We start from the raw sequence: 64,456 nt of genomic DNA on the forward strand, positions 1-64,456 counted from the left end.
TATTCCGTATCTGGCTCCAATTCACTTGCCTCCTACACCCTCTCTTTCTCTCAGCAACCCTATGTACACCCTTCAATTATGTGAAAAACTGTTTTCCAAAACATGGGGCGCGTGGGTGCCTCAGTCAGTTGAGCGTCCAACTTTGGCTCAGGTCATGATCTCACCTTTTGTAAGTTAAGCCCCACATCAGGCTCTGTCAGGGTAGCCTCTCTGTCTCCCTCTCTCTGCCACTCCCCACCCCCATTCTCGATCTCTCTCAAAAAATTATTTTCCAAAACAAAACATAAAAACTTGTGCAAAGATCGGTGTTATTTTACATTTTTGCCAATTTCCTTAATGTCTGACTTAAGACAGTTGGATTCTTGTATCTGTTTCTGCATTTAACCTGTTGCAACATAACACGATACTTTCCTAGAAGTTTCTGGAAAACCGAAACGTCTGAGACCAACAGAAATGTCAACACTATTTTTATAATAGAATAGACACCCACCCCCTGGACCAGATTTTTGGGAACCCACTGGGCCAAAGTGTATCATTCTGTTCATGACCCAGGCTTCCAGAACTTCCGTCCTTGCCTCATTTTCCCCGTAGCCAGTAGCTACTACACGGCAAGCAGTTGTCCCCTTGGCGATGAGAGACGCGTCATGGAAAAACTGACGGTTACACTCCCTGCGCCGAGCACAGAGAGGACACTCAGAACTGACGAACACACAGCGGTCACAAACAGAGCCATCATCTGCCTGGAGAAATCTAACGCAGCCCAGGGTGACAGGGTGCCGGGATAATTCAGGAAACTCAAGAAAACACAAGTGGGCCATGTCCTCTCGCCTGGGTGGCAAAATTTAAGGAGTCGTCCAAAAACTCCTTCATCCAAAGAAATGAAGCTTTAAAGGCAACATTTTGAAGATTCCAATCGGTTTTTATAAGGAGTTTCACGAGTCACGTCTCTCGGAAAACTACCGCGTCGCGCGAATCACTCAGAACGACCGCCCGCCCGGACGCAGGGCGCCGCCACCGGACCGGTGAGCACCACGGCCCGACGCGAACCAGCGCTCCAGCCCAGAGGCACCCCGCCGCCGACTTCCACTTCCCTGCCATCGCCCCCTCTCGCCCCGCCCACTCCACCCGGGCGCCCCTGATTGGCCGCGCCACGGCACGCTCGCGCTGCCATTGGCCCGGAGTCCGGCGGGGGCGGGCGCGGGCAGACTTACCCCCGAGGTCCGCGCGGGAGAGTTACTGTGCGCGGCGGTTACTGTTCCTTGAGCTCCCGTTGAGGAAAGCGGCCGGTGGGGAGCCGCCGGAGGTACGTGGGGACCGGGCGGGAGCCCCGCGCGAGCGGCGGTTGGCCGGGTCGGCGGTTGCGCGGCGCCGCGCGCCTCTCTGAGGGTCGGCGCAGGAGCCCGGGGACGCCTCGCTAGCAGGGCGGCAGCGACGGCGGGGCCGAGCGAGAGGCCCCCGCGGAGTGGCCGGGGCTCCGACGGGGTCGGGAGGACGCCCGCAACGGGCGAGAGCACGCGTCCGCGGCGCTTCCCCGGCGGGCGGCGCGGGAGGCGACAGCGGTGTGCGCTCGGCGGCTGAGGCGCCCCGCGTGGGTGGGAGTGGCGGCCGCGGAGGGGCACCGCGTCGGCCGCGGGGTTTTATCCTTCCGAGTAAGTACGGGGTCGAGGCCCGGCCGGACTACTTTAGCGGCCGCGGGGGAAGGCGGTCCCCGGCGCTCGGCAGGGCGCCGGCGCGGCTCCCCAGGCGGCGGGGAGACTGCCGTCGAGACGTGGCGTTGGGAAGTGAGCCCGGGGCCGGAGGGAGCCCCTGCGAGCCCGGGGCCTGGCGCGCACACGTGTGCCGGACACCTGTTGAGCTTAGCGGCGCTAGGGATCCTGCAGCCGAGTCTTCGCGGAGATGGGTCTCCCTCCCACACAGGCGCTCTGGCTTTTAGGAGCGCTTACAAATGTATATGTACTTATTTTCGTATCAGAGACCGTTTTCTTCTTGGTGCCGCCGCCTGACCTGCTCTCTCTCCCCCATTTTGGCCAAGTCCAAGGATGTGCACGGTAGAGAGAGGAGGCGGTTAGTTTGCCTTGCCTCTCGGACCCCAGCCTGGCTGTACTTGGAAAACTTGACCTCGCCGACTTGTGCGCGTGACTGTTGAAGACGACGCTTCTGATGTTAGGAGCCGGCACCTGTTGTTGGCTCTGGGACAAGCTAGTCTGCGCTGCCCTGAAGACTTCTGTGTGGCCAAGATCTAGAGAGAGAAGCGGACCGAATAACTCCAACCCCGTGGAAGTAAAACGTTGGAAGAATTTGCGTCCTGTCCACGTACAGAGTCTGTTAAGTCCAGGTTGGGATTTAATAAGGCTTTTCGTGACAATCCTGTCACGCGTTTATTTGTAGCCAGCAAACGGACCAGCAGCCTACTTACTTGCAAATCAAACGGTGAAGAACAGTCAAGGTCAAGATAATTTATGTCACAGGAGAGCTATTGAAAATGCAGAAATGCAGCCTCTGAATCAAGGATTGATGACGCTGAATTCATCTTTTGTGAAGTTTGCCTTGGTCGTGTGTCCTTCACTTCGGTTTTCAGAGATGCTGAGTGTGACTCTAATCAAATTAATCTGCCTATCTCAGCTTTATCTGCAGATTTGCACAGACCACACCCTAAGATTAACTTCTGCCTCAACAGAAATGCAGGAACAGTGTCTTATTGGAAACGATTTGTGTCTTTTAAGAACTGGTGTGTCTAGGTACATCTTGAATTTTCTGCTCTGTTTACCTTATTGACTTGTACATCACCTCAGCTTTCAGCCCACTGTATCTCCTTACTACTTAATATCTTGAATTCTGGTGTGAAAATTCTTGTGGATATCATGTAATTCTATCATCGTGGGTGTGGGAAGATTTATTTCATTTCATGTAATCAGATTTTAAGTAATACATTGGATAGTTGTTAGTAATAAAAACAAACTTTATAACTTTAAATGTACAAGTGTTCTCATTGAGATATTAAATATAAAAAAGAACTGCATTCTGTTCTTTTCTGTCTCCTATTCTTACATCATTTAAATATTCTTTTCTCTGAGTTTTAATTAAACCTTGACCCATACCTTTATTTTTATTATTTTTTTTTTAATGTTTATTTTGAGACAGAGACACAGCATGAGCAGGGAAGGGGCAGAGAGAGAGAGAGACACACAAAATCTGAAACAGGCTCCAGGCCCAGAGCTGTCAGCACAGAGCCTGACGCGGGGCTCAAACCCACGAACTGTGAAATCATGACCCGAGCCGAAGTCGGATGCTCAACCGACTGAGCCACCCAGGTGCCCCAACCCATACCTTTAAAATGCATTACCGTAGGCTCCAGTAGCTTCTTGCCCTTCAGCTTTACCAGTCTGAGTGGGAAAGAAAAGATTGTAGTCCGGCGATATTTGGAGAGAACTAACTATGACTCTCTGGGTAAGGGGGATGATCAGATTAGTTTGAATTTTTGAATTCCTGATAAAATTTCTTGGGATACAGGGATGTTCATAGACTGATCTGGTAAATGTAGAGACTCTATATAGTGCTGCTGATAAGAAGTAGCTTATGAGCTCCCAATGGCAAAAATTGCTGAGGCCTGTTTGGGTACTTAAAGAAAGACTAACCCTGGTTGACTTTCTGGATTAAGTTTTAGAAGTATACATTTAAGCAGTATTTTTTAAAGCTATATGAAAGCTACCTTGCTGAGGATATAAAAGTAAATAAGATACACCTCTGACCTCAAAGCTCATAACTAAAAATATATGTAATGGCATCTTAAGAGGAGAAAGTTGTTATCTTGGGAGAAGGCTTTTTAAATTTTTTTTCTGACAGAGCAAGCCCGAGTGGGGGAGGGGCAGAGAGAGGGAGACAGAGAATTCCAAGCAGGCTCTGTGCTCTCATTGCACAGCCTAACACAGGGCTTGAACTCCTGAACCATGAGATCATGACCTGAGAGGAAACCTAGAGTTTGATGCTTAACCGACTGAGCTACCCAAGTGCCCCAAGGGAAGGCATTTTTGAAGATGTGATCTTTAAACATGACATTACAGGTGCCTGAGTGGCTCAGTAGGCTAAGCATTTAACTCTTGGTTTGGGCTCAGGGCCTGATCTCATGCCTCATGAGTTCCAGCCCCACATGAGGCTCCATGCTGACAGCAATGATCTGCTGGTTATATAGAAAATACTTGTCTATAACAATGTATTGGGTTAGCTACAGATGTGATTTTAAGAAAAAAAAGATGTGTAGGGTGTAGAAAACAGCTAAATCTCATTTGTAAATATATAGGAATTGATAATTACTAGAATTTGTAACTCAGGAGATAACTAGTGTAAAGATATTTAAAAATACTGAAAAACAGGTTGTTAAATTGATTAAAATTGATTGCCACCGGGCATTAAGGAGTGCTGACAAGCAACTACATTTCATTATGAGCACTTTATAACTGTTTGATTTTAGGGCATTACATTGATGAAAGTTTTTAAAATAAAAGTAAAATTCTGCTAGCACTTAGAAAGTGGCTGGTGCACCTGGTCCATGGACCACGCTTAGAGTAGTAATTAGTTCATGCTCATTATCAGATAATCACCTGTCACAAATTGGTCAAGTTTTGTCAATTTGTTGACCATTGTATAGCCCTGAAGATAACCCTGTCCCTTCATAATTCCTAATCTGATTTGTACTTGTGATACAAGATTTCCTTGACTCTTAAGATCCTAAGATTAAATTCTGGCTCTGAACTATGTTTCCTTGAACAAATTACATAACCTAGCTCAGGTTGGTTGGTTTCTAAGTTTTACTTTTAGTAGACGGAAGGTAAATATTTGGTTCAGTGGATTTAAAAAAAAATACAACTGACATTTATTTACTGTTGATAATGTATTAAGATACTTTTGCAGCAAGAAGCATTGCAAGAGATTTTGTAATGAAAACCAGTCCATCACCAGGAATAGAGAAAATAAATCCGTATGTACTTAACAGCTTCAAACTATATAAAGAAAACCATGATTAAATCAAAAGAAGTGCACAAATCCAGTGTTTTTAATAGCTGGAAGGTTGTGAACAGTACAACTAAGAACATCTGAACTAGTTGGCATTTACGTATAACAACATTGTACTCAACAGTGTTAGAATACAGGTTCTGCTCAAGTATATATGGAGCTTTTGGAAAAATTGACGATGAAGCTAGCCTCAACAAATACCATTTGGAAGATAGTCATTTTGGAAGATATTCTCTGACTCTGGTGCAATTAAACTAACTTTCAACAAAAATATAAATAGGGAATCTGCAATTGCATGGAAATTAATGTTTCGAAATCATCCACAGATCCTAGAAGAAATTCTAATGACAATTGGAAATATTTTGAACCAAATGATAAAATTTAGAGTGGGTTTATCAAAATGTATGGGACTCAACTGAAGCAGAACTAGAGAAAAATTTTATAGCTTTAGATGCAAAAAGTGAAGAGGGGAAAGCAGCTGAAAATGAAAGATCTGAGTTTTTATCTCAAGCTGGAAAAAGAGCAACAAATCAAGCCTGAAGAAAATGGAATTATGCCAACAGGAAATGAACACTACATACAATAGAGGGTCAACAAAGCCAAAATTTAGTGCTTTGTAAGTATTGATTCAATAGATAGATTTCCAGTAAAAATGATGAAGGGGGGAAAAAAACCCACATCACTAATATCAAGGATAAAAAGAGCTTCAGTGAAGCCTGACTGGCTACAAGGGCAAGGAAAGAGCAGTGGCAGCAACAACAGCAGACAGAGGCCCAGTGCTAGACAGCCAAGGACCAGAATGACTTCATCCTGCTGGACCATTGGGCCAGGCTTGCAGGAAAACCAACTTCTAGGGCCCATGGGTGCCAATATCCTCTGACTTCACTCACTGCCCTGACATCTGCCCAGATGAGCTAAGAAGCTAGTGTGGGTGGTAAGACAGCTAGAGACTGAACATGGCCTGAGCCGCTACCCGCTCATCTTAAGAAAGGAAAAGAAAAAAAAAAAAAAAAACTACAAATCTTACGGATGTTACAAATATAATTAGAGAAAATTATGAAGAACTTGATAAATTTGAAATTCTGTTGAAAGGAGAAAAACCACTAAAGTAACAAAAAGATGTAGAAAATATGAATGGTCCTGTGTCTCTTTTTAAAAATTCAATTATAATTGAAAACCTTTATTACTAGGTTAACTCCAAGCCCAGGTGGCATTATGGTAAATTATTTCTAACATTGAAGGAAGAAGTAATAACCATTTGCAAACACAAACTCTTCAGAAAATAGAAAATACTTTCAATTTTCTTGGTGTGAGACCTGTAAAACAAAATGTAAAACGTAGACATAAATCGAATTGTCAATATTAATGTCAGATATTAATGGATTAAACAATTAATGGATTAAACAGATTTTCAGACTGGAGGGAAAACCGCATCCAACTATATGCTGTCTACAGGTGACACTTTAGATTGAAAGCTACAAATCTGTTGAAAATGAAAGGATAGAAAAAGATCTATCATGCAAAGAGCCACCTTAAGAAAGAGTGGTTATACTGATTTCAGACAAAACAGATTTTAGAACAAAAGATGCTACTAGAAGAGAGATGTTTTATAAAAAAAGGACCAGTCCGTCAGGAATGTATAACACTTATATACGTACACCTAATAACAGTACCAAAATCTATGAAGCAGATATTGACAAGAATTGAAGGGAGAAATAGACAATTCAAAAAGAATGGTTGGAGACCAGTACTGCCCTTTCTTAATGTACAGAAAACTAGGCAGGAGACTGTAAGGTTTGAATAACGCTATGAACCAACTAGACCGAAGAGATGTCTTGCGAACACTCAACAAGATAACAGCAGAATACGTTCTTCTCGTGTATGGAGAACATTCTCCAGTGTAGACATACTATGCCATAAAACAAACATCAGCAAATTTAAGAGGATTGAAGTCAATGAAGTAGATTGATAACAGTGGAATAAAATTAGTATTTAATGCCAAGAAGAAACTTGAGCAATTCACAACTATGTGGAAATTAAACACCTCCTACTAAATAACCAGTGGGTAAAAGATGAACTCAAGGAAAAACAGAAAATACTTTGAAATGAATGAAAATGATATGCCAAAACTTTGGAGTGAAATTAAAGCAATCATTAGAAGAAAATTTTGTAGTGATGTATGCCTGTGTTGAAACATACCTCAAGTCAATAACCTAACTTTAATACAAAAACAAGAGCAAACTAAACCTAAGTCAGCAGAATGGAGGAAATAATGAGTGTGGTGGAAATTAATAAAATAAAAAATAGAGAAAATCAAGGAAACCAAAAGTTGTTTTTCCAAAAGATCAAAAAGATTGACAAACTTTTACCTAGACTGACCATGAAAGAGACTCAAATAATTGAAATCAGGAATGAAGGAGGGAGGCTTACTACTGACCTTCCAGAAGTTAAAAAAATAAATAAGAGAATAAACAACTCACTTGTATACCAGTCAATTAAGTAGTTGAAACAGACAAATTGCTAGAGACGCAAATGAACAAACCTGACTCAGGAAGAAATAGAAAACCTGAACAGACCTATAACAAGTAAAGGGATTGAATTAGAAGGCAAAGAACAGCCCGGTCACAAATGGTTTTATTGTTCAGTTCTACAAGACATTTAAAAATACCAATTTTTAGGGGCGCCTGGGTGGCTCAGTCGGTTGGGCGTCCGACTTCGGCTCAGGTCATGATCTCGCGGTCCGTGAGTTCGAGCCCTGCATTGGGCTCTGTGCTGACAGCTCAGAGCCTGGAGCCTGTTTCAGATTCTGTGTCTCTTTCTCTGACCTTCCCCCATTCACGCACTGTCTCTCTCTCTCTCTCAAAAATGAATAAACGTTAAAAAAAAATTTTTTTTTTTAAATACCAATGTTTAATAAATTCTTTTAAGAAATACAAGAGGAAGGAACACTTCCCTAATTCTGGGAGGCCAGTATTCCTCTGATAATAAAATCAGACAAAGACACCACAAGAAAACTATAGAACAATATCTCTTATGAATATAAATGCAGAAATCATCAACAAAACACTAAAAAATTCAGTCCAGCAACACAGAAAAGATTATACACCATGACCAAGTGGGATTTATCCCAGGAATGCAAGGTTGGTTTCACATCCAAAAATACAATAATGTAATGTATCAGTGGAATAGAGACCAAAGCCATATGATTATGTTAATAGATGATGAAACATTCTCTGACAAAATCTGATGCTTCTCTATGACAAAAACACTCAACAAAATAAAGATAGTTGGGAAATTCCTTATCCTGATAAAGGTTATCTATGAAAAATACACAGCTAACATCATACAAAAATGGTTACAGAGTAAAGGTTATCCCCTGAGTCCAAATAAAATGAGGATGTCTGTTCTCATCACTTCTGTTCTACGTTATACTGGAGTTTCTAGTTAGGATAGGCAAGAAAATGAAATAAAAGGCATCATGACTAGGAACGAAGAAATAAAACTACTGACATATGACAGGATCTTATTTGTGGAAAATTCTAAAGAAGCCTCAAAAAAACTAGAGATAAAAACAAGGTCAACAATGTTGCAGGCAAGATCAATATATAATATTCTGTTGAATTTCCATGTACTTGCAACGAACAATACAGAAATGAAATTAAGAAAAATAGTTTCAATTAAATAGCATCAAAAAGAAGTACAAAGCTCTAAAAACTATGAAATGCTTTTGAAAGAAATTAAAGATCTAAAAATGGAAAGACTTCCATGTTCATGGATCAGAATGTTTGGTATAATTGAGGTAGCAATATTCCCTAAACTGATCTATAGGTTGAACACAACCCCTATCAAAATCCAGTAGGCTTCTTTGCAGAAATTGTTAATCTGGTCCTGAAATTCATATACACAGTGAAGGAACTCAGTCCAAACAATCCCCCTGTCCCCACCGCGCCAAAACAAACAAAGTTGAGGACTCACATCCTAAATTTAAAACTGAGCAGAAACCTACAGTAATTGAGACTCTGTGGTACTGGCATAAGGACAGACCTATATGTCAATGGGATAAAATTGAGAACCTTTAAATATGCCTTAACATTGAAATGAATTGGTTTTTGACAAGAGCGCCAAAACAATGGCCTTTTCAAATGGTGCTGGAACAAATGTCCACATGCAAAAGAATAAATGGACCCCCTTGATACTATATATAAATTAAAATGGATTTCAAGAAATAAAGCTATAAAATTTTTAAGCAACAGTAAATAGTCATGACCCTGGATTAAGCAGTGATTCCTTAGATATGACACCAAAAGCACAAGCAACAAATAAAAAACTAAAGTGGACATTATCAAAATTAAAAACTTGAGGTTTTCAAAGCATATCAAGAAATTGAAAAGACACCTACAGAGTGTGAAAAGTTTTCAAATCATATGTGAAAAGATACTGAAATCTAGAATATACAAAGAGCTCTTATAAGTTAATAAGGCAAATAACCCAATTTTAAAGTGGAAAATGAGCTGAATAAACAAGATAAACGTGGCCAGTAAGCAGCATTAGCAACCATCAGGGAAATGAAAATGAGGTATCACATCACCCTCACCAAGATGAGTATACTAGGAAAGAGATCATAGTGAGTGTTGAGGAAGTGATCCTAAAACAAGATCTGTCATTCACTCCTGGTGTAAATGTAAATTTGTCTAGATGCTTTGGAAAACAGCCTTTCTCAGAAGGTTAAATATGAAGTTAGAGTATATTGCAGCAATTCTGATGGGTATATACCCAAGAGAAATGAAAACAAGTCCACGCAAAAACTGACACATGCGTGTTTATAGCAGTTTATTCATAATAGCCGAGTTTGGCTCTGAACCAGAATGTAAAGATCCAAAATTATTCTTGAAAGTATATATAACATAAAAGTAGGGTAAAATCCGGGATGTAAAATTCAAATACTTTTTAAATACTCTCTAGACCCAAAGTTGGGCTCAAACTTCAACCCAGAGATCAAGAGTCACATGCTCTTCCAACTGAGCCAGCCAGGCTCCCCTTGGATATTTGTTTTAATAATGTATATTCAAATAATGTTTCATTTTGTATTTCAGTGGTTACTGAAACATTGGCTGAAATGCTTTGGGAAAACTTTTAAATATACTAAAATCCATGGAATTGGAAAGCATGTGTAGACCTTAAAAAAAGAGCAAAAAATAAAAAGGACATTTTCATAGTGAAGCATAATATAGAGATCACAAATAACAGAAAGGAAAACGTAACAGCAAAAAGCTGTGAAAATCAGAGAGGCATAACACCAATATAAATTAAAGCTTTAATGGCATTTATATTACATGTAATTTGATTAAATTATATTGAAAGATTCATTAGACTAAAATCAGTTTTACAAGAGACATCTAAAATTGATGGGATGAACAACAGTATGTTCAGAAGGAATTGCATCATCAGATAAATAAAAGAGACATTATGTTTTTAAAGTTAAAAATTAACAGGATACTGTCCAACAATTAATTATACACCTGAGGGAAAAACGAATTTAGATTCCTTCCTTCCAGTACATTCTAAAATCAGTTCTAGATGGATTAAAGACTTAAATTACAAAAGACAGGTCTTTAAAACTTGAGGTAATATAGATGACTTCTCTTTTCCATCCTTATGCTGCAGAACAGTACCATGATTCCAATGATGTGTCAAATGTGGTTTATTTGACAGCAAAGGATAGAAGCACAGGATTCAAGGTTGAAGAGTGTCAGGAGCTCTGGTGATGGGAGGGATCCCCCAATTACAATTTGTTAAGTTTTAATCTACCAGTAATAAATTTCACTAAACCTCTACAACATGTAAACTGTAGTTTACCTTTTAGGTAGTTACCAGTACTTAAATTCCCTGAGCCCTTTACTGGCAGTGTTACTTATTTCTCCCTAAGCATACTGATACAGAAGTGATTTGTCTCTCTTTAGTGCCCTAAGTTTTATCAACGAGCAAGTTGCAGTTAATGACCCATTTTCTCATGTTTATAAACTTTAAAAATAATTCTGAGCAAGTATTTCTATTATATACTCACTCAGGTCTGCATTTATATCATATACTTTTATAGTTAACGCAGCCACGCTACAGGTCCATGTCCCGAGATAACCTATTTGGAAGAAGGCTTCTGTACCTCCAGTGGGCCTTATTATTTCATACATTACCATGGGGGTGGGAAAGGATTTCTCAAGGGAGATTAAACTTTGGCCATAAAAGAAAAAAAGAAAGAAATTTGTCAATATAAAAATTAGGAAGATCCAAGATACTTGCAACTCATTCAGCAAATTGTTGACAAAGGATTATTACTCATAATCTATTAAGTTTTCTTAATATGTAAATAAGAAAAGACAACCCAGGGCGCCTGAATGGCTCAGTCGGTTAAGCATCCCGACTCTTAGTTTCTGCTCAGGTAATTATTTCGGAGGAGTTTGAGCCCCAGTTTGGGCTCTGTGGGGACAGCATGGAGCCTGCTTGGAATCCTCTCTCTGCCCCTCCCCCACTCACGCTGTCCCTGTCTCAAAAAATATAAATAAGCTTTAGAAAAAACCCAGTCAAAAAAAAAAAATTAAGATATAACCAGGAATTTTGCAGATAAAGAAAGCTGTATAGCCAATCAACATGAGAAGATGCTAGTAATTAGGGAAATGCAAACAAAGACAGTTGGGATATATATCTATATCCAGGTAGATTGATAAAAATTAAGTCTGGCAATACCAAAGGCTTGAGGGGATGTGGATAGTGGTAACTCTCATATATCGCCCATAGAGATGTAGATTGGTATACCTGCTTTGGAAAATAATTTGTCTATCTTGAAAAGTTGAACATTTGTATATCTTACCTGCTACCCAACAGATGCACTCAAAAAATTTATACAGATATGCCCCCTTGAAACAAGTATTCGTCAGAAAAAGAAAACTGGAAGTGACTCAGATATCTTCATAGAGAAGTAAATAAACAAGTTTTGTTATATTGACGCAATCGGTCATTATAATGCCATTAAAATGTATGAATTATTGCTATATACATTTGTGTGGACGAGTCTGGGATATTCATGAAGGAACAAGTGTTAGAAAACTATAAGTTACTCTAAACGAAATTAAACTATACTATTTACAATGAAACTAACTTACAAAGGGTAATAGAAGTATAAACTCAAAACTTAGGATATAGAATTATCTTAGAATGGGTACCAGGGAGGAGACATGATATAGGGAAACTTAAGTAAATGAAAGTTACTGGTAGCACTTGATTGAATGAGTGGTGTGTGGTTCAAAGGTATTCAGTATTTTTTAAGTAATCCCTGCACCCAGGGTGGGGCTTAAACTCACAACCCTGAGATCAAGAGTCACATGCTCTTCTGACTGAGCCAGCCAGACACCCCAAAAACATTCAGTACTTTCAAATTGTTGTATTTCATAATTAATGGATATTACATGCCTTTTGGATGCATCATATGGAGGGGCATATTTCCCCCAAAGTTTTCAGGGCTTTTCACTATTTTCGGCCTTCTCTAAAGGCCATGAGAAAGGACCATGGCAGTGTATTCACATGGTTGGAAGTTTTTGTAAGATTTTAAAAAATAAGATGCTGTAATCATGTAAGACTACTGTCTCTCTTCATCTTCATTTCCCCTTACCTCTGTGTCACCTGGCAGTAGAACAGCTTCAGGCAGATTGTGATTAAGGATATCCTTAGCGTGGGTTTAATAGAATACATTTGTGGTTCATAGTCACTTTTGAGTGTAGGTAATTATTGCCTGTTGGCCTGATCGTGATGGGAATGTGGTCTTCAGTGCCTGGCACCTGAAATATGTGAGGAGTAAAGAAGCCACAAATTGAAATTTAGGAAGCCAGAAGGTAGTCAGGAAGACTTCCCAGTTACCTCATGTTTAAAAATGTAAGTAGAGGATATAGCTCTCATGGATTTCCAATCAAAAGAACTTCTCTCTTTGTTAAAAAAAAATAATAATAACAGCATGTTCAATTAAAACGTCACCATAGGGGCGCCTGCATGGCTCAATCGGTTAAGTGTCTGACTTCAGCTGAGGTCATGATCTCACAGTTAGTGGGTTCAAGCCCCATGTCGGACTCTATGCTGACAGCTCAGAGCCTGGAGCCTGCTTCAGATTCTGTGTTTCCCTCTCTCTGCCCATCCCCTGCTTGTATTCTCTCTCTAAAGTAAATAAACATTAAAAAAAAAATTAACCATGCTGGAAGAAAGCCTTGGTTTGATCATTCTTTCTATGGGAAATTCTGCAAAAATTATGTTCACTAAGAGGCAGATATTCAGTCATAGAGGCAAAACAGGATCCTATATTGTATCAGGCCCTTGATTAATGAAAGTATGCTATTTTTTCTGGATTTTGTGATGTTTATTTATACATGACAGGTTTTTTTTTTTTTAATTTGAATTTGTTCTGATTTTTTTTTTCTTGCTATTAAATAACTATTCACCTCAACCTTCAGGTCTCACAAATCCTGGAACTGTTCGTGATCATATGAAATAGTGAATAAAAAGGATAAAAGCTTCAGGTAAGAATATAGTTACAAATGACAGAATTACTTAGGTAGTTTTGACTGTATCGTTTGTGCCTTAAAAAGTCTTAGATTCTTTCAGTTTAATAAGTTCTCTATAGTTTGCTAGATAACTGGTCTACCATGCCCGTATATATTATATATATCTATATTCTTTTGCTTTTATTATGACTTTGATTGTCACTTGGCAGAGTTCTTTCCTTTAAGCCATTTACCTACCTGCAGTTTAGATCAGACTTGATATAGATACTGAGAAACACGAAGATATTTTTCTCTCTTATGGAGATTTTTCTTAAATTATGAGAAATTATTATTACAAAACCTAAATTGGCTTTCTTGTTTGAACTGGCATCACGTTGTGTATCTTTAGCATTTATTTTATACTCCTACTGGGAATTACTCCTGCAGTACCATTTATTTTGGAAATTTGAACATTAGGAAGGCTTTAAGAAGGTGCCATTATGTGGAGAAAATCCAAAATTCTTTGCAAAACATTGAGTTTTGTTTTTATGAAGAATGCAGTTCAGTCTTTAGATTATGTAAAGTATGGCCTGTTTGGATTGTTGACACCAGACTTTAATGGTTACAGCAGTGAGGTAATACCACAAAAAGTGGCCGGATAAAATTATCAGACTTAGTATCAAGTAGAGGCTTACTGGCAATATGAAGTCTGGGTTTTACATAGTTTAGATTTATAGACTAAAATTAAAATTACTTGTACATTTTAATGACAGATGGAAATGGATGTAATTTTCAAGAAAATTACCTGACTTTCAGAGATAGTCTGACCCTAATTTTAGTACTGCAAATAAATAAGCTTTTGTCTATTAGAGAGAAGTACTTAAATATGGTATTTTAAATTCTAGGATATAAAAGATGGTAAGTCCAGATAGAAGTACACGGAAGATACTAAAAGCCAAAAAAACAATGCCTGCAAGTTGCCGGAAGCAAGTAGAAATCCTGAATAAGTCAAAGAATGTCGAAGCACTGAAAACAGCAAGTGGGAATAATATGTCAAGTGGTAATCAGAATTCAAATACCAGTGTCGTAAGGAGCATATATGGACAGTCTGAAAATGCTGCTTCCTTGCTGGACTCTAATAAAAATTCAGTATGCTCGGTGAAAAGTAAAGTTTTGTCTCAGAATGTAATGAAACCATTAGAAACTGTTGATTCAGAAACAAGATCAGAATACACTCAAGAACAAGTTGTGTGCCCTTCCCAAAAGCCAAGTAAAACAATAGAATCTTCTGGGAAACCCTTTACACAAGAGACAAAAGATTCACAAAACACTTCTAAAAATCATTTTGAATGTCAGACAGAGGTAACAAGGTCCTATTTTGAACAACGTGAAGAGGATTGTGATCTGAAATCCATTTGTTGTCCGTCCAGTTTATGCAGTGGTATGGTTCCAATACCAAAATCTACAGTAAACACCTTGGATGATAAGAGAATCGACAAGATCGTTTCCCATTTAGAAACGAACTCCATTTCCGAGTCACATGATAAAAGACAAAGTGACATTTTAAGTTCAGATACCCATTTTGTGCCTTTTGATAAAATACCTAAGTTGGTGAATTCAGTCATCTCCAGTAACTGTCCTGCTGACATCTTGAAAAGTGAAGAATCCTGTAGAACCAGTCATTCCAGCATTTCAAATTGTGACAATGTAGACTCAACGTGGCCATCAGCACTCGACACAGATAGTAATAACAGTAAGTGCATACTTAAGCATCTTTTGGAGAAATGAGTCATTTTCCTTTTGGGGGATTTTTTTAGCTTCAGATGTAGAAACAGTAGACTACATATAGTCAAGAGAAAGAGTAAATAATGATAATAATTGTTTTAGAGTATCTTGTTTCTGAACCATTTAGGGTGAGGAGGGGGAAATAGTATTATCCATACCCAAAGGAAAATAAATTCTGGCAAAGAAGGAATCAGTAGCTTTCCCTTAAGAGTACAAAGAAATCAAAAGGTGGTTTAAGGCAGTTGTTTGGTTTATTTCATCTACATCTCTTTTTTCTTTTTTAATTTTTTTTAATGTTTATTTATTTTTGAGAGACAGCACGAGTGGGGTAGGGGCAGAGGGAGAAAGAAAGACACAGAATCCGAAGCAGGCTCCAGGCTCCGAGTTGTCAGCACAGAGCCCAACGTGGGGCTTGAACTCATGAACTGTGAGATCATGACCTGAGTCGAAGTTGGATGCTCATTTGACTGAGCCACCCAGGCACCCCTACATCTTTTCTTATTTTGAAGATTTATTTATTAGGTTAATAAGGAGTCTAGTTGAAAGAGTGTGTTTTTTTAATCATTGGTGAACTCATTTCTTTCCATAGAATTGACCTGGAAATCATATGCCAAGTATAAGCTGATAGGTAATAAGGGTATATACACATGAGCATATACATGTGTGTGCATAGAGTGACAGAGAAACGTCAGATAATTAACCAGTGATGTTCTAGAGCTACCAAATCAAATAGCAAAAGTAAATTTCGTTAGAAGTAGAATGTTTTTGTAGGTTAGTGAAATATAAGAAAAAACCGATTTCGCAGGAGAAATTTTGTGTTCTTGCCTAGGCTTCGTAGTGATGATTAAACAAGATGGATTTAAAATTAAAAATAATAATAGTATCACATATTAAAATAGGTCAGACTGCCTAAGTAACTTTATAAAAATACTGTAAGACCACTTAAGTAACTAGAGGATTAAATGCTATAATTCAGTTTTTGTTGGTGTTAAATAGGCACTAAATAAGGTTGAAGGGAAAGTGCATCTGAGACCATAACCCTACGTAAAAACCTAAGACAATCATTTTTTGGGGGGGATTAGTTTGTCGGAAGTTTTTATACAATTACATTTGCTAAAAAATGCTGCCTTGGTCACATTTTGGTCACTAGATTAGAGAATTCCCCTGTTTCTTTCCTTAGAAGGAATGTTTTTACCTCTGATCTTTCCATTCCCCAAGGCCATAATCAAAAGAAGAGGATGTTTTCAGAAAAACAAGAACATGTTAAGCGCATGAAAACTTCAGAGCAAATTGATGAAAATATTTGTGTAGCTCTGGAAAAGCAAACAGCATTGCTGGAACAGGTAAAATATCAGGGCATATATATTTGCTTCAGAAACTTCTGATTAATAAAAAATGGTAAAAGTTACTTGATCTCCACAATGATGTATAGTACAGGTGACTTTCACTATGGTGCAAAGGTGGTATGTGAAAACGGAATCAACAGATGGAGGTATCAGGGAAAAGATCATTGTTTCCTTTACCATCTCTAATTGAACATAGCCCTATGCAGAGCAACCTGGAGAATCACATGGAGGTAGAGTGCTGTAGTAGAAAGAGAATGGCCTTTTTAGTCATATTGCATTTAAATTTCCTTGAAAGACACTGCATGACCTTAAGCTTTGCTGGATCTCTTTTGTCCTGGTCATGGGGTTCTCTGATCTGCAGCTACAGCTGTTGGTATACCTTGTCACAATTGACCACTTCATAGCTCTGACAGCCCAGAAGTCTCCATCATAAACTCCAGTTGCATTCAGTTTTACTTGCCCTGATTTCCAGGTTTACACAGAAATGTTGCATTGTCTGACCATTTGCTGTATAGCATCATCAAGTGCACGCTTTGCTTTCATTTTTGCCCCATTTTATTTCATTGTACTACAGTTTCCTACGTCTGATCAACTCTGAGTTTAAGTGTAATGAGCTTTAATTTTAATAAAAAAGGTCCTCATTACAGGACCTATTATAACAATCATATTTTACTGTTTTGCTACCACTGGAATTGTTCACCCAAAAGTCATTATATGGTAGATTAATGTCTGTCAACTATAATGGACCACAAAGCCCCAAGCCAAACTATCCTGCTGTTTCAGGAACAAAAGCACTACTGTTTTCTAAAAGAGACCATTACAGTTATATGGTTATGTATTATATGAATATATATTCACATAATAAATAAATGGAAACCTTATTGAAAGACTCATGCAGAACCAGCATGAAAGCCAATCAGCAGTTTTTCCTTTTCCTCCTAGTCTTTTCTTCCAGGAAGACCAAAGGAAACTCTTAATATGTACATAACTCTATTATTTGCAGGAGGGGGGTAGCAAAAATATGGTAAGCATAGATCTAGCTTACGAAAAAGGTTGTGGATTCCAGCTGTGTCTTACTTTGGTGATTAGTAGCTGAATTTAGAAAGAAGTTCTTTTTTTTTTTTTTAAATGGGTTTTTTTTGTTTTTGTTTTTTTTTGAGAGAGAGTGTAGGAGGGGCAGAGAGACAGGCAGACACAGAATCCGAAGCAGGCTCCAGACCCTAAGCTGTCAGCACAGAGCCTGACACGGGGTTCGAACTCAAGAGGTGTGAGAACGTGACCTCAGCCGAAGTCGTACACTCAACTGACTGAGCCACCCAGGTGCCCCTAGAAATAAGTTCTGATAGGGACATATAAAGACAAAAGTTAATCTTTGTATCATTTTGGTTTCGCTGGCAGGGGAAGATTACAATTTTCATTCATTATTGTTATCTGTCTCACAAAATACTTGGTCTGAGTTGACACAGAAAATGGTCCTTCCAAGTGAGGTTTAAGGAATGCAGTCTATTTTGTTTTGTCAGCCCCCCCGCCAAAAGTTTTCTTGCACATTCTTCGGAAATATCTTGGGTTTCAACTAATTACTATCTTTTTACCTATCTCTAAACAGCTAGCTTTCCATCCCTTGATATTTTAATTCCTGTTCAAACAGTTAACTCTCTAAACCATACCTATTTATTTTTCTTGTTTGATTCCCAGTAGAATAGGTCCTACCATTCTGACATCGTTCTTCCCTGAGAGAGTCCCAGAGCTGTTGACTCTTCTCTCTTGAGATTCTGTAAGGATCTTGGCCTCACTGATTTCAATTAAATTATTGAAGTGGAGGGGTTTTTCTTCTAAAGTCCAAGTTATTCATCTACCCATAGATAAGTGGAGTTCCTCATCCTAGGAAGTTGGGGCAGATTGGAAATGCATAATTGCCAGTCTTTCTCCAAGCTCTAGGCTACTTTGCCATCTGCAAATTGTACCTAGGATTTGCATCTGATGCCATAATTTTGGACACATTACCATCAGCACAAGACATTTATGAGGTATTTGGTGGAGGTTATTACATCTTCCTTGTTCTTCAGGAACATCACCACTAAATGAGAACAAATGTCCGCTCTAACCAAGAGTAATCACCCGTAGGTGGGCAGTTAGTCCTTTTAAATAACCAAGTTTTAAGAGTAGGCCTCCATCTGAATCACCAGGAATACTTGCTTGGTTAAATTGTGGTTTTTACTGGGCTCACTAATAGTTGAAGACTGTTGTTTGAGGCTCCTTTTTTCTCACACTTACCTGAGAATTACTCGTGGTGCCTGTTAATTATACAGCTTTCCAGGCCTTTTTCCAGGAAGTTCTGGTTGGTGAATTCAGGGTAGGGCCTAGGAATCTGTGATGTTAACAAATGTCCCATAATGGTTCTTCGTCACCAGGGAAGGTTCACAAATACTGTGTGGCCTCCACTTGTTAGCAAAACGCTATTTCCATATTCAAAACATTTAGATAGTTTCTCCAAGATTCATCTCAGTATGAGCTTTACATATTGACCCCAGCCATTGAACTGGCAAGTATGCAGTAACCCATAAAAACCACACATGGGTAACAGGTAACACCCGACAGTAAAAAATAGCATGTTTTTCTGAGCACTTATTTATATAATATACTTATTTTGAGCACTTACTAGTTTAATCAAATACTTAAAAGTTTGAAAGTGAGAGGCGCCTGGGTGGCGCAGTCGGTTGAGCGTCCGACTTCAGCCAGGTCACGATCTCGCGGTCTGTGAGTTCGAGCCCTGCGTCGGGCTGTGGGCTGATGGCTCAGAGCCTGGAGCCTGTTTCCGATTCTGTGTCTCCCTCTCTCTCTGCCCCTCCCCCATTCATGCTCTGTCTCTCTCTGTCCCAAAAATAAATAAACGTTGAAAAAAAAAATTAAAAAAAAAAAGTTTGAAAGTGAAAATGACAGTCGTGCCTAATATTGAGAAAACCACTGAAGAAATGTTAAGCATTACAGAAAAAATCAAGTAGATGATAATGTTGAAGAGTAAGAACAGTTGGAAATGTGAAGGAAAAACCTTAGGAATAATCAAATAAAATTGCTGAATATGAGAAATCATCCAGGTGATACCAGTATAAAAGAGTTAACATAGAAGCTTTGTGTTCTAATTTCAGACACCAAGAAACAAGAATTTATGGGGAAAAATACAAATATTACCGATAAATACCTTAAGTGTATCATGACAGGTTTTGTTATTAAGAGAGACTACTTACTGTGTTAGGAAAGTGGCTTACAGGAGGTTACAGGTTCAAAAAGGTACAGTGGATGTTTCTGAATATATGGCTCGACAGAGCTTTTCATAGCCCTGGGCATTGAGATTAATTATACTCCCTGAAAATAAGCCAGTCTGTTTTCTAAAAAACAGCCAGACAATGAAATGCATTAATGTTTCGTGTGATAGCTACTACAGACTGTTAGGATAGCATGTTTTATGCCAAACAGCATTAGTCACTACCTAATTGTTCCTGGCCTCTTTCAATTTTAACAATAGGAAAGTCACCCCCTAAAAAAACCTATGCAAGTAAAATGGATTATGTTGCATATTTATTTCCTTTATGCCAATTCACTATTTTCTATTTTATGGAGCTCTTTCACATATTAACCTTTCGTATTATAAAAATCCTATGAGGATCATTTGTTCAGCATTGTATTGTCTACCCCTATGTGGACAAAGAAAATGAAGCCGAGAGATATTGTGACTTCCCAAAGGTCATGTAGCTTGTTAATGACTGGGCCAACGCTCAGACTTCCATAATTTGCTTCAGATTTACTACAGACCAACCAACCATGTTCATTGGGCTCTGGTTTTCAGATAGGTAGAGATCCTTTTTATGGAATACAGGTTTCAGTTATGCTTATTAAAAAATATAAATGGGGGGGGCGCCTGGGTGGCTCAGTCGGTTAAGCATCCGACTTCGGCTCAGGTCACAATCTTCATGGGTTCGAGCCCCACGTCAGGCTGTGGGCTGACAGCTCGGAGCCTGGAGCCCGCCTGGGATTCTGTGTCTCCCTCTCTCTCGCCCCTCCCCTGCTCACGCTCTCTTGCTCTGTCAAAAATGAATAAACATTAAAAAAAATAAAAAATATATATATAAATGGGATATAGGCTTTTACCTTTCCTTTAATATATATTATGGAATTCAGCTGAAACTACAGGAAACTAAAATTAGCACTGGGAGACGACATTTAATTTTTTCTAACATCTCCATAGATGGTGTGTCTTGCTGAATTTGATATTCGAACTTCTATAAAACTTATGCATACAGTCATATGCATAGAAACATAAAAATATGAAAAAAAAGTATATTTTATTGGTTACAGTAAATCCAAAAAAGAGCAAAGATCTTTTGAAGGGGTAGAAAATAAAATTGTTTTTCAACTTGAAACATGGGGTGTTTGGGTTTTTTTTTTTTTTTTAATTCTAGGTCAAACATTTGATTCGACAGGAGATCTATAGTGTAAATTACAAACTATTTGATAACAAACTGAAAGAACTGACCGAACGCATTGGGAGGACACAGTGCAGGAATAAACATGAAGCAGTAGCTGATGAACTCTTCGTAAGTTTCTAATTTCATCTGATTTAATTTGGAAGTGGAATGTAGTGATATTTTACCTGTTAGGAAACGGAAACAATAAAGCAGACCCAAGTCTGATCCTTGACCACAAGCATTATGTACAATACCAGAGGCGATAGAATCTATTAGCAATAGTGGCCCTTGTGAGATACTTTTAGAAATATTCTTCTGTGCTATTCTGTTGTCAGTAATTCTGTGTCGATTGACCTAATACATAGGCAGTTGTTTTTTTTTTAATTCAAAACATATTCTGTATTAGAGCTCCTACAGCCTGTTTCAAACTGTCTCGGGGGTTTTGTTTGGTTCTACTTTTCTAAGGTTACTTGCTGATTGGTGTTTGTACCGACATTAGTGTTACTGTGGCTCAGTTAGAAGTTTGGGGTTTTTATCTTCCATTCTTAAATGGTATATCAACATCAAACATGATTTAAATCTTTGCTTATATAAGAATTTCTCATTTACTTGGGTGGCTACCTAAGTGTTAGAAGACTACTTTGGCAAATACATAGTTTTCCCTTCATCTCTATATATTATTTAGTACTCTGGTTTCATATTTGTTTTTCTCTTTCTCTTCTAGGCGAAAATATCCAAACTTCAAAGACGCATTAAAACAGTATTGCAAACTCAAAAGAATTGCTTGGAACCAAATGTATTAACCAATAACACGGCCTGTAAGGTTGGTATAAACATATAGGAGTTTTAATTACCTCACTGACCCACATTACAGGTAGTTGGATTTTAAGAAAGGAAATGTCGGCTTTAAAGACAATACATTTGTTTTTGGAATGTTCTTATGATGCTGTCTCTGGAGAAGATAGTCTGCAGAGTATCCTCCAAATGCCACTTATATTTCTTTCATCAAGTGAGTGGAGAGGTAAAAAATACAGGAAAATAAAGTGAGTAGAGAGGTGATTTGTGATTACCTAGACTGCTCCCATCCCCACCATTTTCTCAGGATAAAGAATTTAAAACACACACTACAGCAAAGTTGAAAAAATGTAACAGTGAACACTTGTATACACGGCATCTAAATTCTACCTTTACTATTTTTATGTGTTGATTTTTGTCATATATCTGTCAATCCATTCATCTCCTAAGCCATCTTTATATTTGGTGCATTCTTAAATACTAACGTGTTTTGTAGCAGAATGTATTTCCAAAATATTTCAGCAAGGGTATCATTGGAGTTTGGCATCTGTTTATATTTTTTATATAAAATTTGAATCTAATCTTCAATGTACGTTCACTGAGTTTTTTCCTTGTAGTGTCTTTATTTTCTTTGGTATCGTATTTATGGTAGCTAGCCTCAGTAAATGAATTGGGAAGCATTCCTACCCCTGTTCCCTGGAAGTTTGTGGTAAAATTTTTGTTACTGCCTTAAATGTTTGATAGAATCCATCTCTGAAGACTCTCTGGGTGAGAGCTTTTTTTATAGAGAGACTTATTCTCGAAATGCAACTCTTTAATAGGTATGAGGCAATTCACATTTTTCTCTTTGATCTCGTGTCAGTTTTGTAAGTTACCTTCACAAGGAATGTGACCATTTTATCTAAGTTGTTGAATGTGTTGACAAATGATTGACAAAATTTTCTTGTCCTTTTTTTTTAAATATTTTTTTATGTTTATTTCTTTTTGAGAGAGAGAGAGATAGAGCATGAGCAGGGAAGGGGCAGAGAGAGAGGGAAACACAGAACCCGAAGCAGGCTCCAGGCCCTGAGCTGTCAGCACAGAGGCTGACATGGGGCTTGAACCCACAAAACAGTGAGATCATGCCCTGAGCCGAAATCAGGAGTCTGATGCTTAACCCACTGACCCACCCAGGGGCCCCAACTAACACAGATATTTTAAGTACTGCAAGTTCTCAGGGCACCTGGCTAGCTCAGTCGACTTAAGTGTCCAACTCCAGCTCAGGTCATGATCTCACGGCTTGTGAGTTTGAGCCCCACATCAGACTCTGCGCTGTCAGCAAGTTCTCTCTCTCTCTGTCCCTCTCTCTCCCCCACCCTCAAAATAAATAAACTTAAAAAAAAAATACTGTAAGTTCTCAACCAAAGCATGTACTAAGTACTTCAGCTTCCAAGTTTTAAACAAAACTCACCAACTGGAAGAACAAGTTGGAAATTTGATTTATTTCTGGTTTTCACTTATTATTAGAAGTATAATGAAAGTAAAAATTTGCTTATTAAAGTTTAATGTTTCTGAGTTCCTATAACATAGTCTGATAGGAATAAAATGTTGTATAAGTACTTAGGTATTTATCTTTCTTTTCCACGCAAGCTAACAAGTTCATTTGTTACTATCATTTTTATTTCCTAGAAGTATTTTTAAAGTTCATTTTGGCAGAGAAACTGCAATCATGGTCATTAGCCATCGAAATACGTATAACTTAACATATGTTTTGTCATATGTATTCGGGAATATCTTGAGAACATTTTCCAGGTGAAAGTTTACCTAGTAGTTGTGTGTGGAAGAATACAAGTGGTAACACTCCACTCCCTTTCAGTGCTTTCCCCTCACCCAATTAACAGGTTACAAATTCAGAGACGAATTTGGATAAGAGCCCAGAGTCAGTCAGTAGTCCAGATAAAAGAAAGACTTCGGTGAACTCTGAATCTGCTAACCCTTCACAAAATGCGAGTGAAAAGATTAATTTATCAAGGAAACATGATGCTGTTTCTGAAAGGTAGGCGTTTCTATAAAAATGCATACTTAACTAAGTAGATGCTTGTAAACCTATGTTTCTCAAGCGTAAAACAGCTTAAATGTTCACATTCATTCTTGTCTGTTGTGAAGGAATGGAATTGGTTATCCAGGACTTTTATCATTGTTGTTTTACCTGGTGGTTTTTACTAAATATGGGCACCTGCATGGCTCAGTCGGTAGAACATGTGACTTTTGATCGCTGGGTAGTGGGTTCAAGCTCCACATTGGGAGTAGGGTTTACTTAAAAAGAAAAACAATACTAAGTCAAGTTTAGAATTGACTAGGGGATTGGGTTTTCCATTATGCTGTGTTCCAGCTTTGGTATGGGGACCAGAGTGGTCACTTGATCACTCCTGTGGTTTTTGTTCTACACACGGAAAAGTCAAGGTCCTGTGAAACAGTGGCTTACAAAAATTACAGAGAAGACTAAGGCTAGGAAAGTAAGAGTGGAGAAGAAGTGCCTGAAATTATTAGTTTCGTAGAGGTTGAAAGCAGTGTCATGGCAACTTCAAATTAGAGTGAACAGACTAACTTCCTTGTCTAAAAAAACATCCAAGGGGAGCCTGGGTGGCTCAGTCAGTTAAGCATCTGACTTCAGCTCAGGTCATGATCTCACAGTTCATGAGTTCGAGCCCCGCATTGAGCTCTGTACTGACAGCTCAGAGCCTGGATCCTGCTTTGGATTCCGTGTCTCTCTCTCTCTCTCTGTCTCTGTCTCTCTCTCTCTGCCCTGCTCATGCTCTGTCTCTATCTCTCAAAAATGAATAAACTTAAAAAAAAAAAAGCATCCAAGACCTGGAACCCCTGATCTAGTCTAAAAGATTTGGGGCTGGTAGGGAAGAAATCGTTAGGTTTAACAAAGAAACACGATTACTGATTCCAGCCTAGATAGATGATGGGGGGAGGGGCATTTTAGTGAATTCTTTTCTTTGGTGATTTTGAACAGTTTTGGAGCTTTATAATACTATTTATTTATTCTTAACATTAACTCCTTAAAATGTCCTCAGGTTTTACTTTTATATGTTAAATTATACTCCAGCTTTTAAAAAGAGAAAAATATATAACCAAAAATAAATAAAGGATGGCCATTATTTGAAGAACAATACCCTTTGTCCAGAGAACTGCACATACCCAAGGAGGCAGCAAAAGAAGGAGACGCATCCCAAATCTACACCATCTGCAGTAGATTCTTGGTATTTGGGAATTTACATGCAGTTTTGACTCCTCGGAAGAAACCCTAACATTCCTAATATTCCTAATATTCATTTTAGTTTTGAGCCAGGAAGCTGCTATGAAGAAAGCATTTATTTAGTTTATGAAGGCAGGAGTCCCATTTCTTTTTTTTTTTTTTAACCTTTTTTTTTTATTTATTTTTGAGACAGGGAGAGACAGAGCATGAACAGGGGAGGGTCAGAGAGAGGGAGACACAGAATCTGAAACAGGCTCCAGGCGCTGAGCTGTCAGCACAGATCCCGTCGCGGGGCTCGAACTCACGGACCGCGAGATCATGACCTGAGCCGAAGTCGGCCGCTTAACCGACTGAGCCACCCAGGCGCCCCAGGAGTCCCATTTCATCGAGTCTTTGTTGTTACCACTTCTTTTTTTCTTTTCAATTTTTTAAAAATTATTTTGAGAGAGAGAGTGTGAGCAGGGTAGGGGCAGAGAGAGAGAGAGCAAGAGAGAGGATCCTAAGCAGGCTCTGCACAGTCAGTGCACAGAGCCGCACACGGGCTAGAACTCTCGAAACTGCCAGATCATGACCTGAGCCGACATCGGCCGCTTAATCGACTGAGCCACCCAGGCGTCCCTGTTGTTACTACCTCTTAATGTGTGTGCTGAAACTCATCAAGTGACTAAAAAGAAAAATAAAATGCTAGTGACAGAAGTTGAAAAGTGAAGACCCCATGAAAATAGCATTTTGTAGACCAATATGGCACATTTGTTTGTGGCTTTATCTGATAAGAACAATCTACCTTATGCTCTGTCATGAAGAATCTGCCATTTATGGAACTTGTCCTAGGCAGCCACGATAACAAGTGTGTATAACTTGACCTGGATGGATGGATTCAGTGGTGAGTTTTAAAAACACCGAAGAAAGAAACAACACCGGTGTTAAACTCTTCCAAAGAATAAAAAAAGAGGAAATACTTGAGTTTATTTTGTGAGACTAGATACTACAATCTAGCACAATTCTGATACAAAGTCAATTTTAACATTTTACAGAAATGGAAACCTACAGTCCACTTTTACCCACAAAACAGACACAGATATTCTAAACAAGACACTAGTAAGCCGAGTCCAATAATCTGTAAAAGTTGAGTTTGTCACAGCAATGCTGCCAGGTTGGTTCAACAATAAAAAAAATCAGCAAATGTAATTTGCCAGGACAAGAATCATTGTTAACTCACAATAGAGGTCGGATTTGACAAAATACCTGTTGATGATTAAAAACCAAATTCCTGGCAAACTTGGAATAGGGAGGTAACATCCTTAATCTGATAAAGAATATCTACAAAAACCCTAAAACAGATCTGATGGTGAAATATTGGAAGTATTTCCTTTAAGATATAAAATAGAAGGATGCCTGCGGTCATCACTTTAACCTTCTACTGGATCTCTTGGCTAATGGAAGAAAAAGAAGTCAAAATATAGAGGGTTTAAAAAGAAGGAAGAAATATTATTGCTATCCTTGGATGATTAGGGTAGGATTATAATGTAGGAAATGTAACATAACTTACAGATACATTATTAGGATTACTAAGAGGTTAGCAACATTGCCAATCTCAAATGTGTAAGAAATCAGTTATATTCCTGTATACCTGATACAAACAATTAGGGAATTATAAGATTTTTTTTAAAGATACCACACCAATACAGTAGCACCAAATACAGCCATTAGCTAAGCTAGGAATACATTCAATAAGACATGTAATAACTGAAGAAAATGAACAAAACTTCCAGAGATTTTAAGAAAAATTCACTGGAGAAATGTACTATGTTTATGGGTTGCCCAATGCAGTATTTATAGAATGTTCTCACTTTTGTTCAAATTAATTTATGGAGTGCAATTCCAATCAGTTCCCCAGTGTGTAATTTTGTGGAACTTGACAAGATGATTTGATTTCTAAAATGTGTGCGTAAATGTAGTAGATTAAGAAACCCAAGATGTCCATCAACTAGAGAAACACAAAGGAAGGAGTTTGCCATCAGATGTCAGGACACTACTAAACTGCAATAATGAGGATAATGTGATACAAGTGATAGACAAATGGAGAATCCGGAAACCTATGTATATGTGTGTGTGTGTGTGTGTGTGTGTGTGTGTGTACACACACACACACACGTGATCATTGATGGAGAATGTATGGCACATCATCTGGGACATGAGGGACTTAGTAAATAGTGCAGATACTTTGCTACTCTTGTTGAGGGAAATATGAAAGAAACTGGATCCCTATATCAGGCTATACATAAAAATCATCCTCATGTGGATTAGGAACTAAATAACGAAAGGAGAATTATAAAGCTTTTAGAAGGTAATATAGAATGTCTCCATGAACTTCAGATAAGGAAAGATTTCTTAAGACACAAATACCTTTGCAATAAGCGAAAAAATTGATTACATTAAATCTTTTTTTTTTTGGATTTACCACATTCAAATTGGAAACTTCTTCTCTCAAGGCACTATAATTTTAGTGAGAAGACAAGCCATCAAGGTGAAGAAGACATATGCAGCACATAGAACCTATTGAGGACTAGTACCCAGAGTATATATATAAAAGAGTTTCAGTGAGTAAAAGCCAGATAATACAAAAGGAAAATGGGCAAAAGACTTGTATGTGTATTTCACAAAAGAGGAATTCCAAATGACCAATAAACATATGAAAAGGTGCTCATTTTCATTAGTAATCAGGGAAATGCAAATTAAAGCCACAATGAGCTGTCATTTCATATCAGGTAAGGAAAAGTAAAACATTGAAAAATCCAACAACACCAGATGTATTGGAGAGGCTTTGAAATAAAGGGAACTGACTCTGTTTAAAATTTTGTTGTTAGAAGAGCAAATTGGTATAATGCTTTAGAAAAAATTTGGCATTATCTAGGAATATTGAAGATCTGACCATCGTTTGACCTCACATTCCTATCCTTTGAAACATGCCCTTTAAATGTGCAATAGGATATATGCAGAGGAACATTTATTAGCATTTTCCATAATAGTCAAAAACAAGAAAGAAAAAAAAGCCCATCTACACTTGAAGTGAATAAATTACAGTAAATCCGCACAGTGAAATTCTGTACGTTAGTGGAAACGGAGGAACTGCAGTCACATGCAACTGAGTTACTCCCGTAAAAACATTGAATGGTTCAATTCTGTTCAAATGAATGTCAAAAATAGCCAGAAAAGTAGAAGTACATTATGTAGGAATTCAAGGCTAGATGGTGAACCTAAAGAATAAAACAAAGAAATTAACACTACAAATGCTATTTATGGAGGAGATTTGTAATACAGGATAGAGGCACGTGGGTTTCTGAAATGCTGATCATATAAAATATATTTACCTGAGCGGTGGTTACATGGGTGCTAGCTTTTTAATTATTAAATTAAACATGTGTTTTAAACCCAATTTGAAAATAGTTGCCTATTTATTAGAAAATCTAGATTTATGTTTAATGTAATCTTACTGAAATACGTGGGTTCAGAACTACAGTCTTTCTTCTGTTCTCTTTCATTCCATCTATTTTATGCTCCTTCTCCCTTGTCTGTGTGTGTTGGTCGCTATTTTAGCCTTTTGAATCAATCTTGTTTTCCTCTTTCCCCATTACCTTGTTAATTACACATCTTCATTGTTCTTTTAGAAATTGCCCTAAAGATCAGATTTGGATCCTTGACTCTAGTAATCAGAATCTCATGAATTGCTACCTCTGCCATTTTGTAGGCAGTGCTTGACCTTAGAACCCTGTAACTCCGTTTACTGCTCTCCATCTTTTGTGTTTTCACACATTTTCATTTTACATTACAGTTGACACTCGAATAATGCGGCGTCGACCCCACACACAAAACTTCACACATAACTTTTGACTCCCCAAAAATGTTAACTACTAATAGCCTACTGTTAACTGGAAGCCTTGCTTAAAATAAACAATTAAACATTTTGTATGTACTATATATTATATACTGTATTTTTACAGTACTGCCATCTAGAGAAAAAATATTAAAAATCATAAGAGAAAATACATTTGGGGTACTGTACATTATTGATCGAAAAAATTTCCACCTGTAAGTGGACATGCACAGTTCAAACCCTTGTTGTTCAAAGTCCTCTGTATTTTAAATCTCACAAGACAGTATCACTGTTGTTTCTTTTTAATGTTTTTATTTATTTTTGAGACAGAGAGAGGCAGAGCATGAGCAGGGGAGGGGCAGAGAGAGAGGGAGACACAGAATCTCAAGCAGGCTCCAGGCTCTGAGCTGTCAGCACAGAGCCCGACATGGGGCTCGAACTCCTGGACTGTGAGATCATGCCCTGAGCGGAAGTCGGATGCTTCACCGACTGAGCCACCCAGGTGCCTGGTATCACTGCTTTGTTACAGTCATTACTCAGAGTTACCCACATATTTACCACTCCTGTTGCTCTTCATTTCTTCCTGTATTTCTGTCTTTCGATCTGCGGTAATTTTCCGTCTGCCTGAAGAACTTTGTTCTTTGTTATTTCTTTTTTTAGTTTTGCTCAAGATAAATTTTGTCAGGTTTTTTTGGTTTGGAAACAATGCCATTCTGTCTTTTTTTTTTTTTAAGTTTATTTATTTGAGAGAAAGAGAGAGAGAGACAGAGCGCAAGTGGGGGAGGAGCGGAGAGGGAGAAAGAGAGAGAATCCCAAGCAGACTCCACATAGCGCAGAGCCCGCTGTGGGGCTCGAACTCATGAATTATGAGATCAAGACCTGAGCAGAAGTCAGATGCTTAACTGAGCAGAAATCAGATGCTTATCTGACTGAGCCACCTGGGTGCCCTCATTTTGTCTATATTTTTAAAGACTGTTTTAACATAGGTATTGACTTGTAGGTAGTTACTTGCTTTCAGAACTTTCAAGATGTCTTTACCTCTGACTTCTATCATCTCTGTTGAAAAGTTAGCTTCAGTCTGATTGTTGTTTCTTCAAAGATCGTGTCTGTATTTCTGCTTTTAAGATATCCTACTTACCTTTGGTTTTCATTAGTGCACTATGATGCTAGTTGTGGGGGCTTGGGTTTAGTGTTTGTTTGGTTTTTAATTTATCTCCATTGGGACTCACCGTTTTCATGAATCTGGTTTTATGTCTTCCACTATCTTTGGAAAAATCTTGGCCATTGTCTCTTCAGATATTCCTTCGGCACCATTCCATCTCTTCTCCCCTCCGGTATTTCAATTACTTGCTTCTCTGTAGCCGCCATGTCTTCTGTTCTCCAGGCTTCAGTCTGGATATTTCCTATTGACCTATTTTCCAGTTTATTAATCCTCTCTTCAGCTGGAGCCTGCTTGGATTCCCTCTCTCCCTCTCTCTGTGCTCCTCTCCCACTTGTGCTCTCTCTCAAAAATAAATAAACAAACAAACAAACATTAAAAAAAAAAAAACCAGCCATCACTGGTATCAGTCAGAACAGTTTTATAAAAGTCACATGTCTTTGAATGGTCATGGGATTCCAATCTTCAGTGTGCAGATACACAGATTAGCTTCTCAGGGTAAGTATTAACAGTTTATATACACACACAAACAGACACACTTTTCTACATGCATATATGTACACATTTATATAAATAATTTTTAAAAATTAAGTTAATTGACATAATGCCCACTGAAAACTACACAAGGTAAATGTATAGCTTGGCAAATGTATAGCTTAGAAAATAAAAACATTTTGTAACTATCTCTTGGGTCAAACCAGTGCCATCCATTCTGCCTCATGCCTCACTCCTAATCACCAATCCTACTCCTACCAGAGCGACCTAAGTAACACTATCTGAACTTTTAACCTAAGTTTTTGGTTGGTTTTCACCTTTATAGAAATGGAGTCAGACTCAGGGAACACTTTGGTGTCTTGCCTCTTTTGTCCAACATGTTGTGAGGCTCATCCATGCTCCGCTGAGCAGCAATGATGTGTTCATTCTCTTTTCTGTATAATGTTCATCATATGAATATACCTCAGTTTACTTATTCGTGGGCACCTGGTTTGTTTGCAGATTGGGGAAATTATGAGTAGTGCTGTTATGAACATTCCTTTACATGTGTTTTGGTGAATGTACATACACACATTTCTGTTGCCTGGAAATGGAATTGGTAGGTCCTAGAGTATATATGTACTTTCAGGTTTAATAGATATTACCAAACACTTTACCAGGGAAATCATAAGAAAGCTGTATTTCCATTAGAAAGGATAATGAGGTGGTTGTTCTCCCATATCCTTGCCATCACTTGATATTCTGTTTTTTGCTTCGCCACACTGGTACGTTGATAACACCACATATTGGTTTTGAATTTATATTTCCTTCTAATAATGTAGTGAAGTACAATGTTATGGTTGTGAGCCATTCTAATATCTTTTATGAAGTTTCTCTAAGACTTTTGCATGTTTTCCCTTTGAGTTGCCTGTCTTACGTTTTTTGTCAGGTACGTTTACAATGAATACCTTTTTCTAGTCCCAAGTCCTTCCACTTTTTAATAGTGTCTTTATATGAATTGACTTGTTAGTTTCAGTGTAGTCTTTTTTTTCCATAGTTTCTGCTTTTCTGATGAATGTTCCATCTGGCTTTAACTATATCTCTGTCTTTCCTCACTATTCTTAAAAGTATTAATTATAGTTTTTTTAATGTCCTTGTGTTAAAACTCCAGCATCCACATCATCTGTGTAACTGTTGCTATTGCTGTTCTGTCAGTTTCTGGTCATTTGATTCTGTTTTTTGGCACACTTGATAATTTCTGAAAAATTGGTGAGGCTCTGGAATGATATCATACTGTACACAAGGTTCATTCTGTCCTCTGGCAGAGTAGGGCCTGGTCACCTAAGCTCCTCAGAGAATGGTATAAATTTAGGCTTGTTGTGAATGTGGCAAGGTTCCTTCTACCTTTCGTTCACTCTGGCTCTTAAGACATAACCCTCTGTTTTGTTTTGTTTTGTATGGAACAAACATGTGAAACTTAAAAAAAACAAAACAAAACAAAAAACCTAGCCCTCCATAGATTCCTGGCTGAAAGCTTGGAGCATTCACTAGGTCCCTCCACTTTAGTGGGTCTCAAATTGCAATCTTTACCACCCCAGCCCAGTGAAAAAGCCAAAAATTCCACTCTTTTAAAGTCTTCTGCTTGGTTTCTTAGACTCCGAAAATAGCACTGTACTGTATTTGGGTTGCCTAGGTGGCTCAGTTGGAGGAGCATGTGACTTATAGTTTTCAAGCCCCAACAAGGGGATAGAGATTACCTAAATAAATAAACTTAAAAAAAAAAATACTAGAAATACTTTACAAATGTTAAATGAAGAATTTTGAGATTGATAAAGAGATTTTGACTCTGGTGTAATGAACATCTGAAAAGAATTGCTTGTGGTTAAGCAACAAAATAAATATAGTTATCAATCTTTCAACCATATGATCACTATCACTAGTAGAAAGAAATACATACAAAACAGTTTTGTTAGAGACCAAAAGTGGATAGAAGATTAAAATGTTCTTGATTAAATTTCGATCTAAACATTTGTTTTTATTTACTGAACTTAGAAATGATGGCTATTAGACTCTCTTATTGATAAATTTGGGGAAAAATTATTGAATTAAGTCTGCTTTAAAATGTGCATTTAAACCAGTTGATTTCACAAAACTAAAGGGAGCATGTAGGAAATGTTCCCTTCTGTCCATGAAGTATTAATTACTACAGGAATTGTTCTTTGGTTGTCAACAAATAGAAAACCAAACTAAAAAAGAAAAAGAATTGTGTTCAGAAATGTTCCACAGGGAGCATAACACTGGGTTCCCTGGGGAAAGGGAAGCACCTGAAATGCACCCTACAGTGTTCAAGCTTACTGCCCAGAGGCATTTCGCAGGTTGAAAGACAGGGGCAGGAAGAGCCCAAACAGCCTACAGGTCTTGCTACATTTATTTATTTATTTTTACATGTTAATTGTCTATTTTGAGAGAGAGAGAGAGTGAGCAGGGGAGGGACAGAGGGGGAGAGAGAAAGCATCCCAAGCAGGTTCCACGCTGTCAGCACAGAGCCCAACATGGGGCTCAGTTCACAGATTGTGAGATCGTGACCTGAGCTGAAACCAAGAACCCAATGTTTAACCTACTGAGCCACCCAGGTGCACCTGAGATCTTGCTACATTTAGATCAGAGACTTGGAAGTCTGAGTTGGCTAGAATTGTGAGACAGAACAGTGATGAAAAGAAAGTGTGTAAAGATAGAGGTCTGATGACTTGCAAAGGGACCCTCTTGAGTTATTGTTTGAATACAGATCTTTACGTGCAAAGGATGAAACTTCAAGAGGCTGCAAAAAGAACCATTGCAAAGAAGAAGACCAAACATTTCTTGGGTATTGTACAGGGTAGGAACATTTTGCTTTCCCTCTGGCTACAATGAAGAAACTTAAAGTATGAACACCAGGTAGAGTCTTTAGGTGGGCATGCTATAGTGGGCCTGGCTTCATCCTCAAAACTGCAGTGGACCTACTCCCAAAAACTGAAAGGACACCAAGGATGAAACTAATCCTGAGTATTTAACTCCATGCCAGAATCAAGTCCAGCATTCTTTGAAAGAATGAAATGTCATCCCTCACTCAACAGTGTAAATTTTACAATGTCTGGCACCTTTACCAGGGATGCAAAGTAGCCACAAATATAATTCATAGCAAGGAGAAAACTGAAATGATAGAAACAGACCTGGAAACTATGTTTGATGGACAACCACAACATGAAACAGCTATTAACCTGTATAGCGTTCATGTCCTACGATAGAAAGGAAGATGGAGGATGTAAAAAACAACAACAAAAACACCCAAGTTGAACTTCTAGAGGTGAAAAACACAGTAAATGCAGAGTACACTGATTAGGATTAAGAACAGAAGAGATAATTACTCATTTAAAAAACAGTGGAATAGTAATAGAAACTGTTCACACAAAAGCATGGGGAGGTAAAAGACTAAAAAAGAAAAAAATGAACAGAGCATCAGAGACCTTGGAACAGTATCAAGCAGTCGTGTGTGTGTGTGTGTGTGTGTGTGTGTGTGTGTGTATTATTTATTGTGTGAGAGAGAAAGAGGGTGTATGCAAGCGGGGAGAGGGGCAGAGAGAGGAGACAAAGAATCCCATGCAGGCTCCGCACCGTCACCACAGAGCCCTATACAGGGCTTGATCCCAGGAACCTGAAAGATCATGACTTGAGCTGAAATCAAGAGTTGGACACTCAACCGAATGAGCCATCCAGGCGCCCCAGTGACAAGATCTTAAAAGCAGCCAGAGAGAAAAGACTCATTACATAGAAAGGAACAAAAAAAATAAGGAGACTTCTTGCTGTGCACTATGCAAACTAGAAGGCATTTCTAAAGCATTGGAATGAGGACATCTCTAACGCATTGAAAGAAAAATGACCCATTAAAATTTTTACACTCCTGTGAAAATACCTTTCAGACACGTAGGGGGAAACAGACACTTTCCCACTAAAAAAAGGTGAATATAGGGGGGTGGAGAATATATCAGCAGACCTGCACTGCAAGAAATGTTAAAGGAAATTCTGTAGGCAGAAGGAAAACAAAACCAGATGGAAATGTGAATCTATGCAAAGGTAAAGAGGTGCAGAGTGCTGGATATTGTAAATATGTGGGTAATGTAAAGTATTTTTCTGTGTTTCCATATAGGGTATATATGCGTGTATATAATATACTGTTCCTCTATATTACATGGTGTGTGTGTGTGTGTGTATGTATATGTGTGTATATATGTTACATAAGTCCTGTTTAATACAGTGTTTCTGTATACAGGCCACAGACAGTTGGAATTTCAAATTTAAAATCCATCCTATTTACAATAATGTTCTTTGACATATACATAGGGCTAAGATTACTAAAATATCTGTAAGACCTAATTTCAAAACTACAAAGTAGATATCAGGTTTGTGATCCAGCATGCAGGGAGTCGTCACTCCTTTCTAACGACAAGTAAAAAGCTGAACAAATTGAAAAAATCAACAGCTCTTGTTAGAACCACTAGAGAAGAAGTAAGGTCACAGAGCAACGTCCCCCCCCCTCCCCCCAATGGAGAGGACAACAGGCAGAAATATTCATCACGACATCCAGGAACTAGAGCAGAAGACTCCGTGGGAACCAGTCCCAGGGTAGGAAGACCTAAACTGTAATTGCTGGAGGTTCAGTGTAGACAAATCAAGAGTTAGCAACTCCAGGTGGGGCTTTGCCAGGGCCTTACGGTGAATACTGGAGAAAAATCCCCTCGTGCTTATAGAGGCGGATGGTGAAAGGAAGCTTCTAAAATACACCAGAGCACTTTGTTCTTGACAAGGCCTGTCCTAGAGAGAAACTGTTACCAGAAGTTAACCTACCTGGGGGGAAGGAAATGTCCAGTTCCTGCTCCCTCTGGCCTTCCATCTGGAGGAAGTAAATACCCAACTCCACCTGCTCCAGCCATCCTGTCCCGCCTGAAGGGTGTCGGGGACTGAGAAGCACTGGTGAAGTGAAGTCCACACTCCAAGGGCACAGGCTTACTTAAAAGCTGAGAGCTAATCACAGGACCAGTAGAAGCTTCCCCTCCCTGCCCCGTCTTATTAATGCATTACCAACTTCCTTTTTATCATAGTTCCTTTCACCCAGTATATCATGTCCCCCTTTCAACAACAAAATATCACAAGACACACTAAAAGGCAAGAAACACGATTTGAAGAGACTTAAGCATCAGAAGCAGAGTCAGAAATGTTCAAACTATCAGACTAGGAATTTTGAAAAATTACCACTTTGCTAAGGGCTTTAATGAAAAAAAAGGTAGAAAAAAATGCAAGAACAGGTAGATAATGGAAGCAGAGTACTGGAAATTTTATGAAAAAGAAGTGCTGGAGATCAAAACAGCAACAAGAATGCCTTTGATGGGCTTATTAGAATAGACATCCCTGAGGAAAGCTTCACCCAGCTTGAGAATGACAGTAGAAGCTTGAAAACAGAAAAGCAAAGAGAAAAAGACAACAGAAATCTCCAAGGAGTTGGGACAACTACAAACGAAGGCACATAAGCATAATGGGAACACGAGAAAGATAGAAAAGGGGAGGAGGCTGATAGAAGGAGTAAAAGTAATATTTCAAGCAATCATGACGAAGAATTTCTCCCAAATTAATGTTAGATACCAAGTCACAGAACCAGCAATCTCAGAAAACACCAAGCAGGATAAATATTTTAAAAAAAAAACACCTACATTTGGGCATATGATTTTTAAAATCCCGAAAATCAAAGATAAAATCTTGAAAAAAGCTAGAGGAAAAAAACACCTTACCCATAGTTGAGCAAACATAAGAATTACCTCCAACTTCTCCTTAGAAATGATGTAAGCACAAAGAGGGTGGAGTGAAATGTTGAGAGAACAAAAAACCACCAACTTAAAATTCTGTACTGTGACATTCTCCTTCAGTATCAAAGGAGAAATACAGACTTTCTCAGACAAACAAAAGTTTAGTGTGCTTCTTGCCTGTAGACCTGCCTTGCAAGAAATGTTAAAAATTCTTTACAGAGAAGGAAAATAAATCAGAAAAGCAGATCTACAGAAAGAAAAGATTGTCAGAGACGTAATAAGCAAAGGTAGAGCGCAAGCTTTTATTCATCTTATTAAGTGATTTGACGAGTTTGTTGGAAACAATGGCAACAGTGTATTTATGTATGTGTGTGTTTGTTTAAATGAAATGAATGATAGCAATGATCCAAGGCAAAGGCAGGAGAGATGAGGAATATTTTGTTGTTGGGAGGTACTTGCCCTACTTGTGAAGCAGCATAGTGTTATTTGCCAGTAGTCTTGGATTCGTTGTAAACATATAGACTCTAAGGGAACCATCTAAAAAAGAAGTATAACTGATAGGCTAAGAAAGGAAAGAAAATAGAATCATATAAAATGTAATTTTATTCGTCACTGCCAAAACTTGGAAGCAACCAAGGTGTCCTTCATTATATAAATCAACCGATACATTCAAGACAACGGAATATTACACGATACTCAAGAAGAAATGAGCTCTCCAACTATGAAAAGATCCAGAAAAAACTTAAATGCATATTGCTAAATGAAAGAAGTCAATTTGAGAAGGCTGTATATACTGTGATGCTAACTACATGACATTCTAGAAGAGACAAAACTATGGAGACACTAAAAGGATCAAATACCACCAGGGAGTTAGTGAGGAGAAAAGAATAGGTGAAGCACAGGGACTTTTAGGGCAGTGAAACTACTGTCTATGGTTCTATAATGGTGGATATATATCATTTTACATTTGTCAAAACTCATGGAATATTCACCACGAAGAGTGAAACCAATTGTAGAGTGTGGACTTTGACAATGATAATGATGTGTCAATATAGGTTCATCATCTGTAACAAGCATACCACCGTGATATAGGATTTTGATGGGGAAGTTGTGGGTGGGAGATTGGTTAGGGACAATAAGTACATGGGAACTCTCTGGACCTTCCACTTAATTTTGCTATAAACCTAAAGCTGCTCTTAAAAAACTCATCTGTTAGTTTTTAAAAGTACAAGAAATTGCTGAAATTAAAGGAGACCTAAATATAGGGTGAGATACATCATGTTTACAAATCAGAAAATTCATTATTAATGTCACTTCACCCAAATTGTTCTATACGTTTAGTGGAGTCTCAAACAAAATCCTGGTGGCCTTTTTTTTTTTTATAGATAGTAACAAGCTGATTGAAAACTTACATAAAGTGCAAAAGATCTATAAGATGAAAGCAGTGTTAGAAGAACAAAGTTGAAAGACATGCACTACCTAAGTTGAAGACTTTTATAAAGTTGGGGTACTTAGGTGGCACAGTCGGTTAAGTGTCCGACTTCGACTCAGGTCATGATCTCAAGGTCTGTGAGTTTGAGCCTTGCATCGGGCACTGTGCTCAAAGCTCAGAGCCTGGAGCCTGCTTCAGATTCTGTGTCTCCCTCTCTCTCTGCCCCTCCCCCACTCACACTCTGTCTCTCTCCCTCTCTCAAAAATAAACAAACATTAAAAAAAAAAAGACTTTTATAAAGTTATAGTCATTAAGACAGCACTTATGTGGTGGTGTTTAGGATAGACCTACAAATCGGTGGACAGGTTAGAGAATATGCATATGATCCAGTGGTTTTCAACAAAAATTCCCAAGGTAATTTGTTGGAAAAAAGATAGTCTTTTCAACAACTGTTGCAGGAATAACCAGAGGGGAAAAGTGAACCTCCCCTCTTAGCTTACACCATATACAAAAATAATTTGAAATGGATCATAGACCTAAATACAAAAGCTCAAATTTAAAACATCTATAAGTAAGTGGTGTAGGGGCGCCTGGGTGGCTCAGTCAGTTAAGCATCTGACTTTGGCTCTGGTGAGGATCTCACGGTTTGTGAGTTTGAGCCCCACATTGGGCTCTAAAGCTGACAGCTTGGAGCCTGGAGTCTGCTTTGGATTCTGTGTCTCCCTCTCTTTGCCCCTCCCCTGCTCACACTCTGGCTCTCTCAAATAAACATTAATTTTTTTTTTTTTAATTTAGAAAGTGGTGTAACTCTGTGCATAGAAAATTCATCTAACAATTTTATGGGCTTAATGAAATTTTTGTCAAGATTTTCTTAAAGATTCTGATTTTAAATATCAAACTCACGAAAGTAGTAGGGGCACCTAGGTGGCTCAGTCGGTTGAGTGTCTGACTCTTGATCTCAGCTCAGGTCTTGATCTCAGGGGTTGTGAGTTTAAGGCCTGTGGGAACCCATGCCCAGGGTGGAGCCTACTTTAAAAAAAGAAAAGACGGAATTATGTTTAGGCCTCTCTTATTTCAGGGCACCTGGATGGCTCAGTGGGTTAAGCATCCAACTCTTGATGTCAGCTTGTGGTTCATGAGATTGAGCTCTTTGCTGACAGCCCAGAGCCTGCTTGGAATTCTCTCTCCCTCGCTCTCTCCTCCTCCCCCATTCTCTCTCTCTCCCTCTCTCTCTCTCTCCCTCTCTCTCTCTCTCTCTTTTCCTTCCTCTCTCTCAAATAAATAAACTTTAAAAAATAATATAAACTCATGAAAGGAGTCTGGGTCAAATGGGAGCTGAAGACAATCTTCTGACTCAGGATATTCTATAACCGCAATCAGCATCATTTACCAACTTTGTTTAGTTTAGTAAATGTATGGTAACTATTTCTACTATAGTGATACAATGTAGAATCATGGCAGAACTAATTTATTATAGCTTTGTTTGTTATAGTCCTGTATCTGGAAGAGTCTAAGTGTCTTAATGGGTTTCTTTCAGTTATACTTTTAATTTTCATGAAGGCAAGTATACATGTTAGAGTGGCTTGTATGTGTTGAACACTTATGTATATTGTATACTTATCATCTCTCTCCCTCTGCCCCCAATTGTTAGATTAAAACATGTCAGTTATGAAATGTTAAGTCAGAATTCTAACCACTGATTGCATGTTTCAGCCTAATAATGCATGTTCAGTTTATTTTTGTTTTTAATTTTCTTTATCATTTTAGTAACAATGATGATGTTATGTTGATTTCTGTGGAAAGTCCTAATTTGACAGCTCCAATTACATCAAATCCAACAGGTATCTGAAGTTGATTAAAATATCATCTATCAAATTAGAAAACCTCAAATCAGTTTTTTTTCTAATAGAGAATTGAATATTATCTTTCAATAAATAAATATTTTAATTCTGGTTCCAAAAGTGTTTTAATTTATGTCTGTGGTTAATAATATCTGAATAAGTAAACGATTCCTTGATATAACTGAGGTTTCTTTTTAAACTCGTGTTTATCAATTTATGGCCTTTTGTTTGTTTATTGTGTTTAATGGCTTTTTGAGTTTTAAAACTACTTACCCTTTCGTATACATTATTTTTCCATGTTTGCTCTGGCCTGTGTTGGGGGGATAGATTTGTTTTTTGTTTGTCTTTTTGTTTTGTCTTTTAAGTTACCTTACAGTCCACTTAAGATTTAAAGTCTGGCTGTTGTTTTGCATCTTTGATGTTTTAACTTTTAGTTTCTGTGAGAATACCGTGTTGTTCTTTAGAGTTTCTGTCTTATTTCACTTACGAAAAATCTTTAACCTAAGATTTCTAAAGTTCGTCTCTTTTAAAATGGCTTTCTTGTTGGCCGAGAAGTTCTCATTCAAAATTATCCATTTCCTTTTCACGTTTTACTATTTTAGAGTATTTGCATCTTGATTTCAGAAAGCTTTGCCTCCACTTATGTATCTCCTGAATTGCCCCCAGGGTTTGGACTGTTAAGATTGTGAATCAGATAGTTACAAGGGATATTAAGCATTGATCTGAGATTTTCTACTGGTTCTGGATAGAATGCTCTTCAGCCCTCTCCAGTAGTCTAGTTTAGAAATACTGTGAATAAAAAATGTGCACCTTTCCAAGTCTTTCCTCAAATGCTGTATTAATTTACAGATGGATTTTTAAAAAAGAGTCACTAATACAGTTGTAAAGTCACAGGAGAACAAAATCTTTTGAACGAAAATTAGATTTTTGTTTGTTTGCACTGTTCCTTGGTCTTTGGAATAGGTATGTCCATTGAATTACTTTTTGTGGCTATGTACCCATACTTGGTAAATGGTTAATTAGGATCCTCATTATTGTGTTTTAGCATTTGTATATATTACAAAGTTCATAAATATTTAATTGCTTAATAAACTTGTCAAATGTTGGTATTTTATAATTGTCTTTCAGATACTAGAAAACCTACATCAGGAAATTCTAACAGTCCACCAAATGCTGAAGCAGAAGTTCAGGTAGGTAATAAATATTGTTTCTGAGTGCTGTTTATTTGAATATGTTAGTTCTGTGAACTTGAGTGTTGCTACATGTTGGATGACTTAGTTTTGTTATTCATTCTTCGGGAGATTCATTCTCTGTGAAATTAATGTCTGACTAGTTGGCATACCCATGGTCCAGTCTAGCTTAAACATTAAAAAGCAAACAGGGCACTTGAGTGGCTCAGTCGATTACACATTCAACTTTGGCTCAGGTTGTGATCTCACAGTTCATGAGTTCAAGCCCTGCATTGGGATCAGGCTCTCTGCTGTCAGCACAAAGCCCACATCAGATCCTCTGTCTCCTTCTGTCTCTGCCCCTCCTATTCTCATGCACCCAGGCACAGGCACTCTTCTCTGTCAAAAATAAACATTAAGAGAGAGAAAAATTTAAAAAAATAAAAGCAAACACTTAATGATAAACATATTTCAAAACCATACTTACTTACCAAATTAACTCAGACTCTGCTTAGTCATATTGTGAAAAACCACGTAGTATTTCCTGAGCTTCTCTCTCATAGTAGAATTAAATTAAACCTTAAGGACTTACAGGATGTTCTATCTTCTAAATGGTAATTTAAAATTTGTGTTTTATTTTTTAAAAAATATGTTCTGTTATGGAGGCAAAATCTTGTTTCTTTAACAACAACTTTTCAGGCCATAGAGAAAAAGAAATTTGATTCTGTGATCGATCTGACAAAAGAAGCCCGATCAAACTGCAACGCAGGTAAAGGAGTTGTCTTTCCTTCTTAAGTACGATGGAAGCTAACAATTCAGAAAGCATTTGACACATTTATAAAGTTTGTTTCAGTATGTTAGTATATGTGTGTGTGTAGTTCTGGGCAGTTTTATCATGTAGAGATTCATGTGATGGTCACCACAATCCAATCACACAACCATCTGTGGGTGTTCTGTGATGATATGCGTGTATCTTTTTGAGATTGGCTTCTTTTCCTTACTTAGCATAATTCCCTCAGAGGGTCACCAGAGTTGTGTATCAGTAGTATTCCCTTTTGCTGGTGAGTAATATTCTGTGGTATAGATGTATAAAATAGTTTGTATTCACTCACTGAAAGACATTGGGTTGTTTGGGGCTATTATGAATCTCTTCTCTGGTACACACCTTTTTTCTTTAACTATAACAATAGCACTGTGAGAGGAAGCTAGGGCATAACGTGAAAGGGAAGAGGAACAGCGCCCTCTTTCTCAGATTTAAAGAGAAAGAAGTAAAATATAGTCATCTGGGACTAGTAATGAGTTATAGAGTTTCAGCCCTTAATAACTGCACTTGAATGTTTTTGAAACTCTTGATAAACTCTTGAAATATTACTTATTAGCATTAGTAAAATTGTGTAATATTTAAAAATGGAGATTAGCATAGGAAATATATAGTCTAACTCCTTCTCCCCTTTCAACTGTGGACCCAAACAAAGGTTGGAACCATTGAAATCTCCAGGTACCTCATGATAGAATTAAGAAATCCTTCAATTTCCAGTTTAGTGATGAAAATTAGAAATACAGATCTGAGAATGAATTGGAATCTATAATAATCAGTTGGTTGTTAATTCAGATTACAAATTGTTTCTAAACTACATGGTACAGTGCCGTAGACTCTAAGTCTAAAGTTCTCTCTTGACCAGCAAGAGAGCGGACACAGGATTAAAAGCGAGAGATGGCTAATATCCGGGAAAAGACAAGAGCCCCGATTAAGGGTCCTTGCTCCATTTTTATTAGGATCAGAAGGCTTACAAACATGGTAATGGATGTGCACAAAGAGGCAATGAAACTGTGAACAGTAACTCATGGACGTGAGGGAAAGGGGGTCTTGAAGGGGTTTAGGGGTTTGGGTTAATAACAAAACAAAATCCTGACACCAGGCAGATGGGTAGATGGTTGTTAAGGGCAGACAGGAGGTCCTGTGTCTGTTTATCTTGGCTAGCCTAGAGGATAAGACAGATAGAGCACATAACCTCAGGGTTAACAGGACACCTTTCTTTTGTTAATCAGCTCCCCTCTGGGCAGCTTCACCCACAGCACAGAGGTCTGTAGCCCTATTTACCTGTTTACCTAATTTGGTCCTTCCTTCCCGTGAAAGCAGCTTTCTGCTATAGTACTAAATTGGGGAGCCCTTTTGCCCTGAATACTTTATCTTGCTTACCTCATATACCTTTGTATTGGGGGCCTTTGCCCCCTCCTCTATTCTGGGGACCTTTGCCCCCCTTCTCTATCCTTATTCACCTAATCTTGTTTACCCATACTTGGGTGTGAGCATCCTATGGCTTTGTAATTCTTTCTGCCTTGTTAACTCGGCACTGCAGGCTCAGGGAGTCCCTCAGCTTATTCCCCAAAGTACAGGATTGGAGACACAATAAAATAAAAAGTAGGAACACGGATTTGTCACTGCTTGAGAAGATAAATCAGACCTCTAACTTGCGGGGCTTTAGTCTGAAATCTAGCAGTTGGACAGAGAGATCATGTTAATTCATGCTGCTGACCCATGATAACATGAGTCTTTTTATCTTGTAGAATATCCAGTTCTCAATAAAAGTTTGTTTCTCAGGTCAAACCTAGACTGTCTCCTGTATTCCCAGTCTTGATGAATGGTATCACCAGCTCACTCCGTTTTCCAAGCTAGACAGTTTTCCTAGACAAAAGGAAACACTTTTGACGCTTAGATCTGCCTCGTTCCACAGTCTCGTCACTTTTCAGGCCCATCAGTTCTGTCTCCTGAAAAGCCAACCGGTCTGCTCCATGTATTTTCTTATTTCAGAATTCCATCACCTTTAGCCTGGTCTTCTGTCATAACCTAGTAACTAATGTTTCTGCCCTAAACTTAGTGCTTCCGGTGACTCTTGCAAGCTGCCACTGAAATACTGCTTCCTGTGTACACACCTGTGTACGATAAAATCAAAACTCCTTAGCACGACAGAAGCCTCAATGATGTAGACCCTGCAAACCTTTCGAGCTTATGTTCTACACATCCCTTAGCTGTGCCTTAATCGCCTCTCAACAGGCAGTGCTGCTTCTCTCCTCACCACCTCCACGTGTGCGGTTCCCTTTGTTGGGACGCCTCTCCCCTCTGGGCCTCCCTAGGCTTGTGTGATGTCCCCACTCTTCATCCTTTCATATTCAGTTTAGACACTGGCTACACTGTTCCTTCCAGGTTCTCCTTACCATTGGTATGTAGCGCACGCCCATATTCTAGCTTGATTACATCGTCCTGTAATCATTTCTTTACGTATGTCTTCCAGAAAGCACTGGAACTTCTTTTCTACAGCATCCGTGTCTTTATTAATCTGTAAGTTCCCATCCTTTTAGCACAATGTTTATCACATAGTTTACTTTCCCACCAAAATGTTCAATTAGTGCGGCAGATTTTCCACTAAAGAGATTTAAAAGAAATATAATTTTGCACACTGTGAATGGGAGTGTGAATCTTTCTGGATGACATTTTTATCAATATCAAAAACTTAACAAATATGGAAGCCTTTTGACCCCCAAATTCTTTGAAAATGTTCATCACAGTGCTATTTGTGATAAAACTTTGGAAATCCTTAAATTCCTAGAAATATAGGATTGATTGCACACATTTATATGGTACAGCAGTATTCAGCCATTAAAAATAATGCTGTAGAAGAAGTACATGTGTTGATGAAAACGTGTTAGTAATATAACAAGAGAAAAAAGTTATAAATGTATGTATAGAGAGTAGTGATGTGAGTAAATGATCCCAGACTTCCCTTTTCTGCCATAAACAAACTAAACTAAACTAAACAAGATGTAATTTTTAAAAATCTTTTCAGATATTGCAGGATAGGAACTACAACCCCTGAGAGAAGGCAATGAATGAGATGAGCTGTACAGATTGTCCCAACTCCCTTCCTAGACTGTGGTACACGGTAGGAGCTCCCAAGCAGAGAATGTCTGTCTTGCTAAGGTGAGGAGACAGAGATTGGCCTCCAGAGAGGCTAAGGCAGCTGGAGAGAAGGGGAAGACTATAGTATCAGAATCAGGAAGCCACTCAGAGAAAGAGCCCCAGGAGGTTAGCATAGAATCCTCTTGAGGCCTTACTGAAGTATTAAGCCACACATGGGTAGAGTGAAACTCAATACATCTGGGCAAAGAATGACCAAAGAGCTTTATGCTCACAGGTAGGAAATGTTTCCATTTTGACCAGCTATAGTGGCAGAGTCTTCTGAGTATCTGGGTGTAAACTCATCTTAGAGCAAAGGCAACTGTAGCCTTACCCTAATAAAATCGAAAAACAAACTTCGAAAGGATCAAGCTGAACTACATGTAACTTGATGGCTTACCACACAAAGCTCACTGTGTTCTGTTTAAAATGAGAGAGAATGGAATTCAACATACAGCCATTTACATTTTATAATATCCATTATCCAATTTAAAAGTCACTAGAGATACAAAGATAAAAAAAAAAAGTGGAATCCAGGGGCGCCTGGGTGGCTCAGTCGGTTGAGCGTCCGACTTCGGCTCAGGTCATGATCTCGCGGTCCGTGAGTTCAAGCCCCGCGTCGGGCTCTGGGCTGACAGCTCAGAGCCTGGAGCCTGCTTCAGATTCTGTGTCTCCCTCTCTCTCTGCCCCTCCCCCGCTCATGCTCCGTCTCTCTCTCAAAAATGAATCAATGTTAAAAAAAAAATTTTTTTTTTAAAAATGGAATCCATAACCAAGAGAAAAATCAATCTATTTGAAACAAACTTAGAAATGACAGAGATGACAAAATTAACAGACAGGGACTTTGAAAGATGTGATATAAATATGCTCAAACTGGGGCACCTGGCTCTTGATCTGGAGTTTGAGCTCCAAATTGGGGTAGAGATTACATAAAAAATTTAAATTGAAAAAAGAAAAACGGAATATGCTCAAAGATAAAAAGTACCCAGGAACATAATAAGCGAAAGAAAATATATAAAATAGAACCAAATTAGAAAACAAAATTCAGTGACTGGAAAAAAAAACAGCATATTAAACACAGAAGAAGGAAAACAAATTGGTAAATTGGAAGAAATAGTACCTGACCAGATAGCTTAGAAAGAAACTATCCAAGTTAAAGGAAGATTAAAACGAGAAAAGAGAAAAGCCTGGGGAAAAAAGGAGTAAGACTTTTTTAATGAGCTGTGGGATAGTACCAAGTGGACCTACATACCTGTATGGTCAGAAGTTTTGTAAATTTAATGAAAAGCACAAACCCACATAATTAAGAACTTCAGTAAATTCCAAGGAGGATAAATACAAAGAAAACCATATCAAGGTACCTCATAATCAATTCCTGAAAACCAGGGATAAAGAGAAAAAAATCTTAAAAGCAATCAGAAAAAAAACAAAAATTGTTTTTAAGAAAAAAAAATATCATAAAATATAGAGAGAAGAACGAAGAATTCAGTTTTCTCATTTGGAACTGTGCAAACCAAAAGACAGTCAAATGACATCATTAAAAGGCCGGGGGGGAAAAATCCTTACCAAGTATGTCTTTCAAAAGTGAAAGCAAACTTGAGACTTTTTTAGATAGGAACGTGTGGGTGGTTCAGTCAGTTAAGGATTCGACTCTTGGTTTCAGCTCAGGTTCATGCATTCTCGTGGTTCGTGAATTCGAGCCTCACATTGGGCTCTGTGCTACTGGTGGAGACGAGCCTGCTTCAGACTCCCTCTCGCTCTGCTTCTCCCCCCTCCCACACACATGCTCTTTCTCTCTCAAAATAAATATATAAAAAGACTTTTTAAGGTAAAATTTGTTGCCAGTAAACCTTCATTTTTAAAAATAAAGGAAGTTCTGGGAGGGGTAGAGGTCCCTAAACTTGCCTCCTCTCTTGAACACAGCTAGATAAATACCAAATCATTCTGAATACCCAGGAAATCGATCCGAGGCCTGACCGAGGAAAACTGCACAACTGAAAGTAGAAAAACAGCCCTATTGTGGAAAGGGAGCTGCAGAGACTTGATTTAGGGGAGAAAAGAGCTGTGGGTGCTGCGAACGGAAGGGAGCTCTGATCACAGAGAAGGGAGCAACAGAGAGAGAGAGAGAGAGAACAACTGCAGCGGATTGCACAAGAAGAAAATCTTCCTCGAAACCATCAACCGGGAAAAGAAGAAAGGCTGGCTGCTGCAAGTTATCACAAGCAGTGGAGCGCAAAGTCTCAAGTTTTAGAGGTCTACGCCATCACCGTGGCCGTGCCTGGTGGGCTTAGCAGGTGGGGAAGGAGGGTGGAGACCCGGGAGCAGGCACCGTGGTCTGAGGATCCCTTGGGTGGCACAGGAAGAAACGGTTCCCCTGCTTGCAGTACGTGTGGGAGTGGTGGCATGGCCTCTCCGGGGACAAAAAGAACGGGTGGCGCCAGCATGCTGCCCTGTTCGCTAGCGTAGGAGCAGACACCAGCTGGGGGCAGCAAACCTTGGTGCCAGCCTTGTTCTGCAGTTTACAGTGAACTCCGAACCGCCAACCGCCGTGCAGTTCTGCGACTGCTCTTCTGGGACAGACTAGCAAAAGGCAAAAGCAAGGCAAGACCCTCCCCCAGAGGATCAGCGGGGGTTTGCGTCTTGGAGTTTGGACTTTTGAAACCCAGGCACGCACCCAACATAGAACACAGCAGTACCGTGCTGCGTGGCAGGTGGACAACTCAGACACAGGCAGGGTGAAGGCAGGGATTTGGCAGCAGTGGGGCACACAAGAAAGGTGATGATTCACACTTCTCTGAGGGCGTCCTGAAGGGTGGCGGGCACAAACTCCCAGCTCCTAGGAGGAGAGAGCAAGGCAGTGCCATCCCCACCCCCTCACCCTCTACCCCTCAGTCCCCCCACCTCTACCCATCAGCACGGACCAACTTCAATGAGCAAAACAGTGCCATCCAGTGGAGGCTAGAGCCGCTTACACCAAGCACCCCCCCCCTCCCCTCCCGCAGATGCGTCTCCATTAGGGCAAGTTCACCTGAGAATCAGCATAGCAGGCTCCACCTCCGGGAGGCCAGCACAGACCCCCCCCCCCCCCCACCTCATGCACAAAGTCACTGATTTTAGACTGCTGCAAAGCTTTGGCTCTAGGGGAAACTGGACCTAGCTTCCTTTTTTTGTTTTGTTTTTTGGATCTAACTTATTTTAACAAGCAGACCAAAGCACACCCAGGATTTACCTTCATTTTCTTTAATTTATTTTTAAATATTGCTTGCTTTATTTATTTATTTATTTATTTATTTATGGATCTACTTCTTTTAATAAGCACACCAAAACACACTTAGGATCTAGCTTTTTTTTTTTTACCCCCATAATAGCCATTATTCTCAAGAGTAGGAATACAACAGACTTTTCTAACAATCACACACATAAACAGACCAGTGACCCAGACAAAATGACAAGACGGAGGAATTCAGTAATCACAAGGATACTAGCTGGGCTTGAGAAAAGCATAGAAGACACTTAGAGAATCCATTACTGCAGAGATCAAAGAACAAAACATTAGTCAAAGGCCAAAATAAAAAATGCTGTAATTGAGATGCAAACCCAAATGGATGCAGTGACACTGAGGACGGATGAAGCAGGGGAACACATGAGTGATATAGAAGATTAAATTATGAAAAATAATGAACCGGAAAAAAAGAGGGAAAAAATGTATTGGATCATAATTGTACATTTAGACAACTCAGCAACTCCTTAAATGTGTAAACTTTCGTATCATAGGAGTCCCAGAAGAAGAGAAAGAAAAAGGAAGAGAGGGTTTATTTAAGCAGATAATAGCTGAAAACTTCCCTAATAAGGAAGCAGACTTCAAAATCCAAGAAGCACAGAGAACTGCCATTAAATTCAGCAAAAGCTGGCCATCATCAAGGTATATCCTAGTCAAATTCACAAAATACATAGACAAGGAAAGAATCCTGAAAGTAGCAAGGGGAAAATGTCCTTAACCTATAAGAGAAAATAAATCAGGTTCACATCAGGTCTGTGCACAGAAACTTGGCAGGTCAGAAAGGAGTGGAATGATTTGTTCAACATGCTGAACGGGGAAAATGTGCAGTCAGGCTGCATATCCAGCAAGGCTATCATTCAGAATAGAAGGAGAGAGAGTTTCCCATGCAAGTAAAAACTAAAGGAGTTCATGACCACTAAAACAGCCCTGCAAGAAATATTAAAGGGGCAGACTCTGAGTGGGGAAGGGAAAAAAGACCAAAAGGAACAGAGAACATCACCAGAAACACCAACTTTACAGATAACACAATGGCGCTAAATTCCTATGTTTTCAGTACCACTCTGAATGTAAATTGACTAAATGCTCCAATCAAAAGACATAGAGTATCAGAATGGATAAATAAAACAAGTCTCCTATATGCTGCCTACAAAAGACTCATTTTATTTATTTTTTTAATATGAAATTTATTGTTTAATTGGTTTCCATACAACACCCAGTGCTAATCCCAACAGGTGACTTCCTCAATGCCCATCACCCACCCTCCCCTCCCCTCCCTCCCAGCCCCCATCAACCTTCAGTTTATTCTCCGTTTTTAAGAGTCTCTTATGGTTTGGCTGTCTCCCTCTCTAACTTTTTTTTTCCTTCCCCTTCCCCATGGTCTTCTGTGAAGTTTCTCAGGATCCACATAAGAGTGAAAGCATATGGTATCTGTCTTTCTCTGTATGACTTATTTCACTTAGCATAACACTCTACATTTCCATCCTCTTTGTGACAAAAGGCCATATTTCATTCTTTCTCATTGCCAAGTAGTATTCCATTGTGTATATAAACCACAATTTCTTTATCCACGCATTAGTGGATGGACATTTAGGCCCTTTCCATAATTTGGCTATTGTTGAAAGTGCTGCTATAAACATTGGGATACAAGTGCCCCTAGGCATCAGCACTCCTGTATCCCTTGGGTAAATTCCTAGCAGTGCTATTGCTGGTCATAGGGTAGACCTATTTTTAATTTTTTGAGGAACCTCCACACTGTGGACTGGCGTGAGGTGGTATCTCAGTGTGGTTTTGATTTGTATTTCCCTGATGAGGAGTGACATTGAGCATCTTTTCATGTGCCTGTTGGCCATCTGGATGTCTTCTTTGGAAAAATGTCTGTTCATGTCTTCTGCCCATTTCCTCACTGGATTATTTGTTTTTCGGGTGTGGAGTTTGGTGAGTTCTTTATGGATTTTGGATACTAGCCCTTTGTCTGATATGTCATTTGCAGATATTTTTTCCCATTCCATTGGTTGCCTTTTAGTTTTGTTGATTGTTTCCTTTGCAGTGCAGAAGCTTTGTATCTTCATGAGGTCCCAATAGTTCATTTTTGCTTTTAATTCCCTTGCCTTTGGAGATGTGTCAAGTAAGAAATTGCTGCAGCTGAGGTCAAAGAGGTTTTTTCCTCCTTTCTCCTCTAGGGTTTTGATAGTTTCCTGAAGAGACTCATTTTAGACCTAAACACATGTGCAGACTGAAAGTAAAGGAATGGAGAACCATCTATCATGACTAATGGATGCCAAAATAAAGCCAGAGTAGGCATACTTATATCAGAATTACTAAATTTTAAACCAAAGACTTAAGAAAAGATGAAGGGCATTATATCATAATTAAGGGGTCTGTCCATCAAGGCGATCTAACAGTTGTGGGCCGTCTGGGTGGCTTAGTCATTTGACCATCTGATTCAATTTCAGCTCTGATCATAATCCCAGGCTCCACGTTAGGCTCTGCATTGAGCATGGAGCCTGCTTAAGATTCTCCCTCCCTCCCTTTCTCTCTCTCTCTCTCTCTCCCTCCCTCCCTTTCTCCCCTGCCCCTCTCCCCCATTCACACGTGTGTGGTCTCTCTAAAATAAATAATAAACTAAATGAAAAAATAAATAATAATACAATAAATTAAAAACAAAATCTAACAACTGTAAATGTTTATGCCCCCAAGTGGAAGCCCCCAAATATACAAATCCATTAATAACAAACATAAAGAAACTCACAGATAATAACACAATAATAGTATGGGACTTCAACAACCCACTTTCACAGCAATGGACAAATCATCTAAACAGAAAATCAAAGAAACATTGGGCCAGATGGACTTAACAGATTTATTCAGAACATTTCATCCTAAAGTGGCAGAATATACATACTTTTCAAGTGCATATAGAATATTCTCCAGAATAGATCACAAATCAGCCCTCAACAAGCACAAAGAGACTGAGATCATGCATGCATATTTTCAGACCACAGTGCTATGAAACTTGAAGTCAACCACAACAAAAAATTTGGAAAGACCACAATACATGGAGATTAAAGAATATCCTACTAAAGAATAAATGGGTTGGGGCACCTGGGTGGCTCAGTTGGTTAAGCATCCAACTCTTGATTTCAGTTCAGGTCATGATCTCATGGTTTGTGAGTTCGAGGCCCACATCAGGCTCTGTGCTGATAGCACAGAGCCTGCTTGGGACTCTCCCTCTTTCTCTGTCCCTCTCCCACTCATGCTTGAAAATTAAAGCACAACAGTGGAAAATTTTTGGGATGCAGCAAAGGCTCTGCTAAGAGGGAAGAATATTGCAATACAGGCTTACCTCAAGAAGCAAGAAAAGTCAAATATGCCACCTAACCTTAAGGAGCTAGAAAAGGAACAGCAAATAAAGTGAGCAGGAGAAGGAGAAAACAAGGATTAGAGCAGAAATAAATGATATAGAAACAAATAAACAGATCAATGAAACTAAGCTGGCTCTTTGAAAGAATAAAATTGATAAACTCCTAGCCAAACTTATCAAAAAGAAAAAAGATCCAAATAAATAAAATTACAAATGAAAGAGAAGAGATCACCGCAAATACAGAAATACAAAAAAAATTTAAGAAAATACTATGAAAAATTGCCAAAAAAAAAAACAGGGCAATGTGTAAGAAATTGACAAATTCCTAGAAACATACACACTACCAAAACTGAAACAGGAAGAAATAGAAAATTTAAGCAGGCCCATAGCCAGCAAAGAAATTGGATCTGTAATTAAAAATCTCCCAACAAACAAAAGTTCAGGGACAGATGGCTTCCCAGGGGAATTCTAACAGACATTTAAAGAAGAGTTATTAATATAATATCCCAAGACCAGACAAAGACCCCACCTAAAAGGAGAATTACAGGCCAATATCCCTGATGAACATGGACCCAGAAATTCTCAACAAGATGCTAGCAGATTGAATCCAACAGTACATTAAAAGAATTATTCACCACAACCAAGTGGGATTTGTTCCTAGGTTGCAGGGGTGGTTCAATGTTCACAAACCAATCAGTGTGATAATACCACATTAATAAAAGGATAAGAACCGTATGACTGTCTCAATAAATGCAGAAAAAGCATTTGACAAAATACAGCATCCATTCTTAATAAAAACCCTCAACAAAGTAGGTACAGATGGAACATACCTCAACATCATAAAAGCCATATACAAAAGATTCACAGCCAATATCCTCAGTGGGGAAAAATAAGGTTTTTCCTCTGCAGTCAGGAACAAGACAGGGATATCCACTCTCACCATTATCATTTAACATAGTACTGGAAGTCTGAGCCTCAGACAACAAAAAGAAATAAAAGGCATCCAAATCAGCAAGGAAGAAGTCAGAGTTCTGCTATCTGCAGACATGATACTTACTGTGGAAAACCTGAAAGACTCCAACAGAAAAATTGCTAGAATACATGAATTCAGCAAAGTTGAAGGATATAAAATCGATGTACTTCTGTACATCTCTGTACTTCTGTTGCATCTCTATACACCAGTAATGAAGCAGCAGAAAAAGAAATCAAGGAATCGACCCCATTTACAGTTGCACCAAAACCAGTAAGATACCTAGAAAAAACCTAACCAAAGAGGTAAAAGGTCTATACTCTGAAAACCAAAGAGCACTTACAAAATAAACTTAGGAGGACACAATGAAATGGGGGGGAAAAATCCATGCTCATGGACTGGAAGAACCAACATTGTTAAAATATCTACATGATCTAAAGCAATCTACACATTTAATGCAATCCCTATCAAAATACCACCAGCATTCTTCACAGAGATAGAACAAACAATCCTAAAATTTGTATGGAACCACAAAAGACCCTGAACAGCCAAAGCAATCTTGAATAATAAAGGCAAAGGTAGAGACATCACGATTCCAGACTTCGAGCTATATTACAAAGCTGTAGTCATCAAGACAAGATGGTACTGGCACAAACAGAGACACATAGATCAGTGGAACATTTCAATGGAGAATTGAAAACTCAGAAATGGACCCACAACTATATGGTTAACTAATCTTTACCAAAGCAGGAAAGAATAGCCAATGGGAAAAAAACCATCTCTTCAACAAATGGTGTTGGGAAAATTGGACCACTTTCTTACACCATACACAAAAATAAATTCAAAATGGATGAACGACCTAAATGTGAGACAGGAAAGCATCAAAATCCTAGAGGAAAACACAGATAGCAACCTCTGTGACCTCTGCCGTAGCAACTTCTTACTAGACACATCGCCAGAGGCGAGGAAAACAAAAGTAAAAATAAACTATTGGGACTTCATCAAGATAAAAGGCTACTGCACAGCAAAGGAGACAATCAACAAAACCAAAAGGCAGCCTAAGGAATGGGAGAAGATATTTGCAAATGACATATCTGATACAGGGTTAGTATCCAAAATCTATAAAGAACTTACCAAATTCAACACCCCCAAAATAACCCAGTTAAGAAATGGGCAGAAGACATGAATAGACAGTTTTCCAAAGAAGACATCCAGATGGCTAACAGACACCTGCAAAGATGCTCAACATCACTCATCATCAGAGAAACACAAATCAAAACCACATTGAGAAACTACCTCACACCTGTCAGAATGGCTAACATTTAACAACACAGGAAACAACAGATGTTGGTGAAGATATGGAGAAAGGGGAACCCTCTTAACACTGTTGGTGGGAATGCAAATTGGTGCAGCCACTCTGGAAAACAGTATGGAGGTTCCTCAACAATTTTAAAATGGAACTACCATACAATCCAATTGCACTACTAAGTATTTATCCAAAAGATATAAAAATATAGGTTCTAAGGGGTGCATGCACCCTGATGTTTATTAGCAGCATTGTCAACGATAGCCAAACTATGGAAAGAGCCGAAGTGCCCCATCAATTGAAGAATGGATTAAAGGTGTTTGTGTATGTATGTGTACGATAATACACATACATACACACACCCAGACACAATGGATTATTACTCAGCCACCAGAAAGAATTAAATCTTATAATTGTTAACAGCAGGGAAGGAGCTAGAGTATATTATGCTAAGTGAAATAAGTCAGTCAGGGAAAGTCAAATACCATATGATTTCACTCATGTGGAATTTAGGAAAGAAAACCGATGAACATATGGGAAGGGAAAAGAGAGAGAGGGAAGCAAACCATAAGAGACTCTTAATGATTGAGAACAAACTAAGGGTTGATGGAGGGGGGGTGGGAGATGGGGGATGGGCATGAAGGAGGGTATTTGTAATGACGAGCACTGGGTGTTACGTGTAAACGATGAATCACTAAATTCTACCCCTAAAGCCAGTATTACACTATGTTAAGCAACTAGAATTTAAATAAAAATTTGCAGAAAAAAAAATAAAGGAAGTTCTTCCAGCAAAATGAAAATGATAGCAGATGGAAAGTGTTGTATGTGAAAGAATGTAATACCATGTTGTAGAGTTTATAATATATGTAGAAGTTAATATATGACAATAGTGGTGCATAAGACAGGAATGGATGTACGCTTTTGTGAGGGTCTTAACATTTTATTAGTATGTTACTTGAAAACAGACTAAGTTATTGAAGATACATATGGTAATGCCTAGAGTAATAATTTTTTTAAGTGCAAGTATAGCTAATTGACCATAGTGAGGATAAAATGGAATTTTTAAATAATCTAAGAGAAGCCACAAAAAATGCAAAGAGCAAACGAAACTAATGGAGAACAGAAGGCAAGATGGTAGAGTTAAACCCAGCCATACTGATAATTAGAATAAGTGTTAGCGGTCTAAATACTACATTCACAAGCAGACCTTGTTGGACTGGATAAGAAAACAAGATCCAACTATAAGATAATTATATGATGCCCTTCAGATACAAATACATGGAGAGGTTAAAAGGATGGAGGGAGACAGCTATGCAAAAGCATACAGACACTAGTCGTGAGAAAGCTGGGGTGACGGTATTACCATCAAATGGACTTGAGAACAAGGAATATTAGCAGGGGTAAAGAAGACTATCTCTAATGATAAAGTAGTCATTTCAACAGGAAGACCTGGGAAACCTACATGTGTATGTACTTAATCACAGCATTTCAGAATTCCTGATGCAAAAACTTATAGGACTGAGATGACAAATAGAAAAATAAGCCAGTAGAATTAGAGGTTCCATCACTCCATTCTCAGCACTTGACAGGGTATGTAGAAACCTGAGCAACACTACCAACCCAGCTTAAGCTAACTGACATTTGTAGAACGCTCAACTCAACCATGGCAGAATATACCTTCTCTTTAAGTGCATATGAAACATGCGATAGGATAGATTGTGTTCTGGACCATAAAACTAGTCCCAGTATATTTAAAAGGACTGTAGTCCTACAGGGTATGTTCTTTGACACGGCAGAATTAAATTCACGATCAGTAACAGGGATCGTTGGAAAATCCCTAGGTATTTGCAGACCAAACACGTTTCTAAATAACCCAGGAGTCAAAGCAGTCAGAAGGGAAATTTGAAAATGTTTTCAACTGAATGAAAATTGGAACAGCAAAATCTGAGGGAAGCAGATAGAGCAGTGCTTGGAGGGAAGTTACTAGCATTAAATGTTTATATTAGAAAAAATGGAACGTCTAAAATGAGCAATCTGATAAGCTTCTCCCTTAAGATGCTTGGGAGAAAAAGAGCCAATTAAACGCCAATGAACGGATGACACTTCACTGTAGAAGCTGTGGGGATGGTAGACTGGCACGAGAGAACATCCTCGACATCGTTACTCACCAGGCCAATGCAGACTGGAATGAGATGCCACAACGTGGCTACAAAGGAGAACAACTGAAAATACACAGAGTGTGGGCACGGATGTGGAACAGCCTAGAATTCCCAGGCCGTAGCGGGAGGGACGTACAATGGTAAAACCACTTTCGAAGTGATTTGGCGGTTCATTATGTCAGCTGCTCCCCTACCATGTGACCGCGTTATTCTAATCTTAGGTATTGATTGACCCAAGAGAAATGAAAATCCACATCCACAAAGACTTGACACGTATGTTTGTGGCCACTTTATGCATGTAGCCCCAAACTAGAAACAGTGCAAATGTCCATCAGTGGATAAATGGAGAAACAGGTTGCAGCATATCTATAATACAGCTAAATGCTACTCAACAGTAAATATGAACAAAATGTTGGGGTGTCTGGCTGGCTCCGTCGGCGGTGCACGTGGCTCTTGATCACAGGGTTGTGAGTTCAAACCCCACTTAGGGAGCTTATTTAAAAAAAAATAGGGGCACCTGGGTGGCTCAGTTGGTTGAGCCTCCGACTTCGGCTCAGGTCATGATCTCACAGTTCGTGGGTTTGAGCCCCGCCATCAGGCTCTGTGCTGACCCGCTTGCTCAGAGCCTGGACCCTGCTTCGGATTCTGTGTCTCCATCTCTCTCTGCCCCTCCCCGGCTCATGCTTTGTCTCACTCTGTTTCTCAAAAATAAATAAATGTAAAAAAAAATTTTTTTTAAATAAGCAAAATATTATTATATACAACTACATGGATACAACTTCAGAACATTGTCCTGGGCCAACTAAAACCTTCTGTCTCTCCCTTAGGCTCACATTTCCCCTTTTCTTCCCTTCACCAGCTCTCTTCTGTTCTCCTTTTTCTTCTTTTTCCCTCCCCTCTCCCTTACCACAGTCCACAATTTATGGCTGACGCTGGGTAATGTGGGGGATAGGGACACCAGCCTCCACACAGCTGAACATCTGTGGGGTGACTCACTCAGTTAAGCGTCTAACTTTGGCTCAGGTCATGACCCCATGGTTTGTGAGTTCGAGCCCCACATCAGGCTCTCTGCTGTCGGCACGGAACCTGCTTCGGATCCTCTGTATCCCCCTCTCTCTGCCTCTCTCTCTCTCTCTCTCTCTCTCTCTCTCTCAAAAGTAAATAAACATTAAACATTTTTATCAAAAAAACAAAAGAAAAGAAAAATCTGCCTAGGGGCACCCAGGTGGCTCAGTCAGTTGTACATCCAACTCTTGATTTTGGCTCAGGTCATAATCTCACAGTTCGAGAGTTCAAAGGCCCACATCAGGCTCTGTGCTGGCAGTGTGGAGCCTGCTTGAGATTCTCTGTCTCCCACTCTCTGCCCCTCCCCCATTCACACTTGCTCTCTTGCTCTCTCAAAATAAATAAACTAAAAAAAAAAAAAAAGAAAAAAGTAAAGAAAATCTGCATATGACTGTTGGCTCCCCAGAACGTAACTACTAACAGCCCACTGTTGACTGGAAACCTTACTGATAACAGTCAACACCTGTTTGTGTGTTCTATGTCGTATATACTGTTTTCTTACAATACAGTAAGCTACAGAAAAAATGGCTTGACAATTACAAGGGAGAGAAAATATTTGTACAGGACTGTACTACATTTAATGAAAAACAGCAACGTCTAGGTGGACCGAGCCTGTGTTGTTCAAGGGTCAGTGGTATATCCGATGCCCTCTAGGCTGAAGCAGCCTCCGCAGCAGAGTCCTATAACCTCCAGGCTGCCTGATACTTCATTTGAATTCCTAGGACTTGTGTGTGTCACATATTTATACAGGATTGCAGATGGCTCTGTTTGCAAATATCCTGTTGGCCTGAGAGAGCCCAAGCCACCTCTAAGAGCCCTGAGCCAGGAGCACTCTCCTGTGTGTAGTTTTTCCTACTTCCAGCTTACATAGTGACTTCAGTGTTTAAAGGGGAGAATTCTTGTCCCATTTGAAGGAAAGTTCGCTGTATTTAGCACCTTTGGGTCTTGAATTTTTATCAAAAGTTTGTCATCTCATTTCACAGTTTTGTAACTTTAGTTCACATTTAATTGTTATTAAACAATATGAATATTATGTCATCTTCTGTTGTCTCAAGGTTCCTAATACTTGGAGTATATGTTTTAACAGTATAATTGTGATACAGAAAGTTAAGGTAGACGTAACTAGCTTTGCTTAAAGGCTATGGAATTGATTGTTGCAGATAAATTTTACTTCTTACACCTTGTGTTCACAGAAAGTTCAGTATCCACCCTGGAGTCACCCGCAAAAGCGGTTTCAACCTCAAAAGAGACAACCCCAGTGGCACAAAATGCAGCCCAGGTACTGATGCTCTATAAGGGATGCTCCTTCCAGATTGAGGGGAAGTACCCATTTACCTAGGCAGACACATTTGGGTCTCCTTGCAGCTTGTGCTTTTGAAACTGTGCTGTTGTACATCTCCTTATGTATGCAGTCAAAATAATGGAGTCTTCCAGAAGCTATAAAAGTTAAAGCAAATACAAATGTGTGTGTGTGTGTGTATACAAAAGATTTTTAAGAGCAGTCGCCATTGTTGATGACGGTGGAGAGAAATGGGTGTTCATGTGCACTCACACCATTCACGTAAACTAGCACAGCGTTTGGGAACACAAGTTGGAAATGAGCTGGAATATTGATCCAGAACGTCTGGGACCTCACCGTTCTGGACTAGTGACACTGCAGAGTGTGCAAATCATAATGCCAAAAGCAGCTTATGCTTAAAAAGACCGGCCCTAGCCCCACATAGTCTTGAAGCATCCTTTTGTCCTGAGGATTCGGAGAAACAGACAGAAAACTGGGAAGTAGATTTAGAACTGCAGTCGCGCGCGTGTAAATTACCAGAGCCCGCCGCGCCAGCTCGCTAAACTTTCTAAATGTGTTTTTAGGCTCCTGAGTCCTTTGAGCACCTGCCGCCTCTCCCAGAACCACCACCACTGCTGCCCGAGCTCGTAGACAAAACCAGAGACACACTTCCCCCGCAGAAGCCTGAGCTCAAAGTGAAGCGGGTGCTGAGACCCAGGGGCATCGCGCTGACTTGGAACATCGCTAAAATCAACCCCAAGTGTGCCCCTGTGGAAAGCTATCACCTCTTTCTCTGCCATGACAACCCTAGTAATAAGTTTATTTGGAAGAAAATCGGAGAAATTAAAGCTTTACCACTCCCAATGGCCTGTACTTTATCTCAATTTTTAGCTTCCAACAAATACTACTTTACCGTCCAGTCAAAAGACATTTTTGGACGATATGGACCATTTTGTGACATAAAATCTATCCCTGGGTTTTCTGAAAATCTCACCTAAAAGTCTTTGGTGATTATTTATTGTATCGCGCTGTTTTGTTTTTTCATTTTTGAGTTGTTGGTTTACAGTGTTCCTCTAACACTATTTGCCAGGGGCCAGTTCAGATTGTGAACCCTTTGAACAGGGACAGGCCTCGTCCTTATGTTGTAAGTGACGTCTCGTTTCATGAATTTCTGATTTGCATTCAATAAGTACTTCCAGAAGATATGTTCTAAAACATACGCTTCCCTGGACTCACGTCACTTCGGCTGTGCTGTGTACATAACCTCCGGGACTATGGAGGCGCTGCTCTTCTATCTCCAAAGCCCTAGGATACGAGCAGCCACTTCTTGCGCCTTTGGAAATCAGCATTCGGTGCCCTGCTTTTGTGGTCAGTGTAGGTACAAGAAAAATCAGCTCTCTGCTGAGGAAGGGTCATCCCTGGGGTGCTCACCAAGATTTTACGAAAATAAATGTCTTCTCCTTCTGTTCAAATCCTAAGGGCTAGTCATTTGCCCTCTCCCTGTGTTTTTCTTTTTGGCCCTGTCAGTCATCTGGGGAAAGAGCCTGGAGGTTTTCCCTAAATTTGTTTGTATATTTTGATATCTATAATAAAATTAGTTACACGTTGTGTGCTGTGTATACAAAACACAGAGTATCTCTGATAAGAGCAGTATCCAACCCTCTATTTCAGCTCCAGAAAATGGAGTTGTCTGCCTGAGGTTCAAAGCTTTCCTTTGCTGACTCCTCAGTGCTACTCTCTGTTCATTTGCTGGCTGCCGTCATACTCGGAGAGAGGACGTAACCCTAGGGGGCCCCAAGAGATGCGGCCCGTGAACTCCTCTGAGGGGCACTAAAGTGAGGCGGCAGCCAGCACAAGCTCCCCAGGAAACCATGAGCAGACTGCATACGTGTACTTCAGGGCCCAGTGGGGTGGTGAGAAAAGGAACACCGACTCTTAGTGTAAAGAATCGTCTGTTCGAGAGGTGTCCTTTCCTGGTTTGTAGTGAAAGCTCAGTCCTCTGAGCTGTGAGATTTCAAAAATTGAACGAGGAATGGTTTTCCTTGGCATTTTGTGAATATCTTCACATCTCCAGTCATAAATAAAGCTGTTATTTTACGGTCTCCTGTGTCTTTATCTCCTAAGACATTTCTACTGGAAGAGCCCGATTCTGGCCTTTATGTGTTGTAATATCTTGTGCTATGTCCTGCACCTGTGACAACTACTACATTAAAAAGAGGTCATACGCTGTCCAGGGCCTGGCATTTGAGGAAGTGTTCTTAGAGGGTCTTGCATGCACTGTTGTGTCTTTGGCTGCTCTATCTCGCTACTCGTGGTGGGGAGTTGGACCTTCCGCCTCATGTGCTTTGATTCGTTTGCTGAAGTAACCCTGGGAAAAAGGAGAAGCGGGGGCCCCGGGGAGAAGGGAAGAAACCTTATCCCAAACGAAGAAATGACAGGGGTGGAAAAAAAGGCCAGGCAGAGAATCAAAGGAACCATAGGCTTAATCCAGAAAGAGGAAAATAAGAAGGAGACACAGAAAAGGTGTAAAAAGAATAGGGTAAAAATGCCTGATTAAATGACCAGAGGAGAGGAAAGAAATACATATTTTATATATAATAAGAACGGATCAAAAATCAAATCAGAAGCTCTGAGGCTGATTCCAAGGGGGGGAAGAAAGAAGAGAGTAGAAAGGTAAGGGAGAAGAGAAGGAAAGGCAAGAAAAAAAACAGACTAACATAAAAAACCACAAGACCGTTATCTGTTGGTGCCTGGGACCCGTGACTGTGCCGTGTCTGGTTCCGTCAGTGTCAATCTCACCCCGGTAGATAAGCAGTTACCACGTACGGAGGGGCAGGGTTTGGTGTAAGCGGGGGCCCAAGTCCCCTGGGGGCCTCTGTCCTGGTCCCTGAAGCCCCACCCCTGGGTGAAAGGAAAATGACACCCCAATCTCCTCCCTGAACTGGGTGTCTCAAAGCATGCTCTTCAGGCCATCCTCACAGAGCCACCCAGGTGGGTGGCTTGTGCTGTTCCACAGTCCCCCATGCCTCCCAGGTACTCCACTAGGATTCAAAACCGGGTATCTTCAAGATCCCATTGTGTGCAGGTGTGGTTCTGGAATAGCACCGCTCCACCCAGCCACAAAGGGCCTCTGGCTGACACCTGCAGGGGCTTCTGTCCTTGGTGGGGGGCAATACACTCTCTTCCCACAGCACTCCAGGGAGGAGACTGCTTTCTCCCAGTGCACCCCCAAGATCACTGGCTCCCCTCCTTCCCAGGACACACACACACTGCTGGCTCCAGTCCCAGACAAAGTCCTACACCCCTGAAAACTCTGACCTAAACTCCTAAGGCTGTTTGCAAAGTAGAAACAGGCTCCCTTCATATTTTTAATTCCCTGGCCAGTGGTCGGGAGAGGGTTTTCTCTTATCCGAATATAATCCCACACTTCCACAGCCTCTCTTTCTCTTCCTTTTGTCTCTCCACCGAAGGGGATCCCCCCACGCTGTGTCTACACTGCCCATTTCATCTCCCCCAATTCACAAACATACACCTCTGTCCTGCCATGTGTCTCTGTACACCTGTGATTTTTCTGTCCCTCTGCAGACTGGATTCCTGGTATTCCAAGTGTTCTGACCTCAATACCGATGTGTTTGAGGGATGAGGGAAATTTGGGTCCCCCTACTTCGCCGCCATCTTGACTCCTCCTGGAAAAGCCAGATTCTGAACTGAATTTGATGAGCTGAGCTTCCCTCTGTGAGGTCCCGTTTCAGGCTCAGAGCAATGGAGCGGGGCGGGGTGGGGGGGCATCCCTCAGCACAGGACGAGGGCTCCACTTAGGGGAGGACTGCACCCTTCGGCTGACGCGGAGTAGACATTCATGTGCTAAGCCAAGCTCCGAGTTGACACCACGGACAAGATTGTGGTGGGCATTCACCGAAGTGAAACACATCCCCAGCCAGCAAATCTTCTGGAATGTTGTTGAGTACACAAGCTTAAGCAAGAGTTTCACAATAACAGGATAAGGGAGGAAGGCCGATAGCAAGCATCTTAGAGTTGGTGGCTCAAAAAGCATTAATGGCTTTTGCCTTTTGGAAAGTGCAGGGGCGATATTCTCAACTGTTACCCTATCGGTGACACCAGAAGAGAGCCAGCCGAAGGAGATCACATGTGAAATGCCCCGATTTTAGGCAGAAAGGGGGAAAGCAAAGAGGTCTTCCCATGTCTCCCATTTCTCAGCAGCCTTCAGCTCACCATGATCCTTACACCAGAACGGCTTATTTTTTGAGGGGTGGCCTATTCGGGTTTCCTTCAAGGTGGATAAAAAATCAAGTTGCATCTCTCCCCTGACAAAAATCTCATGAGGCCAAAAGGTAGGAACTGACTGAATTGGATTTTAGGGATTTTTTTTTTTAAGTCCAATTTTACTCCACCCTCTGGATGTATGGTAATGGGTAATATGTATAAGTGTCAGTCGATCTCTGAGTGTTTGTCACTTCACCTTCCTTAAAGGTTACAGAAAGTTGAACAAATTAAGGCTGATACCAATGGACACACCTATAGATACTGTTACCAATCACAGGGGCAAGGACACATCTGGAAGTTCTTTTTCTTTCTTTGATGGAGGGAAATAATGTCTGATGTGTGAAGATAATAGTTCTGCACCCAAGATTTATTTATTGATTCCCCTGGATTTGGGGGCACATAGTGCATGCAGTTGGTAAAGTTTGATGGAATGGATTTAAGCCACGGTAACACAAGAGGCAGGTAATACTTGATTTTTGCAATATAGAGTGTTAACTCTTTGGATTCAAGGAAATACTCCATTTTGGGAGTACCTAATGGTAAGAGAATTCTGGAATGTCCAAAGTGCCTTGAAGAAAGGGTACAGACATAGCACAGGGGGTGAAAACCACATGTGATGGGCATTACTGGGGGTCATAGGGTATGTTCAGGACTACCTGCAAATTAACCTGATCACTGCCACGGCTTAAGCCAGCTCCCTTTGGGCGAATTATGCATCTCACTCCATGAAAAGGAAATCTTCCCAGGGACCTGGGTGGCTCAGATCGTGATCTCACAGTTTGTGGGATCAAGGCCCACATCAGGCTCTGCAGTGACGTGAGGAGTCTGCTTGAGATTCTCTCTCTCTCCTCTCTCTCCGCTCCTCCCCCTTCACACACATACTCTCTTTTAAAAAAGATAAACTTTATATAGATATAACAAAGAAGAAGAAAAAGAGATTGTCCCATAAGCTGGAGTCACCCATCTCTTGCTCACAGATTGGGACCCACAAGTGGCAAGCAGAGACACTTGGGTAGTTCAGCAGTAGGGTTTGGGATCTTGTTTCAGTCCACATGGGCTCTGTATAAAACCAATTTGGTAGAGTTATGAGCAGGAGTTATTCCTCTGAGCAAACTAGAGGCCAAGCTTGGGTAGGCTGGGCTATAGCCCAAGACAAAGGAGAAATTCTTAGCAGTTTTGGCAAGAGGTTTATGACATAGTAAAGGTTTGGGACACAAAGCTCAGCCAACCCAAAACTGTTTTCACTGATTCGTTAAATTTCCCCAGTGAAATATTCATGTATTCATTCACCAAGGAATTATCGAACATCTGCCAGGTGCCAGACCTCAGGCCCAGGGCTGACATGGAGAACAAGAATAGATACTGCCCCTGCCCTTTCGGAAGTGGCCTAAGGACATTAACGAGTAAGAAATGAACACGCAAGATTTCCCTAGAGCGCTGGCAATGTGATCCTTGAGGAACATGAGCAGGGAGATACAGTGGAGCATGGTGGTGAGACAGGCCGAATCTGGAGACCGTCTGCTGGGAAGGCTTGTGCCAGTCGAGGGGTTTAACTCAGGAAAGTTCTCTGGAGGTAGAGGATTGCGTGGAAGAGGGAAATCCCATGGGCCAACGAAATGCAGTGCGTGATTCTTAGTGGATCGTGGATTTAGAAAAGCAGCCCTAAAGGACATCATTTGGACAACCAGCAAAGTCCCAACTATATAGACTGTGCAGACAACAGTGCTGTGTCTGCGTTAAATGATGGACATTTAACCCCATGCCTTGATGTCTGCAACTAACTCACAAATGGTTCATAAAATAATCACACACACACACACACACACACACACACACACACACACATCAC

General features: G+C 39.6%; 1 protein-coding gene across 3 annotated transcripts; it reads left to right on the forward strand.

The window, feature by feature from the left end:
• The first annotated feature begins 1,214 nt into the window (after nt 1-1,214).
• ATF7IP2 (activating transcription factor 7 interacting protein 2) lies at nt 1,215-60,424 on the forward strand. 3 transcript variants are annotated; one of them, XM_027043270.2, is made up of 12 exons: nt 1,215-1,303; nt 13,503-13,568; nt 14,438-15,285; nt 16,536-16,660; nt 21,121-21,255; nt 21,851-21,949; nt 23,802-23,956; nt 39,706-39,779; nt 40,908-40,969; nt 41,648-41,717; nt 58,238-58,323; nt 58,908-60,424. In XM_027043270.2, exons 3-12 carry the CDS (start codon nt 14,448-14,450, stop codon nt 59,319-59,321), a joined length of 2,058 nt encoding a protein of 685 aa, XP_026899071.2. In that variant the 5' UTR covers nt 1,215-1,303; nt 13,503-13,568; nt 14,438-14,447; the 3' UTR covers nt 59,322-60,424. The 3 variants fall into 3 exon arrangements, with proteins under 3 accessions (XP_026899071.2, XP_026899072.2, XP_026899073.2); XM_027043271.2 differs by lacking the exon at nt 1,215-1,303 and adding an exon at nt 1,331-1,649; XM_027043272.2 differs by lacking the exons at nt 1,215-1,303; nt 13,503-13,568; nt 14,438-15,285; ... (2 more) ...; nt 21,851-21,949; nt 39,706-39,779 and having other exon boundaries at nt 23,837-23,956.
• Nucleotides 60,425-64,456: the final 4,032 nt, after the last annotated feature.

The sequence above is a fragment of the Acinonyx jubatus genome, chromosome E3, assembly GCF_027475565.1.
Source record: "Acinonyx jubatus isolate Ajub_Pintada_27869175 chromosome E3, VMU_Ajub_asm_v1.0, whole genome shotgun sequence".
In the NCBI taxonomy this organism is placed as follows: Eukaryota; Metazoa; Chordata; class Mammalia; order Carnivora; family Felidae; genus Acinonyx; species Acinonyx jubatus.

Coding starts and splice junctions, on each gene's coding strand:
- ATF7IP2 (XM_027043270.2), top strand. CDS start 14,448: ATGGTAAGTCCAGATAGAAGTACACGGAAGATACTAAAAGCCAAAAAA. Junction 21,256..21,850: donor CAGTAGCTGATGAACTCTTC/GTAAGTTTCTAA, acceptor TTTCTCTTCTAG/GCGAAAATATCCAAACTTCA. Junction 40,970..41,647: donor ATGCTGAAGCAGAAGTTCAG/GTAGGTAATAAA, acceptor ACAACTTTTCAG/GCCATAGAGAAAAAGAAATT.